Genomic DNA, 72,089 nt, shown 5'->3' with positions numbered 1-72,089 from the left:
AAAGTGACATAACAACCTATTTTAGGCTTATCAGATTTCAGTAAAGCATTTTAGGTAGATTGCGATGCAAGTGGAAATATGATTGGAGCAGTATTGACCCAGGAGGGAAGACCTGTTGCTTATTTCATTAAAAACTTGAATGATGCAAGGAGAAGATATTAAGTCTATGATCATGAATTATATGCCATAATTCAAGCCCTAAAGAAGTGGAGATATTACTTGTTGCCTAAAGAGTTTGTGTTGTATACAGACCATCAAGCATTGCAGTCTTTGAGAAATCAGAGTAAGTTGAATCAGAGACACATGAGATGGGTTGAGTTTATGCAAAATTACACTTTTATTTTGAAACACTGAAGTGGGAAGTCAAATAAGGTTCTTGATGCCCTAAGTAGAAGAAGGAATTTGATGGCGGAGAGGAGAGTTGAAGTATTGGGATTTGATGAATTAAACACCCTATATGAGGAAGACTCAGATTTTGCAAAACCTTGGAGAGCGTGTAAATAACTTGTTGTGACAGACCGGAGCAGGTGATTGGATTATTTCCTTTAGGATGAGATGTTGTTTAGAGGAAGTCAGTTGTGTATACCTCAGAGTTCTATGAGAGACAATCTGATTAAAGAAAAGCACAGTGGAGTATTAGCAAGATATTTTGGTATTGATAAGATAATGGCTTTGGTGAGTGAAAAATAATTTTGGCCTCAAATTCATAAGGATGTAAGGAAATTTGTTTAGAGTTTCTAAATTTGTCAAGTTACAAAAGGGAGTAGTAAGAATGTGGGATTGTATAAACCTTTGGCAGTACCAGAGAAACCTTAGAAAGACATGGATTTCATACTGGGGTTACCTAAGACTTAGAGAGGAAATGATTCTATATTTGTCGTAGTGGATAGATTTTCAAAGATGGCACATTTCATACCTTGTAAGAAGACAACTAATGTCGTACATGCAGCTGACCTATTTTTCAAGGAAGTTGTGGGATTACATGGGTTACCTAAGAGTATTGTTTGAGATAAAGACACTAAGTTTGTTGGTTACTTTTGGAGGATACTTTGGAAGAAGATGAAGATGGATTTGAAGTTCAGTTCTACATTTCACCCATAGGCAGATGGACAGAGAGAGGTAGTAAATAGGAGTTTAGGAAATTTGTTGAGATGTTTGACTAGAGACAAACCTAGAAGTTAGGATTTGATCCTTGCACAAGCAGAATTTGCATACAATAGTTTAGTGAACCAGAGTATAGGAAAGACACCATTTGAGATCGTTACCAGAGTGAATCCTAAAAGAGTATCAGAATTGAGAGATATCAGTTGTGAGGGGAAAATGAGTGTTGAAGCAGAAGTATTTTTAGATCATATGAAGTTGTTGCATAGTCAAGCGAAACAACATTTGAAGGATATGAACTAGAAGTATAAGGAAAAGGCAGATGAGAAAAGGAGACATAAGGTATTTGAAATCAGAGATGAAGTGATGGTGTATTTGAGAAAAGGGGGATTTCTAGTTGGAACTTATAATAAGTTGAAGATGAAGAAGTTTGGACCTTGTAAGATCTTGAGGAAATTTGATTCAAGTAATGCATATGAGGTGGAGCTACTAGAGACCTTGGATATATCACCTATATTCAAAATTGTAGATCTTTATCAGTATCATAGAACCAAACCCTATGATGACAGTGAACCAGATTTAGAGAAGTATTTCCTTGAGAAGAAATCAGAAGAGATTGAAGAATTTTTGGATAGCAAAGTCAGTAAGAACATGTGTAGCAAATTGTACATAGAATATATTGTGAAGTGGAGAGACCAACCAGTTGAATATTCTTCTTGGATTTGTCAGGCTGAGGTGGACCGTATTGGTTTTCCTTTAGCCCCACTAAAATGAGGGACTCACTTTTTCATTAACCTCAGATGTCTGATGCAAGAGCATCCCCGATTCTTGGTAATCTTACATCAACCAAAAATATTTTATTTTCAGTTTTGTCCTTTGTTCATTTCAGTAGTTCAGTTTCTAGGATTTCACTAGATTCCTTGGCTTTGGTCATTTCTTGTGTGGAGCTATATTTGTCTTGCATTCCATTTCTTCTACCTTGTTCCCAAACCACATCTCATTTGGATCTCTTTTCAGAAATTATTGCTACCAGATTGGCTGGCAGTTTTTTGTTTCCAGACCCATTTGAGCTTAACAACTAGTTGGTGTTCTTGCATCTTGCGAAGAAATTCTTTGACATGTGGAGCTAACTGATCCCTTGTTCGATGAACTTCAATGCTTGTCCAACCTTCCTATTGGTCCATGCTTCATGGTGAATCATTTTTGAAGGATTTAATTTCACATTTTGGGGCCGACCTATTTGCACGTTTCATTTTCCCACCTTGAGGAATGAGATATTTCTTGGCCAACCCAGATGTTTCTGGATGCTATATATTATTATATCTGATCTTAGGATGGGATTATTTGATAGCAAGATCATTAGATTGTCATTTAGATCCGATGAGTAATTATGGATTGATGCATATGGATGTAATTTTGTAATAAGGTGATTCGCCTGCATGTAAGCCCGCATATTGCCAATAGTTGTAATTGATTTAATAATATGATCCATGCTTGATCTGGCATTCTCTCTCTCTCTCTTATTTTGTTTCATAAATTTTTGCATAGTTTGGATTTTCCTTATTGAGGATCCTCCTCACTGTGACTGCACCAGTGTGGTGTCTTGCAAGGGAAACAAGTGATATTTATGATTGATGGTGGAGCTAATCTTAATTTCATAGATTCATCATTACTTGTTGGGAGAGGCATTCAAACTAAGGTTTTGAGGGTTTTAATGTTATGGTATCAGGTGGATACCACATTGCATATTTATGGAGAATTCCACAATTGATTATCACACTTGACAACTAGATTATTATTGATGACTTTTATGTGGTTGATTTAAGAGATTATATTGATATTTTTGGCATATGTTGGTTGCATTCTCTAGGAAAATATTCTCAAAGTTTTCAATCAATGGATTTCAAGTTCAAGGTTGATGGCAAAAAGGTAGTTGAGGGGAATGTCAAATGATGCTTCCAAAACCTTTTTAGACATGGTGATGTAGATTGAGTGGTGTAGTGTTTGATATCCACTAATCCTTCTAATAAAAATCCTAAACATTATCATGCAGATATTCAAATGGTTCTTGATAGACGCAATTTGGTTTTCAATGAGATCCCTCTAAGGAAGCCCTTATATAGAGGATTTGAGCACACAATTGAGTTGGATGAAGGCTCTAAGACAATTATCACCACTCCTTATAGGTACCGTAATAATTTAAAGGATCAAATTACGAAGGCAATTGAGTTACTATGCATACATCAAACCTAGTTCGAGTCCCTTTGCTCCTTTTTTTGTCCTAGTGAAGAAGAAGGATGGTACCATGAGAGTGTGAATGTAGAATATTGTACCTTAAATAAGAAAAAGAATAAATAACAAATACCCCATTCAAAGAATTAATGAACTATTAGATGAGTTATATGGTGCAATTTACCTTTCTAAGATATTAAATCTAGGTACCATCAAATTAGAGTAAGGGAATAGGAAATCCACAAGACTAGTTTTGGGTATCACTATTGACACTATAAGTTTCTAGTTATTCCCTTTGGATTGACCAATGCCCCCACACCCCTTTAGTCCTACATGAATCATATCTTTAGTAAGTAGTTGCAGAAATTCTTGCTAGTGTTCTTTGATGATATTCTCATTTATAGTAAAAATTTAGAGGAGCACCTAAAAAATTTGGATGAGGTATTGGGTATCAAGGAGGCATAATCATTATATGCCAAGGCTTCCAAATGTGAATTTGGAATGACAAATATTTTTTATTTGGGCCTCATTGAGTGGCCAACTTTGAGGACTCTCACAAAGTTAAAAGGCTTCTTTGGGCTATGTAGTTACTATAGAAGCTTTGTCAAGAGGTTTTCACAACTTGGAGCACCTCTAACAAATCTCACAAAGAAAGGATATTTTAGATAGATAGGCAAGCCTCTGTGAGCATTTGAGAAAATTAAGGAGGTGATGAGCTCTTGTCGAGTCTTAGTCTTACAAGATTTCACATAGCAATTTGTATTATAATGTGATGCTTCATGAGAAGGGATTGGAGTAGTATTTTTTGGTGTAAATTATGTCTCATACATGGGGGCTTCACTTAGTGAACCTGGCTTATAACACGTGCATTCATGGCATACTAAATAATCCCCCTATTTTCAAAAAAATTTGCCCTAAAATAATTTTTTGTCACCCCCTCCCAATACACAATTCAACTTAAAAAACCCCCTATTTTGAACATATATTGCATTTTTTCATAACCCAAATTAAAAAACCCTCTATTTTCACCAAATAGACAATATATTGAACTTATTTTTTGAGATATTCAATCCCCCAATATGAATGCATGTGACATAATATTGCCTAGCCAATGAAGCCCCTGTGGTCTCATAATTACACTTTACTAAGTTGATTTAAGATAATCCATTAATTGCAGTTTGCATATGAGACATTTAGCGAATTATGCATATAGGGAAGATGGTTGTAGGAGAAATTCCACCTTTGGTGGGTGATCCACCTTTAGTGAAATATTCTATTATTTCTCCTATCTACCCTTGCATCTCACTAAGCTACATGTCATGATTGTGTGCTCTCATTTCCCTATGGCCTTGGCTTTATAAGAAGGCTTATGTGCATTCTATGTTAATCCAATTTGATCAAATCTAGTTGATTAATCTAGTTGGGTATTTTGCATCATGATGAGAATATAGTTTAATCTTGTCTATTTTTTTCTCTTTCTTGTGTGAAATTCATTGGCCTATAGATCTTGGTTGCTATAGGAAAATTATCACAACATTAATGTATAATAGGCATCCCATTCATATGAAACCAAAAGCTCAAGGATGTAGAGAGACTCTATTCCATCTATTATATGGAGATCCTCACTATCATGCATGCACTAGAAAATTTAAGATAAAGTTTAGTAGGTGGAAACTTTATGGCTCAAACTGATCATAATAGTTTGAGGTACTTTTTAGAGGAGAAAGATCTTAATGAGAGGTAACAAAAGTGGGTTAGCAAAATACAACCATATGATTTTGATATAGAGTATGTTAAGGGAGAGAAGAATATTTTTGTTGACACCTTCTATAGAAAACTCTTTTATTGTTCTATAGTAGATATTTCAACTAATTAGAAGTCTAACCTCTTGGTGGAGTACTCCAAAAACATATTTGCAGCAAAGTAATGGATGAGAATATTCATGATGATAGGTTTAAGATAAGGACAGGATATATTTGGTTCCCGAGTCTAAACTTAAGGAGAAGATTTTGAGATTCATCCACAACACACCCTTGGAATGACATCCAAGATACTTCATGACTTGTAGGTACGCCAAAAAGAGGTTTTCTTGGAAGGGCCTCAAGGATGTTGTCTTTCATCATGTCAAGGAATGCATGACTTGTCAAAGTAACAAATTAGCATACACTTTTATTTCTATTATTTTATAGCCATTGCCTATTCTAGAGTACAAGTGGGAAAGTATATCAAAGGATTTCATCATTAGTTTATTAAAGGTTCGGGGAAGAGATATTATTTTTTAGTGGTTGATCGGTTGACCAAGTTTTATCTTTTCTTTGTTATCTCATTGAAGTACAAGGCACTATAAGTTGCAGATTTACTTTATAGGGAGGTGTTTAGGCTCCATGGGTTTCCAAAGAATATAGTCAATGATCAATATGGCAAGTTTTTAAATTCATTCTATTAGGAGCTATTCAATCTAGTTGGCACAAAGTTAACCCCTAACACTATTTATCATCCACAAATGGATGACTAGATAGAGATTGTGAATAAATGGGTTGATGGATATTTTTGTAACTATGTTGCAAGGCAACACAAGGATTGGATTAGGTGGTCACATTTAGGAGAACACTACTATAACACTGCCTATTATATGTCCATACGAATAACTCCATTTAGGTCCTTGTATAGTAGGGCTCCATCATTTTTGGATATGTCTTTTGGTGATAGTAGGGCTCCTAAATCCAAGGATTAGATTCAAAAGAGGAGGGACATGCTTAAAAATCTCAAGGATAACTTGAAAAATGTTCAAAATCAATAGAAGAGCATGGGGTTGAGCATAGACTTAAGGTTGGAGAATTTATCTCCTTGCAATTACAATCATACATATTGTCCTCACTAAAGAAAAGTGTTGCTAAAAAATTAAAACCCTAATTTTATGGCCCTTGTAGGATAATCATGAGATTTGGGGAAGTGGATTGTGAGATCTAATTATCAAAGAGTAGAAAGATTCATAATGGATTTCATGTATCGTGCCTCGAGAAGGAACTGAAACAACAAATTTCTACTTTAGTAGAGCTACCACCACTAGATGAGGAAGGTACACTACTTTTGGTACTTGATGAGATTCTAGATGTCAGAGAGAGGAAGTTGAGGATTAGGATAGTTAAGGAGTATCTTATCAAATGGAGGAGCTTTCTTGTAGAGGATGCCACTTGAGATCCTAATCTACAGTTTATTGAAGGCAAGCAATTCTAGGAAGGAAAGATTGTAACATCCCCTTTTCAATAGTTTCTCTAGGAGGACTTATTAGCCTATTTAATTCTCATAGTCTATAGTCGAGATAAGGGACATTAATTAACTTAATTATTTAATATTGTCCATCAAAAGTCTATTATAAGAATAATATTATTTAATTAGTTTAATATAGTGTATAAAGTGACTTTAATGGTTATTTAAGTGATATTTTAATAGTCAATTTATTATTTCCCTAAGCTCAAGTTTAAATGAAAAAGAGAGGGAAAATCTAAAAAGTGTCTAGAAGTTTCTCCAATGGTTATAAAAGAATGGTTTTGGAATCTATGCATAAATATTTTCTCATTCTTATTTGCAAAATTTCTTGGAGCTGGTAACCCGAGGATGCTAACCTCAAATCATTCTTGGTTTTGTTAGTGAAACTATTTGTTTTTGCTAGAGTTGTAGATATCACTCAGGTATTTCAAAGTGCTTTTACAATTGGGTGCATAAAATTTGTAAAGTCTCTTTCAAAGACAAATTCGTAAGGAACTTGGGTTTTATTATTATTATTAATATGGACACCTTGATTGTATTGGAGGTTGGGAGGTTACATTTTTTAGAATTCTTGTGCCATGGAGATTTATTTGTATGGTCTAATTCATTTCTTAAGTTGATATAGAGATTATCTACTTGGTTTGACTTTATTATCCTCATGTGATCCCTATTATCCTACCTGTGAGACTCCTTTGACATGGTGTGGCTTCCAACTTGGTTGACGTTTTCATCATATGCAAGGTTGGGCTTCATTCTCCTTGGAATGAACTTCTCACCAAGGAATGAGCCATTAAAAGGAAAACATGGCCCTTTTTTCGATGTGTTCTCTACAAGAAATTCATAGTTGGTCGGGTGGATAGTGTTGATTTGCAATTCTAAATTTGGTTTCTTAATGCAATATTTTTATGGCTAATGCTTTCTTGGTTAGTTCGATGGTTCTTAATTTCCATTTGTGGAGGTATTTTCTCTGTGAAAGTATACACAAAGCATATCTATCTACTATATATGAAAAGGCTAGCAACTTTCAACACTAGGCTTGGAGTTACCATTGAATGAAATAATTACATATCAATTCTTTTCCCTTGTCTATGTTTCAAATCTAAAAATTACGAGGTTAGAGTTGTATTAACTCTTTTTTTGAAATATTGACTTAACAAGGCAAGTTTTATATTTGAAATTATTTGTATTTTTATTATATTTGCATTTTATTCTTGTATATGAAATGATGGAAGGGAGTATAGCCTAAGAATGCAACATCAAAACCATTTCCAAACTCTTCCATTGGGGAACAACCAACTAGGCTCAACTTTAGTCCTATAGGAGAGTTGAGAACTATGGTTGATTTTTCCCTTTTGAAAGTTGATTAGATGTTATTAAATGTAATTAAATTGAAGATGCAAGAACTAGGTAAAATGTTAGGAAATTGACAAGATTAAACATAAACAAATAGATATAGCTAGGAAACTAACACAAAGTTATAGATCTAGAAATAAGATGCAGATAGGAACCTATCACTAAAATTTAAAGATGAAAGTGTCGGCCAAGTGCACTAGGTGACATAGATTTGAAGGTGCTTATGTTAGCTAAAACTTCAAATTATAGATTGGGATGCATTGTAGATCATTACCTCCAAAATTTATCAAAAAAGTGTTAATCACATGTGCAAATTGGAATCGACTAGGGGTTTTTACCTATTCAAATTTTGGAAATATATGTCTTAATCTTCTCTCTACAAATCAACAACTTTCAATTGTCGGATCTATAACCTACACACAAAAAAGAGGGAAAATGTTGTGTTGTATATGAGTTTCCCTAATTAAAAGCTTAGGTAGGTATTAACCTCCACTACAACTATGATTGATTAGAAAAGAGATCTTGCCCAGGTATGGTAGAGGCTAAATTTGAAGTGAAATGTTGAATTGACAATATTATACCTTAAAGTTGATAATGTTGGTGATGTAATTATATTTAGACAAGTCCTCCAAGTGTTGATGCAATAACATGATAAATCATAACAAAATTCATCATGAAAATATACTTGAAGATAATTTGTTGTAGCTTGATGTTCCTTCAACTCAAATACACTCTTGAAGGAATTAGGACTTAGAATGGAATTTCTAGATTGTGGAAGATGATAAAATCAATTAAAAATAATGAATTTACATTGTTTTCAAGGTATTTTTAAATTTAGGCCAACTTCCAATGGTCATATCAAAATATCAAGATTGGATCACAAATGTCAGAAATTGGCACTTAGATAAATTCAAATTTAGGTCCCTTTTGGAGGGATTAAGGCACTGGGAACTGTTTGTCTCTCTTTATGGTTTTAATAACTAGAATTCGATGTCATAACTTAGGTATTGGACATCCATACTAACTAGTTGTATGAGCATCATGAAATCTCATTTTCTACCAACCCAGGGCATATACTTGAAATGGATCAACAAAGTATATGCACTAAAGTCTCAATTATAGTCATTCTACTAAGAAGGAAATCTTTCTAAAAGTAAAGTGCATGGAAAAAGGAATAAATGAAATTATTTAATAGAAACTACATTGAATTTAGAGAAACAACAACTTAGTCCATAGCAAGCAAGCATGAAACTACTTCGTCTGCCTTGGTTGTAGGAACAGTAAACCACCATGATAACAAACTGAATACTGAAAGAAAATAATTGCTAAACACAAAAGGTGGAATTCTCACTAAGTGGCCCCCCTTAGAAAATCTTCCCAAAACTCAACTAACTGCTACAAACTAGAATACTATCTTATTAATCTGAAAACACTTGTTACAACATAGTATTTGCTAAAAAATATTCTGTAGTAAAACTAAAGACTGGAAATTACAATAGCTCATGTTCACCGTCCCTGAGAAGGGATATCTGAACTTATTTATTTCAAAGAAACAACTAACTAACTTTAACTATCGGCAGGTCCACTCCCAAAACATTAGGAGGATGCCATTTATTAAAACATAAGAAAGAGGATAGGGAGTTACACTCTAAATAGCAAACAATCAATTTATTTCAACTACAGAGGAAATACAACATAACTATTCGTCCTAGATTTATTCTCTGACAAACATTAATACCAAATTTTCATTATTACACTCTCTGAACTGTAGATAACCATCTATTGACTCCTTCAATACTCATCTTGCTAAGATTTTGTCTTCAACCAACTAACTAGCATGAACTTCCATGTTGTGAATCTTTGACCATTTCTTGTTCTTCATTAACTCATGCATCATGTCATTAGCATGTACAAAATAGAGGTATATTTATTCCATGTTAGAATAACATTTATCTAATTACATGAAAGTAATATGGATAAATCACATAGCATGATCACTTCATCATTGATCATAATTTTAACCAAAAAATGAATATATATATATATATATATATATATATATATATATATATATATATATATATATATATATATATATATATATATAAGGGTAAGTTAACAGTTAATTGCTATACCAGTAAAGATTAATGCATGAAACATAAACACAAAGTCATCCACAACACATAACACTAATATTTGTACGTGGAAACCCTGTAAGGGGAAAAACAATGGTGGGAAACCTTACCCACAATCAAATGATACTACTACAGATAGTAAGTGTACATAAATGGGGTCTGCACATGCAAAAAGGACAAGCGCCTAGAGCTCATTGCTCAAACACAAATGGGAGTCACACTGACTACAATTTGGATGGTTAAATCCAATAAGAATGTACTGCTTGAAATAGCATCTTCATATGCTGGATTCAGTACCGGTGTAATGCTGATATGCCTTCACAAAACCCTAGCTTCACCTTCAAATGATGTCTTCATGTATAGCTCTTCTTAATCTCACATATCTCTTCACAATATACCTTCTTCACATTCCACGCTTGATCTTATAATTAAGATCTTACATTTATACCATGACCTAAGACCAATTTTAGTAGGTCGGCTCTACACGACATTACAATAAAAGCATTTTACAAAAAATATAATATCTGATGCAATAATTAATTAAACATGTCAGCTTAAAAAATTTAAGACAATAATTAATCATCTCCATAGCATTCCATGCTGATCTGGAAAAGATAAACATGTCTGTGTAACCCTAGGTAACCCTGGACCTATTTGTCGGTAAAAGCAAATATGCAAATATGAATATACCAATGATTTATTCTTCAAAAAAAAGTGTCCATACGATGTCTTTGACATTACCAGGTGTCTTCCATATCATTCCAAGTGTCGGTGAACCATATACCAGTAATTGTGCAATAGTTACTTGCTTGCTAGTGAATGCTACTAGATCTCCAAAGTGCTAGTGTTTTAGTAGGTGTTGACATCAATGACAAAACCATACCAAAATACCAAAAATCTCCCCCTTTGGCATTGAATGCAACACAAGATGGAAAAACCATCAAAGTGCCAAAATAGAAATGCCAAGTATCAAAGACCAACAATCTCCAAAGAGATCATATCCAGAAATCAAAATCTTTCCTAAATAACAATCTCTCCCCCTAGGAGAAACATGTGATTTCCAAAGTTTCTCCATACCAATCTTTCCTCAAAAGATAATAAGGATAATATGTTTTTCCATAGATATCTCTCCCCCTTTGACATCAAATGCCAAAGTTACAATATACCAATTGTTACATACAATATACCAACTAGTTTTATTATACCAACTACTCCCCCTAAGAAGTAGCTTCCTCATCAAAGCCGGAGTAAGAATATGTCTCTGTTAATTCTATTGGTTGATGACAGACATCAACTCTCTAAGTATCTACCGATGGGGGTATGACCCCAAGCTGTTCTCTGAGATACTCAAAAGTCTCCTTAGGCAAAGGTTTGGTAAAAATATCTGCAAGTTGTTCTTTAGTATTCACATAAACCAGTTGTATTTCTTTTGCTTCAAGTTTTTCCCTTAGAAAATTCAGTTTAATAGTGTAGACACCTAAAAATGGTCAACGCTTGCGGAGTCATACTTTAACATTTGCGCATTGCCTCATTTTAGGTTTTTGTGTCGCATTAACATTTCTCCTATGTCACACACTTGGTCTTTATCATTTGCGAGCATCGAGTCATTCTTCTACATTCTTCAATCATCTAGTTCTCAAATTTAGTCTTGTCAACAACAATCTTCAGTCATGATTTTGGTCAATTTTATCCTGTCGCATCAATGTGCGTATTCATTTGTCATCATTTTGGACATCATCAATCCTAATTAGGGTTTTGTCCTCTTATCAATCTTGTCATTTTGCAATTGATTTGTCATCGATCGTCATCCTCTTATCAATCTTATCATTTTGAGACCAATTTGTCATCAATCGTTGTCGTTTCAATATTATCATTTTGCGATCGATTTGTCATCGATCGTTGTCATTTTCAATCTTGTCATTTTGCAATTGATTTGGTCATCGATCGTCATCCTTCTCAATCATGTCAATTGGCGCCTATCAATTTGGTCTCTTTATCAATCTCGATTAGTTTGTCAATCAATCAAATCATTTATCGCATTGGTCATTTATCAATTCAAAATCATGATCGACATTAATTATATTCAACCAAGACCTAATTGTCATCTTTGCATTGTTAATTCATCTTCTAGGGTTTCATGATTTAATCATTTAACCTTGTGTGTCATTTCTTCCTCTAGGATTAATAAATTATTTATTTATCCTAAGTCTTCTCATCGCAATTAAATGTTCATTTAATTGGCTAATTATTCCTCTTTTTGTGAATTAATTAATAAATGACAAATTATTAATTAATTTACCTAATTCTTAATTCCTAATTTTCCTCTTTTTCTAATTTTCTAATTTCTTAATTTCTAGTTTCTATTCCCTCCTATTTCATCTCCTAATTTCATGGGAATGACATTTCAATTTGTCATAATTTGTCATAATTGACAATCAATCAATTTTGACATAGAAATTTGTCATAAATTGTCATGAATTATCAATCAAACAAATTTTGCATAGAAGGTGCATAATTTGTCATACTTGACATGTTTGATTTGCAATTTCCATTCGAATTGAATCATGCTAATTTGGTCTTTTTCTCCAATTTCTCTATAAATTGGATGAATTTCTTCAATCCCAATCTAATCAAAGAATCAGATAATGAGAATAATCACGCTTCGAGTACTCTTGTGCCAATGCCAATCTTGCTTTCACATTAGGTGTATGCACTTGAAGGTGAGATCCACAAACAAAGGCTATTTGGAGAAGAAAGAAGGACAATGGAGCCACATGAAGGAGCATTCAAATCTACATTTGGTTTGCATAATCTTTAATATTGAATGTTTTTATTTCATGTCTCTAGTCAATGCATTTGAGCTTTCATGATTAGGCTAGACTACTATTTGATATGCATGTGATGATTTCTGATTTCCTAGCATACAAATAGAAACATGTTTTGTTTTAGAATGTAATACCAAATTCTTAGATATATCAATTGATGCAGTGTTGTCACAATAGATAGTTACAGGTTCCTTGCATTTTACTTCAAATCTTTCAACATTTGTATAAGCCAAAGTAATTGTGTATGGTTAGTTGCTGCTGCAACATATTCTGATTCTGTTGTTGATAAAGATGTACAACTCTGTTTCTTACTCAGCCAAGAAACTAATCTGTTTTCAAGAAAAAATGCTCCTCCTGTGGTGCTTTTTCTATCATCAATGTCTCCTACCTAATTTGCATCTGTGTATGCACATAGATCAAAATTTTCTTCTCGAGGATACCATAATCCAAGATTTGGGGTACCTTGTAAGTATCAGAAAATCCTTTTTACCGCTGATTCATGATTTTCTCTAGGATTACTCTGAAATCTTGAAACAATACATACTGCATTCATAATATCAGGTCTAGTTTGTGTCAAATATAGTAAACCTCCTATCATAGATTTGTACCTAGTTGGATTCACAGGTGTAGATTCATCCCTTTGTGATAATTTGTCATTTGTTGTCATAGGTGTGCTTACCAGTTTAGAGTTCTCCATTCCAAATTTTTTAAGCAACTCTTTTAAGTATTTTGATTGACTAAAAAATATACCTTTTTCAGTCTGTGAAATTTGCAATCCTAAGAAGAATCTTACTTCACCAATCATAGACATTTCAAATTCTTGCTACATTTTGATAGAAAAGTCTTTACACAATCCATTTTCTCCTCCAAATACTATATCATCAACAAAAACTTCAATAGCCAAGATGTCATCATTAGTCACTTTATAGTATAAGTTACTGTCAGCATTACCTTTAGAAAAACCAATCTTCAGAAGATACTTATCCAATCTTGCATACCAAGCTCTTGGAGCTTGCTTCAATCCATATAAAGCTTTCCTTAACTTGCAAACCATATCTTTGTCATCTATCAAAGAAAATCCATTAGGTTGTTCAATGTACACTTCCTCCTCAAGATCTTCATTCAGAAATGCACATTTGATATCCATCTGATGTACTTTGTAGTTCTTATGTGCTGCAAATGCCAAAAATAATCTAACTACCTTAATTCTAGCTACCGATGCAAAGGTTTCATTGTAGTCAATTCCTTCCTTTTGAGAATATCCCTTACACACTAGTCTTGCTTTATTTCTGATAACTTTACCATCTTCATTAAGTTTGTTTCTGAATACCCATTTGGTTCCAATTACATTTTTATCTTTAGGTCGGGAAACTAGTGTCCAAGTATTGTTTTTCTCAATTTGTTCTAATTCTTCTTCCATAGCTTTAGTCCAATACTTATCTTCACATGCCTCATTAATTGATGATGTTTCAATTTGAGAAATAAGACATACCTCTTCATTTTTCAGTCTTCCTCTAGTCCTAACTCCTTTGTATTTGTTTCCAATTATCTGATCTTCAGAATGATTCAATCTTACATACTGGGGTATCTTTGTTTGTTGTTGTTCTTCAGTCATAATGGAATTTTCAGATGATACTGGTGTAACTGGATCTTCACTCCGTACCGGTGGATTCAATGTAGGTTCATTTATTATAATTTCTATTGTCGGTTCAGAATCTATGTACCTTGAAGTTCTTCTGAATTGTTCATCAATCTTTACATTTGTGCTTTCAATAATTTTCTGCAATCTCTTGTTAAAACATCTATATGCTTTACTCTCAGATGAATACCCTAAAAATATTCCTTCATCACTTCTAGGATTAAATTTTCCAATATACTCATCTCTTCTAATGTAACATTTACTTCCAAATATTTTGAAATATTTAAGAGTAGGAGTAATACCAAACCATAGTTCATGAGGGGTTTTACCAGTTTCACCTTTGATGTGAACTTTTTTAAATGTATAGACTATTGTCCTTACTACTTCTCTCCAATACACGTGGTAAATTTGCTTCTGATAACATAGTTCTTGCTGCATCCAAGATAGTTCTGTTTTTCCTTTCAACAACTCTATTTTGCTGAGGTGTCCAAGGTGCTGATAGCTGTCTTCTGATTCCATTCACTTCACAAAATGTATTAAAGTCTTTAGATGTGAATTCTCCTCCTTGATCTGATCTTAAACATTTGATTTTCTTACCGGTTTCATTTTCAACCATTGCTTTGAACAGTTTGAACTTTCCAAGTGCTTCTGATTTTTCTCTGAGAAAAGTAACCCAACACATTCTAGAATAATCATCAATAATTAGCATGAAATATCTATCACCTTGTAATCTTTTAGTTCTAGCTAGACCACATAAATCAGTGTGAATCAAATCAAGAGCATTATTGGATTTTTCTGGAATACTTTTGAAACTAGCTCTAAACTGTTTTCCAAATTGACATTCCTTACATATTGTATTCTAAGTTTTCACAATTTTAGGTAGATCTCTAACTGCCTTAGTAGTACTGATCTTTACCATGCAATCAAAGTTTACATGACAGAGTCTCTTATGCCATAACCAACTTTCATCTATATGTGCAATCAAGCATGTCTTTTCACTATTATTCAAATGAAAGATATTACCTCTAGTCTGATTACCGGTTGCAATTTCTAAACCAGTTCTATTCATGATTTTGCATTTTCCATTTTTGAATTGTAACTGAAATCCTTTCTCAACTAATTGACCAACACTTAAAAGATTATGCTTTAATCCTTCAACACAGTAGACATTGTCAGTGTTATGATTACCATCGAGAGATATTGTACCCTTACCTTTGATTGAACAGGATTTGTCATCTCCAAATCTTACTAAACCTCCATTGTATTCTTGAAATTTCAAGAATTTACCTTTGTCTCTTGTCATATGATGTGAGCATTCTGAGTCAATGATCCATTCATCCTTTACTTCAATTTTAGCTGCTAGGGCTTGTTCTACTGATTGAGCAGTAGGTGTTGGTTGATCTTCTGTTATAGCAAGAAAAACCCATCCATTGTCTGTCAAATCCTCTTCAAAATCATCAATCACACCTTCATCAACAATATAACAAGATTTGTCTTTGTTCATCTTAAATCTGTATCTCTGATATTCAGGATTAGGCTTGTATGTCCTTCTAACTTCTTCTCTTAGTCTAGCATGTCTATCAGGGCATCTTGAAGCCATGTGACCAATTTTATTGCAATTAAAATATTTAAAAGGTGCTTTACCTTCATACTTACTCCCAACTGGACCTTTAGGCATTTTCCCTGCAAATAGTGCTTCAAGTTCTTCATTCTCCTTCCTAGTTTCTTCAACTTCTCTTGCATAAAAGGCTTTCCAATCTGATTTGTCAAATGATGGAGTGGATGATGTTGATGCTTTGAAGGCCAAATCTATCTTTATAGTAGCAACAGGACCAAATTCCTCAATTTCAAAAACTGAAAGTTTTCCAATCAGGGTATCCCTAGTTACTGATGTATTAGGCATTGTTCTTAATTCATTTATAGCAGTAACCTTCATTTTGTATGCCAGTGGCAATCCTCTTAAAAATTTTGAAACAATTTCATCCTCACTTAAGGTTCCTCCACAACATTTAAAACCCAAAACAATTTCATTTACTCTTTCCATAAAAGCAGAAATCCTTTCATCTTCTTCCATTTTCAGATGTTCATACTTGACTCAGAAGCTTTCAAGTTTTGCAATTTTGACTGTGGAATCTCCTTCATTTAGTGTTTCCAAATGATCCCAAATAGCTTTAGCAGTAGACCTATCTGATAGTCCCATGATCTGTTGATCTAATAATGCACTCAAAAGTGCTTCTCTTGCTTTGCAATCATTTTCTTCATCTTTTGTCAAGTTAGGTGGAGTAGGTTGACCTAGAGTAGCAGCAATATAACCATTCTTTGTAACATCCCAGATGTCCTTTCCAATGCAATTCAGATGTGTTTCCATTCTGATCTTCCATATCCCATAGTTGGTTCCATCAAGTTTAGGACTGTCCTTCCTAAAATAATTAGTAGACATTGGATCTCCTCAAGTTGTTAAACTTCTGCAAAAGAGGACTTAGCTCTGATACCAATTGCTAGGTCCCGGAGACAACTAAAGGGGGGGGGGGGGGTGAATCAGTTGTCAAATAAATTCAAACCAAAAACAACTTAACCAACTTAATGCTTAATACTGGTAAATGAGTTAAGTATGTCGGTAGATAGTGTCAATAGTTAATTGCTATACCGGTAAAGATTTATGCATGAAACATAAACACAAAGTCATCCACAACACATAACACTAATATTTGTATGTGGAAACCCTGTAAGGGGAAAAACCACGGTGGGAAACCTTACCCACAATCAGATGATACTACTATAGATAGTAAGTGTACATAAATGGGGTCTGCACATGCAGAAAGGCCAAGCACCTAGAGCTCACTGCTCAAACACAAATGGGAGTCACACTGACTACAATTTGGATGGTTAAATCCAATAAGAATGTACTGCTTGAAATAGCATCTTCATATGCTGGATTCAGTATCAGTGTAATGTTGATATGCCTTCACAAAACCCTAGCTTCACCTTCAAATGATGTCTTCATGTATAGGTCTACTTAATCTCACATATCTCTTCACAATATACCTTCTTCGCATTCCACACTTGATCTTATAATTAAGATCTTACATTTATACCATAACCTAAGACCAATTTTAGTAGGTCGGCTCTACAAGATATTATAATAAAAGAATTTTACAAACAATATAATATCCGATGCAATAACTGATTAAACATGTTGGCTTAAAGAATTTACAACAATAATTAATCATCTCCATAGCGTGCCATGCTGATTTGGAAAAGATAAACCTGCCAGTGTAACCCTAGGTAACCCTGGAGCTATTTGCCGGTAAAAGCAAATATGCAAATATGAATATACCAATCATTTATTCTTCAAAACAAAGTGTCCATATGATGTCTTCGACATTACTAGGTGTCTTCCATATCATTCCAAGTGTCGGTGATCATTATATCTTCCCAGTGAACCATATACCAGTAATTGTGCAATAGTTACTTGCTTGCCATTGAATGTTGCCAGATCTCCAAAGTGCTAGTGTTTTAGTAGGTGTTGACATCAATGAAAAAACCATACAAAAATACCAATAGAGGGAATGTGGCTCTTCTTGCTGTAATTATTCCATAGCAATTACTTTCAGTCCTTTCACCATTGCTTCACCATTTGAGAAGGTTTGAGGAAATTCCAAAGCAATGTCATTGTCAAACCCGTTAAGCTTCAAGAAATAATCCATCTAGTCACATCATCTGAATTATGCCTCGCAGAGGTGATCTATAAAAAGTATGGTATGAGTTGTAGGCTCATTCCAGATAAGAGACCCTCCCATAGATTACCTTTAGCTGTATCCTTCAGATTTTTTAAAATACTATTCTGAAAATTATAAATGTTTCCTACAACTTCCGACCCCCTGCCAAGACAAAGCACTTCAAATTCCTATTTCTTGGCTTATCATATTATAGTGAAAATTAAATTCATTAAAGAAGGCTATTATGACTTAAAATGTTGGCAGCATCAGCACAACTAGGCTCAAGTGTGCAACTTTAAAGAGAGGTCACATCACTAATACATACTATTATAAGTGACATAGTGGCATATTTCCAAAAAAAATTATAATGTGGATGACACATGGAATGATACATGCATCATGGTATGACACATTCATACCCTTCCCCCCAACCTAAATTTTGAAAGGATCCCACACATGTCATGTAGGAAAGTGGAAAAGAATGTGTTATGTGAAGCATTTGTATTAATGAAACTACAGTAAAATAAATGCATATGAAAGAAATAATATACACAAGTTTCTAAGTACATACCTGGAGCATGAATTATGCACAAGATCCGATCATGGTGGAAGTAAGTGTAATGTTGAATTGGTAAATTGGCTGAAAAAGCGAAGTGGAAGGAAGTGGGGTGAATACGAAAGATAAGAACATGAGATGGAATGATAATGTATCTATTGATGGAGAAGGTACTCCCACAAAGAGTGGAAGTGTTTATTATGCATGCTATTATATGATTAGGCAGAAGTCGAGACATTACGTCTCCCTTCTTTGGTTGCAGGAATTCTGGATTGTGAAGTTGCATTGAATTGCTGCAGGAACTCCTATTTACAAGATGGTTTATGATAAATCTTCAGGCGATGACCATTGACCAAAAATTTGAATTGCACATGGTCAATAGTTATGAGTTGCACAACTCCATTAGGAAAAACTTCTGCAATTTCATATGGGCCTAACCATCTTGTTTGGTATTTGCCCATGTTATCTTTGTATCTGGAATCATAGAGGAGCACCCAATCTCCTGGTTGGAACTACTTATCCCTAATATAGTTATCATGTCATTTGATCCTTTGATTTTGTAACATTTTTGTCTGATGTAAATATGATTTTCTGATTTCATCCAAAGCATTTAACTGCATGATTCTTTCTTTCTATGTGGTAGATATGTCCATTCCAAGTTCAAGTGTTGTCCCAAGCAATGTTTTATGTTTAAATTCAATTGGTATCATTGTTGTTTTTCCATATAACATCTCAAAAGGATTAAAAGTTGTTATGATTTTCTGTGATGTTTTATATGCCCATACTACTTCAAGTAGTCTAGTTTCCCAATCTTTTCTATGCAAAACCACTATTTTAGTGAGGATAACTTCAATATCCCTGTTTGTGATTTATGCCTATCCATTGGATTGGGGATAGTAAGGCATAGATTTTGTATGCCTAATATTGTATTCATTGACTAATATTGTGACAAGAGTGGAGGTGAATTGAGCCCCTTGATCTATTACTATTTCTTTGGGAAATCTATAACAGGTGAAAATTTCTTCATAAAGAAATTTTGCTACTTTTTTATCCCTTGCATGTTTCATGGCCTTAACTTCAACCCATTTTGTCACATAGTCAGTGAAGACCAAGATGTAATACTTTCCTTTTGATGGAGGGTCAATAGGCCCTACAAGTTCAAGTACCCATTTGTCAAATGGTGTTACCACCACTTTGTTGGCATTAAGTTGTCATTGATGTCAACATTTAGAAGAAGAAGATGCAGAGTTATAGTGTGCCATAGAGTGTAGGTGCAGTTGTTGATGTGTATAACATATCTTGTTAGTCACATTCGGGCTGATTTAGAAAACTATGGTTTCAATTTGATTAATATGTCGTTCTAGTCGCACTTAGTTGGATCGTAATGCGCATAACACACTAGTTAGCAGCCAGGAGACAAAGTATGTGCATAACATATAGGTTTACGATCTTCGCCATTTCACATTGTATTTTATGTGTTGACTAACATGTTCTATGAAACTGTAAAAAGCGCATAATGCAAATGTTGATTGATTGTCCAATCTTTTCGCTAATTCGTTGTCAACCTTTTTTCCTTGACCAAGGGCTTTGTGAGATTGTGAATGCATATAACATGCATGCTATCGACTACTGTCAAAGAAATAATGATAAGCCTTTGATATCCACATGGAAAAGTGTTTGAATCCAACATTACAACTGGGGCCCACATGGAGGTATAATGGCTTTTCATCGTTTGTCTTTGTGCTCATGGGCATCTAATCGACACACGTTCATTGGTCTACCTTGACTGAAATGGAGTAATGTTGGATCGTTGTGAGTGGTCTGAAGGGATTATCTGTACATGTGGAGTCCACATGATGGTTTCATGGTGGTTTTCGCCATTTCACGGAGGTGACTATCAGAATGATGTAATCACTAGTGAAATAGTGAAGACAGATGTGTGTAGGGAAAAAGTGAGACTAAGTATGGAAGCCCTAATCCCACTCTCATACACACTCACAGAATATGAAAGAGCCTAGGGAGGTGACACACTTCGAGCTACTTATTGTCTGGAAGAGAGAGTCGAGGATCACCTCTTAGGTTTTTTATTCCCTTGCTGTAAATGATAGAGAGGAATGATTCAAAAATACAACCTGTATATGGTGAAAATGGATAACAACAATATTGAAAGACTAAATAAATTCAACCACAAAACCCTAGCCTAACAACAACAAAGACCCACCATAACATATGAAGATTACCTAAGACAACACAAATCAAATGAAATCACAAAGTTTATACCATGACATGTCCAATAGGGTTTGAATCTCCATTCTTCCTATCTCCATTGTTCTTGCTTGATATATTTGCTCTTAGATTTTATGTGCACAAGAGCTCAACAAAGAACGGAAATGTGGTTGTAAGTAGGCTTGATTGCATATGCAAGTTTGAAAGCGTAATGTAGTCGAGTAGTCAACTGATCAAGTAGTTAGATTGATTAGGGTTGATAATGAATGAAGCATCTCCTTATATAGAAGACACTATAAGAAATGGAGGGATAAGATTGAGAGGTGTAAAAGATAAATGGTCGGCTATTATTAGATGGTAGGTAAAAGAAATAATAAGATAATAAGAGGGTAGGTAGTGTAGGAATTAAGAGATGAATGACATGTGTCATAGGTAGAAAAGGCTAATGAATTAATTAAATAAATAAAGATTTATTTAGTTAATAGTAGAGGTGGGATCAATTAAATAAATAAGATATTTATTTAATTTAAGAAAAGGATAATTTAAATAAATAAAGGTATTTATTTAAATGAGAAATAAAGCTAGAAAAGGATAAATGAATTAATTAAATAAATAAGGATTTATTTAATTAATAGAAGAATTAGGCTAAAATAATTAAATAAATAAAGATATTTATTTAATTAGACAAGACAATTTTAGGTGTCTACATTTTGCCCCTCTTTGAGACAATGCAACTTGTCATATTGTTTCAAAGAAGATAAGATGAACTGATACAAAGTTGCCCCAAGATGGGAATGATATGCCCCCTCGAGAGATTGGATGAAAATGTCTGAAAAGATCACAGACAATCTCTCAATAAGAAAGAAAGGCTAGAGTAGATTGAAAATATAGGATAGAGTGACAAAGTCACGAGATAATGAAGATTGACTCGGGAGATGAGGGCTATGGCTAGGGTAGTCTATAAAATAGACCACGAGAGGAAAACATCCTCATTGTCATCCACACATCCAAGAAATTAGAGTGTAGAGCGAGATAGAGCAGCAACAGTTAGCAGCGATGGCATTGGTTCATAGATTCGTTCGCGTCCGCTGATATTAGAGGCCAGTAGATGCAGGAGAGCTAGTAAGTACCGTAAAACCTCCTTGTACTTTGTAGCAATAAATACTGTCATTAATGCATGTCAAGTAGTGCAATAAATGCACTTTAGGATAATGTCAAAAAATGTCAAAAATGTGGAGGCGCGTTTGCGTAGGTGCCAGGCGTGTCTAGGTTGGCTATGTGCGTCTGTGTTTGAGCCAGGCACGTCTGTGCCGGCAAAGGTGTCTGTGCAGGATGCAATCATGTCTGCATTGTGCAAGTGCATTTGTGCTAGGCAGGCACGTTTATGTCTTTCAGGCACGTCTATGCAGAGCATAGACACATTTGTGTCTTGCAGGCGCGTTTGTGCAGAGCAGATGCATTTGTGCAATATGTAAGCGCATTTATGAAATGAAAGTGCGTTTATGTCTTCAAGGTCAAATTGGCAGTTCTGTGATGAACATACACTATCGATTGGATAAGCTGCTAAGAGGATTCACTCAAGCAGGTCCTCTAGGGAAGATTCAGGATAGGTCAAGGCACTTTGTGATGAATAGTGAGTACCAATAGGATAGAAGCAACACTTTGTGATTAACAGTGAGTGTCACTAGACATAGTACTTTGTGATGAACAGGGAGTACCACTAGGATAGAAGCAACACTTTGTGATGAACAGTGAGTGTCACTAGACGTAGTAATTTGTGATGAACAGTGAGTGTCACTAGACGTAGTACTTTGTGATGAATAGGGAGTACCACTAGGATAGAAGCAACACTTTGTGATGAACAGTGTCACTAGACGTAGTACTTTGTGATGAACAGGGAGTACCACTAGGATAGAAGCAACACTTTGTGATGAACAGTGAGTGTCACTATAACTGACATGATTAATTTGCATTTTTGCAGGAGTACTTGCCTATGCTGGAGTCATGGGAGAGATTCCCATCGACTCAAAGATTGCGAGCTGAGCTGACAGTTGATGAGAGAGCTGCTATTGATGCTATGGGCTTATGCCACATTTTGTATGTGCTGAGTTTCGGGTGAACATGGGTTTGCTTACTGCATTAGTTGAGAGGTGACACTCTGAGACTTACACTTTCCATTTGCTGATGGGTGAGATGACAGTCACCTTGGAGGATGTATACAAGATTTTGAGGATATCGATTGACAGGGAGTTGATTCCTTATGATCGAGAGGGAGATAGGGAGGCCCTGAGATGAGTGTTTCAGGATCCTGGACTAGAGATGAGAGTTGGACATGTGGCATGGGATACCATGAGACAGACAAGACTGGCACCACCAGCAGTGCTAGGAGGAGTGATTAGTGGGTTCCTGTGTCCAAACAAGGCGACATGAGGATTGGTTGTGGGCTGGGGGAGCACCTTGGAGACACTAGTTACACAGCACACTAGATATGCCTGGGGATCGTGTGTGTTGGCACACTTGTATTATGAGCTGCATTAGTTTGTTTATCATGGATTTGTGGGATTAGGCTGCAGAGATACATTTCAGAGGCAAGGGTCATGGACGCAGTTTTGTACATTTGTATGATATGATCACCTCACAGCCACGGATTGGCAGGTTGGAGTATTGGCACCGAGTCTTGGATGAGATCGACACTATGATATGGAGGTCGTACCTTGGGTGCGAACAGTGGGAGCAGGATGTAGTAGAGTTACCATACACCTTCCAGAGCCAATATCTGATTGGGTGGATGCCCTATGTATTGGAGAGGCAGTTGGTAGACAGAGTGGGCAGATAGTTTGGCAGGATTCAACAGATGCCACGGGGTTCCGGGATGTATCCTTGAACAGTCAGGGATCAGGCACACTTTGGGCTACTGTTGTCATATGATCAGTTCGTGATGCAGCTAGTGGAGATGGTTCTCTTACCATGGGATATGTGGCTGGATATTGAGGATGCAGGCATGGATGCAGAGTATACAACGTATTGGGCTGAGCATCCCTTTCCACAAATGACAAACCCAGGGGAGGTGATAGATGGAGATGGTGGGGGGAGAGGTCAACGGAGGAGGCGGGGTGCAGTTGGAGAGAGGAGAGTGGCTCCATGGAGAGAGGGTGGGGAGGAGAGATAGGCTTAGGTGGTGAGAGGTCACGGTGGATTGCCACTACAGGTGCCAGCAGTACAGGGTCCTAGACAAGTGCAGGGATAGGGGTAGAGGTAGGTACAGGTACAGGAACAGGCACCAATATAGGGGGAGCCATAGGTAGAGGCATGGGGGGCCGAGGAGGAGGAGGATGAGCTGCTTGAGTTATGGGAGATTTGTCAGGGACAAGTAGATGAGATTTAGGACCTAGAGGGGGAAACAGCTAGGCTCAGGAGGTGACTAAGGGAGACAAAGCATGAGCAGGATCAAGCTATCCAGCACTATACTGAGGCTAAGACAGTGCTGAGGGCTAGGAGGTAGGAAACAGAGGATACAGGGGTTGGATATGCCTATGTTCTATGGGCAGGGGAGGAGATAGGTTACTGGAGAGACCTATATTACAGGGCAGTGCCACCAGAGCAGCAGGCGAGGAGCTTCCGCAGACCATTGCAGACAGTGATAGCTATGGGAGAGAGCCAGAGGAGATAGGCATCCAGCGGTGGGGTTATGGGTCCTCCACCACCACCAGATAGAGGGGACAGGAGGGATGATCCTGGGGTAGGTCCTTCTAGGGCTCAAACTCCATTGAGGCCAGGCAGCTCCAAGGGAGAGAGTTCATCATAGTCGTAGAGGGCTCCCTATGTATCAGTGTGTTGTACCATTTTGTATTATGATGTAGACACCTTCAGGTGAGTTTGTAGCCATATGATTTTGACATCATTGTATCATGACACTTTATATATATATATATATATATGAGATGATTCATCTTTGCGGTAGCTATATGCATGTGTACCTATGTGATGAGATGTTTCATGATGTATGTTTCTATGTGATGGATTATGATATGGATGCAAATATGTACATAATGAAATGCAATATTTTTGTTCTTTTATGTTTTATATGTTTATGCAAATGCAATTGTGAATGTATGGAATGTAGATGAATATGATAATGCAAATGATTATTTACATGATGAAAATGTAAAATGTGCTAACATGTGTTGTGTGCAGGATGTGATGCAATTGTGATATCTATATGTATGTGTGAAATGCCAATATGTGGTAATGCAAGAGAAAACTACATGAAATGCAAATGTTTTTGGTGTGTCATTATACTCAGTCATGTGATAGCAGGCTACATGGACTCAGGAAGGATGATGGAAGTCAATCAAGAAAGGGGGATGAAAGATAAAAGATATGAAAATGAAAGAGCTTCTTGTGCGTTATCATCATTGAGCTTATTATGGCAAGTAGGTTATGACAATCGAGGCATATGTTTGACCCAAAAAGTCATTGTACCTATGTGCATGGAGATAAGATAGTCACAAACAAGGAATGCCCTAGTTCATACTAGACTCAGAGTGTCTTCATATCCTTGGACAAGTCATAGCATTACTAAGAGACAATCTATAGACAACAAAACAAAAATAGGTGATGATACCCCATCCTTGCCTTTCTAGTCAAAGACATCCTAGAGATAGAATCTCTAATCAGAGATATCCTGGAAGAGCTATAAGACATGTCACCAAAAAGATAAAATCAAAAGAAAACCAAGACTCAACACCAACATCCACTGTAGTCCTCAAGTTTAGTGTCTCTTGTCACTTGTATAAGTCTTATTTGATTGTGGTCACAATGTTTACTTTCACAAAAGGATAGATAGCACTGAACCATAATGTTGTCTGAGTCTGTTGAAATATTTGATTTGTTGAAGCCCATTGTTGTTGTTGTGTCTTATCTGAAACTGACTGAATCCATGAAACTGATACTTTATTGTGGATTGTGCGAGGATAGAAGAAAATTGGAAGAAATTGTACTCCTCGAAATGTGTGATGTTCTTAGTTCGACACCCATCACTAGACGTAGGATTAGCCTTAGCCACAGATAGGAGCTGATTTATTATGAATGGAAAGAGGTGAAAAAAGGGGGGGTATTATGAATGGCTAACCAATCTTGGGTAGACCAATAACAAGCCATGATGGGAATATGTATGTTTATTATGGATGGATAGGTTGTGAATGTGTGCAAAGTGAAGGGATGAAATGGAATCTTGAAAGAGGGAGGAGCAATGTCTCTACACATGGTGCTAGTGACCCGGTTTTCACCATGGTACTTGCCCAGGGTGCCACCAAAGTGGTTTTCACCGTTGGACGAAATGTTTGTTTTTTTTTGTGTCACAAGGCGCTTGTTTGCCAGGTTTTCACCAAGTAATGATTTTTTATGTTTTATGATTTTTTTTTGTATTTTTTAATTAGGATACTCTAAAGAGCTATGTGTAAAACCTATGAAGGTGCATGCCGTTTATAGGATCCTCTAAATGTTCACCCTCTGTGGTTGAGAGCTTATATGCCCCAAATCCATATGCTGCTGTAATGATGTAAGGACCAAGCCAGTTTAGTTTGAACTTGCCCTTCTTCTCTCTGTCTTGCTGATTTTTGGGGTTTTCTCTAAGAACCAAATCACCTACCTCAAATGTGCGAGGCTTGACTTTATGATTGTAGCTGTGACTCATTCGTTGTTGATAGAGCCTTGAGATGATTAAAAGAAGTTTGTCTTCGTTCATCCAATAGTTCAAGTTCTTGTAAGCGAGAGACCCTATAGTCTTCATCACTGATAATGTTTTGCAAATAGACTTGTAAAGAGGGTAGCTCGACCTCAATAGGGAAGATAGCTTCAACGCCGTAGACAAGTGAATAGGGTGTAGCTCCTATAGGTGTGCGGACACTTGTGCGGTAAGTCCAAAGTGCAGGATTAAGTTGGATATGCCAATTACGGCCAGCATCATCAATTGTCTTTTTTAAGATTTTAAGTATTGTTTTATTAGACGCCTCAACTTGACCGTTATCTTGGGGGTAATATGGTGTGGAGAAACAATGGGAAATATGGAAGCGATCACTGAGTTCACAAACATCTTGATTTTTGAAGGGACGCCCGTTATCGGTGATAATGGAAATAGGAATACCGTATCGACAAATGATATAGCTGAAAATGAATGTAGCAATTTGTTTTCTAGTGACTTGCATGAGAGGCATGACTTCGATCCATTTTGTGAAATACTCTGTGGCAGTGATAATGAATTTATGACCGTTGGAGGATGGAGGGTGAATCTTGCCTATAAGATCGAGTCCCCATTGACAGAAGGGCCAAGGAGTCACAATTGGTTGAAGTTCTTGCGCTGGCACATGAATGAGGTATCCATGAATTTGACATTGTTTACATTTCTTGACAAACTGATATGAGTCTTTTTCCATATTGGGCCAATAATATCTAGTCCTAATGAGTTTCTTGGCTAAGGTAGGACCACTTCAATGTGGACCACATATCCCTTCATGTACTTCACGTAACGTAATCTGAGCTTTGTCTCTTTCTAAACATCTAAGAAGAGTGCCATCTAGACCTCGACGATATAGGATATTAGCTAAAATGACATATCGAGAAGATTGGCGAATGAAAGTGCAATGTTGGTTATTGGATAGGTCAGGAGGAAGGATATTATCACGAAGGTATGTGAAAATGGAACCATATAACTGGGACTAAGGACCGACAACATATATTATCTTAGTAGGAGTGATTTAATATGAAGAAACCAAAAGGTTATCCACCAAGAACTCATAGCGGGTCTCATTTGGAGGTAGACCAATCAATGAAGCAATTGTAGCCATGGCATCTGCGGCTCGATTCTGCTCTCTTGGTATCTGCTCAAAGTCTATCTTTGTGAAATTTTGTTTCAAGTTATCCACCATTCTTTTGTAAGGCCTTAATTTCTCATCCTTTATTTGGTAATCATCATTTGCTTGATGAATTACAAGTTGAGAGTCCCCAAAAATATGAAGTTCTTAGATCTTCCACTGAACTGCAATCCATAATCTTGTTGTTAATGCCTCATATTCTGCTATGTTATTAGTGTAGGGAAATGATAATCTATATGATTTTGGTATAGAATCCCCTTGAGGAGTTATTAAGAGGATGCCAGCTTCTGCCCCATGTTGTGTGTATGAGCCATCAAAGTATAGTTGCCATGGCTTTGCCCGTGACACTGTTAAGATGGCTTCATCTAGAAATTCTAAAATTAGAGGAACGTCATCTATTATGGGGGCATCTGCTAACTGATTTGTGATAGCTTGTCCTTTTATTGCTATTTTATCCACATACTCAATGTTGAATTCACTCAGGATCATTACCCATTTGGCTAGTCGCCCAGCAAGTGTTGCTTTATTGAGAAGGTATTTCAATGGATCGATCCTTGCGACTAACTTAGTTTTATGGGTTAGCATGTAATGTCATAATTTATACGAAGCAAAGACCACAGTGAGACATGCATGCTTAATTGGTGTGTAATTTAGCTCATATCCCACCAATGTGCAACTGATATAGTATACTGCCTTTTCTTTGCCCTCAGCGACTTCTTGTGCTAAGAGTGCCCCCAGTGCTGTTGAAGTAGCTGATATGTATAGTAATAAAGGCTGATCTGGAACTGGTGGCATCAAAACTGGCAGATTCAGAAGATAATCTTTGAGTATCTGGAAAGCCTGTTGATAGTTATCATCCCATTTGAATTTGACATTTTTATGTAGTAAGTGTTGAAAGGGATTACATTTATCTACAAGTTGTGCTATGAATCTTCGTATGGACTGGAGTCTCCCTTGCAAAGATCGAAGTTGACTAATGTTACGTGGTGGTTGCATCTCTAGGATGGCCTTGACTTTTGTTGGACCAGCTTCAATTCCTCTTTTTGACACAATGAATCCCAGGAGCTTCCTGGAGGTTACTCCAAAGACACATTTCTTGAGGTTTAATCTTACTTTATATTTTTCCAACCAATCAAAGATGACCGAAAGTATGTCCAAATGTGTATCTTTGTCTATTGATTTACCCAAGAGGTCATCAACATAATCTTCCATAGTTATGTGCATGAGATCATGAAAGATAGTAGTCATGGCTCTTTGATATGTAGCACCTGCATTTTTTAGCCCAAAGGGCATGACATTCCAACAAAAGGTTCCCCAAGGACAAGTAAATGTTGTTTTGTGCTGATCCTCAGATGCAATTTTTATTTGATTGTAACTAGAGGATCCATCCATCAAAGATAACATCGCATGACCTACTATGAGATCGACGATCAAGTTAATATTTGGTAATGGAAAATCATCCTTAGGACAAGCTTTGTTGATGTCTTTGAAATCTGTACATATTCTGATGCTACGATCTGGTTTACTGACAGGCACTAAGTTGGAGATCCATTCAGGATAATCAATTGGGTGTATGAATCCGACATCCAATAATTTCTCAAGTTCTACTTTGACTAGTAATGCCACTTGTGGATGCATCTTTCTTAATTTCTGTTTCACTGGTTTTGCCCTCGGTTTAACTATCAAATGATGCATTACCAAATCCGGATCCAATCCAGGCATATCAACGTATGACCATGCAAAGCTGATTTTTCATTCCATGAAGAAACTTATGAATTTTGACCTTTCTAACTCTATCAAATATTGAGTCAAGAATATGTTGTGTGGAACTTCTTTGGTGCCAATGTTTGTTTTGATAGTCTCCTCTACCAACATGGATGACTTTTCCTCATATGATGCTGGGAGAATGTCAAGCCTTCCATCTTCGGGTGCCTCAGAGAGGTTTTCACCCTCAGATACGTCCTTTCTTTTTACTTTTTTGGGGTCATACAGTGCCATGACGTGGTTTTCACCATAAGACCCTTGATTTGTTTTTATTTTTACATTTTTGCGACTAGAAGGCCTGACATCCTCACTGAAATATGCCACGCTATTGAGTTCTATAGTGTATCCCTCTTTATGGTCCCTAGGGGGAAGATCATCTCATATGCCAAGATAGTCAATAAAAGCTTCATCATTTTGGAATGTGTCAAACTGTGTAGGTCCTTCATGGTCCTAGTCAATGAGTTGGTGGTGAACAAGGGGAAGGCCTTTGATGTCCTCAAAGTTAGTAGGGTTAAGAGTGAGGATGTAGTTATATTCAAGTATGTCAAGGTAGTTATTGAGGTCATTGTTGGCACTCTCTTCATCAGTCTTGATCGTGAACAAATCTAGATTATCATCACTAGTAGCACATTCCGAGACAGGTGTTCTCATTCTATGTGATTTCAACCCAGGACCTAGAGGCGAAGACTGTATGGGTTCCTCTGGGGTTGTTTCTTGACCAACTTTGAATTTCCTATTAAATTCCTCTTCTTCTGTTGGTTCACTTGGTTCTCTAAATGTCTTGGTGAGCTCATAGTCACTAGAGGATTTGTCTGAACCCCATTCCCATTCATTGGAGTATGTGGAATAGCGGTTTTCTTGTTGAATTTCGACAGCTTTGATTTGTAATGCTTCTTCTATCTTTTGAGTGTGGACCTTGAAAGTCATGAAACCAAGTCCCTTCGAGCGTTCCTTTTTGAATGTTAATTTAGGTTGTAATGGTTCAATGATGCCTTCCTTTCTTAACCCAAGAGGGCTTTTGCCATCATACCCAATTTTTTGTAGAATCTTGAACCCTTTACCGTACTTCTCACATGGTATACTGATGTGATCTTGTGTATCATTTTCAAGGTCTTTGTAGAGCATTTTGTATAAGTCTTCCTCTTCCAGTTGACCCCATCTTTGAAAGATAGTAGGGTCCCATTTGATTATAATGATAGATACCTGCTTATTAGGCTATGGTCTTCCATATTCTTTTGGTGGATTCATGACTTGTTGTAAGTACATGGTTTGATTCAAAGTGTATTCACCCATGCCCTTGTCCTAGAATTTGCCCTTAAGTTTACCTTGTTTTGATGTGAATGGTTTTAATGACTCGGGATCAATGTATGCAGAAGAAGGAACAGCTTCGCAATTATTGGGAATGATGATCTCATTTTTGGTCTCAAGCTATTGCAATATATGAATGGTTTAGGATCTCCATTAACTGTTATTTCAACTCCATTGTGAGGAAACTTGATGCATTGGTGATATGTAGATGGGACCGCCCTCATTTCATGAATCCAAGGATGTCCTAGCAATATGTTGTATGTGAGATCAAGATCTAGTACTTGACAATCCATATCCTTTGTAATTGGCCCAACTCTGAGAGGTAAGGTGACTATGCCTTTGGATGAATGCTCTTCATCATCATATGCTTTGATGGTAATTTTGTAATTAGAATTCACAGCTTTATTAGAATATCCCAACTATTTAATAGTGCTCAATGTATAAATGTTCAAACCTACTCCTCCATCTATCAGGACTCGTTTTGTTCTATGCTTGTGTATGAAGACTTCAATGTGTAATGGTGCATTGTGCGGTTGACTTATGGAGGCGTCATCAGCTTCTATGAATGTAAGAGAGTGTGGAATGGAAAGGTATCCCACATGGATTGAAATTGGTCCACCTTCAAATCAGGAGGAACGACAGTGTCTCTCAAGATTTTGTCAAGAATGGCTTTATGTGCAGGGGATATGTGTAAGAGCTCAAGGATGGAGATAAGCGCAGGTGTCTTCCCTAACTATTCTACAAGGTTGTATTCAGGCTTGGTTGATGAGGAAGTGGTGTTTTTAGCTGGAGCGCCTTGTAAAGTGAATTTACCTTGATGGGTTGTAACATGACATTCAGAGGTAGGTTCAGAAGAAGATCCAATGCCTTTCAGAATGATCTTGGGTCTGTGGGTAGAATTCTCAGGGGTTTTTTCCTTGATGATAATGGTAGAGACATAATTGTCCATCGAGATGTGATTGATAGTTGAATCATAGTTATAAGATGCTCTGGTATAATTGGTTTGATCATCAGTGGCTGGAGCTTTTCCCTTGTCATGTTTTGGGAATGGTTCCTTCAACATTTCATGTTTTTGATTGGATGAGTGCCCTTCAATCTCAATGTCACCTCTATCAATAAGATCTTGTATGATGTTCTTCAGTCGATGACAATTTCCTATTTTATGACCCTTGCTTTTATAGAATTCACAATATTCATCATCACTCCACCAATTTGGTTTGACCTTTGGCTCATATGGCAGAAAATCTGGAATTGTGATTATTTTGTTTGCCACTAGCTTCTTGAAAACTGACTCAAGTGGTTCTCCCAATGGGGTGTACTTCCTTCATGATCTAGAAGTTGTTTGAGTATTCACCTGATTGTTTGTAGAGCTTGATCCTGAAAAAATGATTTTTGGTCATATTGTATTGGCATCAACAACACCATCATTGATTGTGTTCTTGTTTTTATTCCAAAATCTTGGCTTGTCTTTTCCTTTAAAGTCATCTTTGTTTTCCTTGAATATCTTAATGACTCCTTGTTCAATTAGGACCTTTTCTATCGCTAAGCCTTTTTCAATGATGTCCTTGAAGGTGGACAAACAAGATTTCCTTAGATCATAGCCAATGTCTTTGTTAACATTTTGAGTGAAAATCTCTACCATTTGTTTTTGTGGAATTTCACAAGAGCATCTGCTGGCTAGATTTCTCCATCTTTGTTAAAATGATGCAAAAGACTCTCCCTCTTTTTGCTTGGTGTTGCACAAGGTAGTGATTGATATGTCTGTCTCTATGTTGTATGAGAAATGTTGGATAAATGCCTCTGCTAAGTCACCCCATGACTTAATTCTAGGTGGGAGTTGAGAGAACCATTCCATAGCTTGATCACCTAGGCTTTGTGGGAATAATCTCATCAAATATGTCTCTTCTAAAGCTACCTCAATACAAGCTGTGAAAAACTGTCTTATGTGTGCCTTAGGATCCCCTTTTCCTCTATACTTATCAAACTTAGGTGTCACAAAGTGGGTAGGAAAAGGAGGCATTAGAATTCTCTTGTCAAATGGATAAGGACATATGTCTCTCATTGTGTATGTTGGCTTTGGTGTATTTATGTCCTCCATTTTCTTTTGCAAGTCCCTGATTTGTTGCTCCAAATTATTCTTAGGTGGAGATCAACTTCTTGGACCATACCCCATGCTTGAGGCACCAATTGGAGGAGGAGCATGTTGCATATATGGATGATATTGATCATACACATGTTCATATGGAGGAGGTCTATAGTGATGTTGCGCATATGGACCACTTGGTATAGAGTCATGATGAAGAATGGAATATCTGCTTTGTCCATGTATAGCATACTCTACAGGCATGTCATGAGTTTGTTCTAGTGTGTTGCCCCCAAATTTGATGCGGGGTTTCCTTGTGTCCAAATTTTGAGCATGCCTTTGAATATCCACTTGCTTTGGTGGTTGATCCTTAGCATTGGTATGTGGTTTAGCATATTGTTCTGCATAAGACTTCCATAATGGTCTGTGAAGGTGAGTATCATATGCTTGACCATGTGTATGTGGGACCTTTGGTTTTTGAAACAAAGATGATGGTGATTCAAGCACCATATGTGGTCCTCTATTGCCTCCACTATTAGGCCTCCTTTGATCCATGGTGGAGTGAGTTTGTTGCAAAGGTTGATGTTCCATTATTTGAGACATGTCAAAATCATGAGGGATCTTGGCTCCATTTTGTGCCATCACTTGTAGGAAGTATTGTCTATCTCTCCTCATTATTTCCTCAACCAATCGATTAAAATGAGGATTCATAATGGTGTCTTCCACTTCTACTGAATGTACACAAAAGTTGTCCATATTGTCATTGTGTGTATCATTGTTGTTTGTAGTGTCCATGTTCTCAACATTTGGAATGTTTCTATAGGAATCCATGTCAGGTAATGTAGTATGATCAGAATTGAAAAAGATATCATTATCGTACTCATAGGAACTCATGTTTGTAGACTCTTGAGCCTCTTTAGCTTCTCTTCTAGAATTTTGGGAATGGGTTTCAACCATGAACTAGGTATTGACCAAGATGTGTGAGACTAGATGAAAATGGCAAAGAGTATGGAAGACCAAGAGTTGGATGGAATGTTAATGAATCTGAAGTGTACTTGCAATGTCCAAAGTGTAAGACCAAGTATGTATGTAGTAGAGTAGGTGTGGCTTCCAAAGAGAGGATAGTTTCTCTTGATGAGGTAAGTTGACCTTGACTCTAAGTAAGACCAAATGAGACCCAAAGGTGATAGACCTTGATGAGGGACCACTTAGCAAAATGTTGTTGTATGTAGTGTGTTGGCAAAGTATGATGAGGACAAGCAAGTGACCTTTTGACTCAAGTTTAGACAAATGGGAATGTAATATAAGGTGTAAAGAAATGATGGACTTTGTGAGACCCAAAGACAGGTTGAATGCTAGATGAAAACCTGAAGAGATAACCTAGGAAGCTCAATAAGTACGAAACTGACTGTGTTTGTTTGCTGGACTGTAAAAGTTTTTTTCAATTCTAAACACATACATGTCTGTATACTGCACAGACAAGATTTTCTGACACAGATGTGGTTCTATTTAACATAGGCATGAGTCTAAGATTTTGTAAATGCAATGTTGATTCTGAGAACACAGATGCGATTATACAACACAGATGCTATTATGTCAGACACAAATGGGCTTCTGCAAACTTTGTGCAATTTTTCCTATCTTTGAAGTTTTGGTTGTGACCAAATCTGAATGTTTGACTGCTTTTTTTTTTTTCATGACAAGATGAAACAGTGTTGATGAGGACTCAATGTTTGCAAGTGTCTAGACAAAAATGACTCAAAGAAAAGTGTGTTGTTTGATGTAAAATTCTTTTGCATACACTTGAAGACACAAAAGACACAATGTTTTTCTATTTGGTCTTGAATGTTTGAATGTTCAAAATAAGACAAGCACAATTCTTATGGCTAGCCAAGACAATAGTTGTTGATCCCACATGGGGTTTTACCCCTGAGGCTACGCTATTTAGAGTGGATACTTAGATGCTTGACCCACTTGGCTCCACCCTCGGCACTCACTTCTCGAGGTAGCCAAGCATCAGTCCCCACAAAAACTCCTTGTGGTGAACTTTGTATCTCTACTAAGAATCGTATGTGTGTGGGCTGCTACCAGAGGTCCGAGCTCCTTCCCCAACAACTAGAAGGATTTGGGCTTCTAAAAAAAAAAGGTACTAGTAAGGGCATCCGCTCATGTGGCCATACATGCAGCACTTTTAGCTCTATAAATATAGAAGGCTCCTAGCCGATAGGGGTTATGCCTTACAAATGATCAAATAAATTTGATCAAACGGGTTTATGGGGAGACATAGTGTCAATATGAACTAATCAACACATGTTATTTATAGTTTTCACCATGAATACAGTTATTTATAGTGGTTTGGAAGAAGATCTCTTTTCTTTTGCTACCACTTGGGTCATTCTCTCCTCACTAGTAGTCCTAATGACCACATGGGGAGACAGACCCTCTAAATATTAAACAAAAAGAGCCTATTGCTCAAGACACAAAAGACAATGGTTCAATTTTAGTGCACCTATTGAAGTGTTTTCTAGTCTATGAAAAAAAGGCACACAATAAAAATCCAAAAACCCTTGCCAAGGTCCTGCAACAAATATTTGTTAGTAGTTTGGATTGTTTGAAATAATCACCCCTTCCTGCAAGCACACAAGTTAGGTAAATTTTAAAACCAAAAGACTTTGTGAAAATAGGGGCCTTCGACAAAACGATTTTTGCTTTTAAGACAAACTGCACCAATTTTGTTAGCCAGATTTGAAAATGTTAGCTCAAAATAAACCAAATCTGAAACTTAAATAACCAAAAACAGAATCAAAGAAACTAAAAATGCCACAACCAAACACAAACATGGTTACCCCAGACACAGACATTGTAAGAACACATAGACATGCCTAGATCTGACACAAACGCGACTCCCGAACATAGACACGGCTCCCTAATGTATACGTAACTGAAGACCTCACAGACGTGATTCCCAAAATCTACAAAATAAATATTGTCATGGGCGTAGACGTGGTTCCAGATGTCACAGACACGACAGAAAATCAAAAATGTGATCCGAAAGTGCGCAGATGCAAAAATATCAAAATGTTGTCAGAAATGTCAGATCTGCAACTTCAAAACACAAAATCTGCAACAAGGATGTTAAATGCAAAAGGGACAAGCGTCCCACCGGGCGTGCCAAAATGTATATGGTGAAAATGGATAACAACAATATTGAAAGACTAAATGAATTCAACCACAAAACCCTAGCCTAACAACAACAAAGACCCACCATAACATATGAAGATTACCTAAGACAATGCAAATTGAATGAAATCACAAAGATCATACCATCACATGTCCAATAGGGTTTGAATCTCCATTCTTCCTATCTCCATTGATCTTGCTTGATATATTTGCTCTCAGATTTTATGTGCACAAGAGCTCAACAAAGAATGGAAATGTGGTTATAAGTAGGCTTGATTACATATGCAAGTTCGAAAGCGTAATATAGTCAAGTAGTCAGTTGATCAAGTAGTTAGATTGATTAGGGTTGATAATGAAGGAAGCATCTCCTTATATAGAAGACACTATAAGAAATGGAGGGATAAGATTGAGAGGTGTAAAAGATAAATGGTCGGCTATGATTAGAGGGTAGGTAAAAGAAATAATAAAATAATAAGAGAGTAGGTAGTGTAGAAATTAAGAGATGAATGACATGTGTCATAGGTAGAAAAGGCTAATGAATTAATTAAATAAATAAAGATTTATTTAATTAATAGTAGAGGTGGGATCAATTAAATAAATAAGATATTTATTTAATTTAAGAAAAGGATAATTTAAATAAATAAAAATATTTATTTAAATGAGAAATAAGGCTAGAAGAGGATAAATGAATTAATTAAATAAATAAGGATTTATTTAATTAATAGAAGAATTAGGCTAAAATAATTAAATAAATAAAGATATTTATTTAATTAGACAAGACAATTTTAGGTGTCTACACAACCTAGCCTAGGATGCAAGTAAATAAGCAAACCCTAATCTGGAAATGAAGATTAAAGGACAACCAATATACTACCAAAAAGTATAGATTAGGAGGAAAAATCAGAGGTGCACCTATGTCTGAAATCTGAGCAGAAATGTCCAGGACCAGGGTGCAACGCCACTGTCCTGATTCTGCAAGTTTGGAGTTGCAACTGATAAAATAGGTTCTGGAGCCTGCAAGACACTATTTTACCAAATCCCGTTGATAGAGGGAAAGACCAAGGAGCCATGCCCCTGTTATAGGATAGACCAGGGAATCACACCCCTGTCCTTAGGGTTTATGATGAAATTTGCACTCAAAAACTGTCTCTGTGTGCTCTTATTATATTGAAACTTCCAGTGATGCTCAGATCCAAACCTATACCCAAAGCTACAAAATAGGATTTTGGGTGGCTATATAGGGTTTTGCCTTAGTCAAACCCTTATTTGGTTGATTTAAGCCTCCACAAATAGTTGATAATGTACTAAAAATGTGTGTCCAAGATCCTAAAATGAAAGCAAACAATCTAGAGCAACCCTAAAGAGTAAACCCTAATTGCTTATAATTGACAAAGTAAATACTCTAAATCCATGATGCAAAGTGATCTAAAGCATGAATATGAATCAAAATGAAGCTTATGCAAAGACATGAAAACAACATGAAACCATACCCAACCCCAAGGGAGAGGTAGAAGCCAATCTTCAGTCGATAATTTCCTATTGTTCTCCTATATCTTCAAAAGCCCCCAATTTGTGAAATGATGATTGATGAATGTTTGATGGATGGATGTTGAATTTTTTTGAAGACTTAAAATATCTACTCTTTCACTACAAAGAAGGCTCTTTATGCTCTAAATAGATGCTCTTAGATTCTTAGCAAAAGACCCGTTCAAATGAAGAAAGAGAGCTCTTAAGTATGAAACCCTAGATCTTAATTTCATGTTTAGGCCGACCTAGGATTTGGATTTCCTACCAATATTTTGGGGTTAAGCATTATTATATCATAGGATTATGCTCCCAAAATTTTGGGAAAAAAGTTGATGACCATGTGCATTCTTGCCACGATCTAACCAATTTTCACTAAATTTTCGAGGTTGTTAGATATGATGATATTAGAGCGCATCCCAAAGTTGGAGATGATTTCAAAATGTTTTGATATGTGAAATCGGGCCTTAAAGGTTGAAATAAGACATAATTAGGGCTTATGATTAAATGATTTATCAAAGGAATAAAATAGAAAGGGGCACGCTTAGGGTAAAGGGCCCAACTTTATAACATGTAAAGTGATGAAACATGACTATAGATATAACTTAATTAATTAATTAAATGCTTAAAGGGAAATTAGAAATGCAAGATGCAAGACACACGAAGGTGGGTGCTAACCTAAGTGTGAAATTGTACCACCCTAGCAAGGGTGTACAATTTATGACACTAAATTTAGCCTCCACTTTAGAGGTCATATGACACTACGTGCATATGCAATCTAAAGTAAAAAAAAGTAAACATCATTTTGAAAAAGGATATATCCATAAGTTGTCGAACAAATCCCCCAGCGGTATCTATAGTACACAATTAGGAACCACACCCTACAAAAACATATGGTAGATCACAAAATCACCTAATTCTTACTAAGGAAGGTGATGAGATTCATGGGTAGCTATATGCTCCCCTGTTTCGGCTTCCTAATTAGTGAGATAAAATAGGGTATCATGTTTACCAAAACAAATTGTGATAAATATTTTGATGAAGCAAGTTCAGAATAAGGCTTTACTATTCATCCAAGAACGTTATGGAACTAACATGGAATGGGAGGGCAAACTCACGATTCTAACATCACTGACAGTGCAAGAATCAGAGCTCCCTAGCTCAAGATATGAGAGACTGAAGGAAAAGTGCAGAAATTAGGGTTTTTAACTTAAAATCATAAAATGAAAAAAAGTTCATAACTCATAAATATGAAAGTGACACCTTCATTTGTCACTTTTTGACTTTTTGGCACTATTCACTACAAAGGAGCCCACCTATTAGTCAGAATGCCTCGACCCCGACCTGAGTGACCTACACAAATGGAGATCTTGTGCCAGTCTATACTCACTGGCTAACCACTTGATGAGGTGAGTTGACCTTCTATTGACTCCCTTTTGACTAGTTTTTTCTTTCAGTGATTTCAATATTTTAATGTCATCACTGAAACCAGGTTCGTGCCCCCTATTCAGGCACCTTGGAGCCCTAGGGCGCCTAGGTCCTCCATGGGCACCCTGGTCGGAATGGGGTGCCCTATTCCTCCTAGGGCACCCTGGTCCTAGTAGGGCACCTTGGTCCACTCAAGGCGCCTTGGTTCCTATCTAGGGCGACCAGTGGCGACATGAGATTAGGCGATTGAATGTCAGAATAAATAAAATAAATGTTTGGATTAGATGATGATGATGATCGATTACTGATGATAAAATGTTTATCTTTTTGCAGACACTTCCATACATTTGTGAGCATACTGTCAGGCTCACCTTCTGAAGCCTTCAGGAATAGATTCCAAGGTTGTCATCGGGGGAGAGGGAGTTGCTGCGCATGGTGGGCTTATGGTATGCAATGACTATGTTGGCCATCAAATTCCATTATATGATGCTTATGGCATTGATGGAGAGGTGGGATGTAGACACCTCAATGTTCCTGTTGCCTATGGGGGAGATGACAACCACCCTCGAGGATGTATACCGCATCTTGCACCTTCCCATCAGGGGGGAGACTGTGAGATTGATCTGACTACACTGAGGAGGATTATAGGAGGGAGAAAGTATATATTATGGGGAGAGTGATGCTCAGTGAGATGAGGGGTCATATCATGGTCACTTGGCTCCTACACCTAACCGATGAGGTTCCATTACTGAGGTGACTCATGATAGCTACCATCGCATTGGTCATGTGCCCTAATGGGCGTGACACACACATGCACAAAGGCCTCATGTACACTATTCGAGTGATGGAGAGACACATGAGAGTATACTCTTGAGGTTGAAGCATGCTTGCACATCTCTATCATGACCTTGGTGAGTATGTATTTGGAGAGGGATACAACCTGATGACATGCACACTACTGCAGGTGTGGATTTTTTAGCACATTACCTGTACTAGGCCCATTGGAGTCCTTATAGACTTCTAAGTCCCAGAGTAGCCTAGGGTATTTTCTTATCCACTTATTCATGAGTGGTGATTTGGTTATCTCCTACATTGGAGATTGAGCTTAGATAGATTGACAACAGGTGGAGCCATATGGATACCCTACCTTAGGATGTACATGTGTGTAGGGATACACAGGCAATTGTTTTGCATACAGAGGAACTGTCTACTAGAGGGATGATACAACCACATAGTCATCCCCTTCTACTTCGACCAAGTTTGGTGACAGTTTGGGTTCAAGTAGTGTATTACTATAGATGTGTCTATGTACATCTGTCATTCTCGCGTGATGCCAAGGCCTGAAGCCATACCTAGGCCCACTAGTGATGAGATCGACATCACGGATTCAGATAGGTTAGATCAAGACATTCTGACAGCCTACAAAGATGATGTGGGCTCACACTGATGGTTCATCACATGGTGGGGGCAGACATATGCTGGAGCCATCTTCCCAAAAAACTTCCCTAGAGGGAGCTTCAGATCATGGAGACAGATGGGTGATAAAGGAGGACCTGATACATTTAAGGAGTGCTCAGATGATCAAGCTGATGATGCAGGAGTGTAGGAGGCAGGTAGAGATGGAGATGATTCTTGTTGGCATTTTTGATGATTATGTTGTGATTGTCATTGATGGACATGCACTTGCATTGAGATCATTCTTATATGTATGAGTTAAAGCTCAACCAGAATTTGTTCCAACCAGTATGATGTATTATAGTCTTAAGACTATCGATGTTTTGCAAAATGTGTTTACTGGTCTGAAGTGGTATGTTGATCCTAAGTGGTTCGTGGATCTCAAGCGGTACAAGGGATCAAAGCGGCAAAACACATATTTCCCAGTCTTCATTTTTGTCAAACCGACAACCGGTATTTTGTATGAACCGGTAACACTTTGTGATGAGTTACCAACTGACATTTTGTGATGAGTTACCATCTACCAATTGATTGATGGTGCCAACACTCTGGCAGTGCATTTTGTGTCGTGTTACCAAGTATGTCTAGATTCATTGAACCTAGGAAATTGGATTGTAAACCTATTGGACCGACATGAAATCAAATTCTTTTATAAGGACATTATGTCTAGGGTTTTAGAAGAAGCAAGGGTTTAAGGTGGTTGATGAGTTTTTGTAAGTATGATCTTAACTAAGAAGATCAAGTTTTTGAGAGTTACTAAAGACTGAAGTAATGTTGAAATGCATTAGCTACAAGCTATAGTGGATCTAATCAAGCAACCTGTGCCATTTACTAGATCATTCACTTGTTGATTACTCACATCTTTGACAAGTCTGAAGCCCTTAACCGAGTAGGCTCAAAGTAGCCTTTGTAAAATCCTCTAACAAGGTGGTTCACATGTGTGGATCTAAAATCCTTTAGCAAGGTAGTCTTTGATTGGACTTATCTCCTAACAGAGATTGAGATTCCTAACAAGATCTATTCTGGTAAAGAACATTGTATGATCTTAACTGGTCTAACCTTAACCGGTCTAGTTTCTATTCTGCAGATAGTTACTTGTGAGTTTCAACTCACTGTGGTTTTTCCCATTTGGGTTTCCACGTCAAATATCTTGTGTTATGGTGTTATTGCTCCTGTGGGTGAATGTCTTATTTGCATTTTGGTTTGCATGTGTGTTAACCAGTTTGTCTGTTAAACTATTTTACCAGTTTATCACTAGACTGTTTAAGTATTTAAATACAGTGTTTTTCGGTATACTAATTCACCCCCCCTCTTAGTATTCTTCAATTTTGATACTATTGAGGGAGATTAGGATGGAGACGATGAGGATGAGGATGCGAAGGATGAGGAGGAGGATGAATCAGATGCAATTCCTCATCACTTTGGAGATGACACCATAGCACTAAAAAACCTGAGCATCCCATCGTAGGCAGAGAAAGACCCTATAAGGGGTCTTGAATCTAGTCCCCATTGGCACATGCCCACCATACAAAGACTGTATGAGCGCAAAGAGCCTCGAAGGTCCTAGTCTCAGGTAGTCTCTGTCCACGATCCCTACTAGTGAGAGGGAGATCTAGGTAAGGTATTTAATTTATGTATCTTATTAGTTTAGATTTGATGATATAAAATGTTACTGATGAAAATCTCTTCCTTTTCACTACAGCTACTATCTAGGAGTTGCACTCTCTCATTGAGAACACAGTGATAGACCTCATCATGACCGCACACATTTCTAGGTCCTCACACATAGCACATAGATCACAAAGGAGTGTAGGACACCATGAGTATCTATTCACCCCCCTTCGAATGGAGATGGAGGTCTTGCGAGAGGGATTGCAACACACAGAGCATGATCTAGCAGTGTCGCAGACCGAAGCAACCACACATCACAATATTATGATGGAGAGGGATTACAGTAGCTCCTTGTGGTCGGTATCGCGATACACACCCATGGGCCCACCTCCACGGCCAGATCAGGAGGGGACATCTAGCCAACATCCTCCAGCTACTAGTCCTAGGGATAGGAGATGACCTTACTATGTTATGTGACATTTTTATTGATGTATATATTATGACACTCATGGATATGTATTTATTTATGCTCATGTTATATCTCAAACATGCTATTTTAATACTTAGACAATGTATGCATTTATTTAGATCAAAAGTAACACATTTGGTGGTGAACATGTATGTCTAATTTAATTTCCATGTGATTGATTTCTCAATGCTTCATGATTAAATTTATACATGCGTGATTTAATTAAATAACTACAAATATTTAATTAAATGCTACTTTGTTGATGTAGAAGAGAATGTGTTAAGCTTAAGAACTATATGACTAATGTGATTTAATTAACTCTAATTAAACACAACATGATATAATCTAACTTAACACATAAGAAATTGTATAATATGCTAGCACATATACAATGTAAATCTATTACAATTTACATAAATGAATCCTAGACAAACAATAAAGTAAAGAAACATGCTTGTCAAGAATGGAGTAATGTAGACTAAATAATATAAAATCATTTAATCCTACCTACTTTAATGAAGATATGCTAACATGTTATCCAATTTTGAATAAAGAAAAGAGATAGAGAGAGACAAAGACTAGAAAGATAAAGAGAGAGAGAGAGAGAAAAGAACTAGGCATAGTATCTACAAAGGTGCATGGCATTTATAGGTTCCTTGAGAGGTGTACCTTCCACATCTGATATCCTATAAGCACTTGATCCATATAATTCAACAATGATGTATGGTCCAAGACAATTACGACTGGATTTTCCTCTCCTTAGGTAAAGCATTCACATTATGCTAATTCTCATAACGCACTAGATCACCTACCAAGAAGGAATGTTTATGATATGCTTGAATATGACTAAGAGCGTTTATACATCATTCATCAAGCATTTCAAGTTGTTGAAGTCTTTGTTCTCTATAAGAATCATCATCCATTATACCCCTAAGAGAAACTCTCAAAGAAGGAATTTCTAACTCCAAAGGCATAATGGCATCAACACCACAAACAAGATTATAAGGAGTGCAACCCGTAGCAACATATACACTTGTCTGATAGGCCCAAGGAGAATAGGTTAATTGACTTTGCCAACCCTTACCATGCTTGTTCACTATCTTTTGAAGAATCTGTTCAATTATTCTATTTGAGGACTCAACTTGACCATTTGATTGAGGCTAATAAGGTGTAGAAAATTTATGTTGAATATGATATTTCTTGATAAAATCCTTCACATCCTTATTTTTAAATGGCGTTCCATTATCCGAAACTTGGGCGGAAGGTATTCCAAATCGGGAAATAATGTTTTCCAAAATAAATTGACAAATTACTTTAGCGGTAGTGGATCAAAGAGGAACAACTTCCACCCACTTCATAAAGTAATTAGTTGCACTTATGATGAAGTTATGTCCTTGAGACAAAGGAGGAGATATTTTACCAATAAGATCCAAAAACCATGTAGAAAAGGGCCAAGATTCTACTTGAGAGCAAAGTTCTTGGGTAGGGGCATGGATCAAATTGCTATGTTGCTGACACTAATAATATTTCTTAACAAATGCAAAGGAATCATTTTCCATGGTCTACCAATAATATCCCATTCGAAGAAACCTTTGAACTAAGGGTCTACCCCCAAAATGCCCCCCACAAGCACTTGAATGTTCTTCCTTAAGGGCAATAGGGATTTTGGCTATGTTAATACATCGAAGGAGAAGACCATTATAACCCCTTCTATAAATAATATTAGAAAGGATAATGTATCTAGCGGCCAGCTTGTGAATCTTAGCCCTAGTATTATTGTTGGAAGAGTCAGGAAAGGTACCATTCGTCAGAATCTGTAATTCAATAATATGCCACATCACTAGGATTATGGGCAATAGTTAGGGTAGTGAGATTGTGAATAGTGAATTTAATATCTATCAAGGGATCCTCTAAAGGTATAAGAGAGGATACACATGCCATTGCATCAGCATATCGATTATCTTTTTGAGGAACAAGCTTCATGGTATAAGAATCAAATTTCTGTAACAAGGATATAGCTAGATCTCTATATTGTGATAATTTGTCCTGCTTATCTTGATAAACTCTTGTCACTTGTCTTATGATTAGTTGTGAATCTCCATAGATATGTAGATGTTTTATATTTAATGCTAAGGTTGCTTTAATTCTAGCTAAATTAAGACCACCCCTATCCCCGATCGTGTATGACATATAGAGCCATCAAAGTACAATTCCCAAGTCTCATCAATCTCGATAGAGAAAATGTATTCATTGGGAAAGGACTCCAGATTAGGTAGGGAGAAGGGTGAGGGAGCCTCAACTAAGTGGTCAGTCAATGCTTGACCCTTTATTGCCTTCTGTGAGACAAAATTAAGGTCAAAATTGGTCAACATTATAACCCACTTAGCTAAGCATCCGGAGGGGTTAGTTTTAGAGAAAAGATGCTTGACGGGATCAAATTTAATGATAACATGGACTTCAGCATTCAAAAGGTAATGCCTTAACTTTTGGGTTGCAAAGACCAAAGCAAGGCATTGTATTTCTATCACAGAATATTGGACTTCGTAATCGAGTAGAGTGTGGCTTATATAATAAACCAGACATTCTCTACCATCCTTATCACATTGTGCCAACAATGCTGCCAGAGCATGAAGGGAAGCAACTATGTATAACATGAAAGGCTTTGTAGGATCAATAGGTTGAAGAATAGGAGGATTGGCCAAATAGGATTTTAGGTCTTCAAATGCTTGACGATAATCCTGATTCCATTGGAAAATGGTATTTTTTTAAGCAATTGCATAAAAGGAAATGTACGATCCGCAAGTTGAGAAACAAACTTATGAATACCTCAGATCTTTCCCTACAAACTTTTTAATTGGGAGATATTCTTAGGAGGTGGCATGTTAACAATAGAATCTATTTTCTTTGTATCCACCTTAATACCATGATGTGAAACTATGAACCCTAATAGTTTTCTACTATCCACACCAAACACACACTTTCGGGGATTCAAGCACATGTTATACTTATGAATTCTCTCAAAGATTTGGTGAAGGATCTTAACATGATCTATACGAAGAACGCATTTAGCTAAGATATCATCAACGTAATTTACTAAAGATTTATGCATATAGTCATGGAAGATGAGAGTCATAGCATGTTGATAGGTTGTACCTATGTTTTTCAATCCAAAAGGAATCATAATCCAACAAAACGTGCCCCAAGGGGTAGTGAAAACAATTTTGTATTGATCTTGAAGATTAATGAAGATTTGATTTTATCCTAAGAAATCGACCATGAAGGATAATAGGGCATGACCTACTACATAATCCACTCAATATTCGAGAGAGAAAAATCATATTTTAAAGAGGCTTTGTTTAGATCACGGAAGTCCATACACATCCTAATCTTGTTTTCAAACTTAGCCACAACCACAATGTTTGAAATCCATGGGGAATAATCAATAGGACATATGAATATCCAACAATTTTTTAATCTCATCTTTGACAAGTAATGCCACTTTAGGGTGAATCTTTCGAATCTTTTTCTTCCTTGGGTAAATGATCTCTTGAACCTTTCGGTAAGGGATTTAAATTTTCTCCAAGAGCAAGTGCTCCTGCAGCTGGTCCCCAAGGGTTATTAGCTATCATAGGTAATACAATATTTAAAGGTGTGGGATTGATTATAGTAGAAAGAACAACATCATGCAAAGTTAGGGCCTGACAAATGGAAGATATAGGTATAACAGGAGAAGAACTTGGTGGTCTACTTCTTTCTCTTCTTCTGGGTGTAATGGAAGGGGAAAAATTAAAATTTTATAGTTCTTGAAATAGAGAATCAAACACTCCCTCATGCCTTTGGGACCTTGTATGTCTTCTTGACTCTAGCTTGTCTAAAAAAATTTCCTTCAATATATACAAGATAAATACTTAAGCTAATCACATGATGGTCTTGTGCGCCTTATGATTGTATCTAACCTACTTATTCGACTCCCCAATAGAGGTGCCAAAAATCTGTTGATTAATAGATTTGCCTTTTACACATTCTAATTCTTTGACTTCTGCATGCCCATAAACAAAAGACAAAAACACACCAACATTTGGATAGCTAATTAATAGTTAACCTCTATATACGGGTACAAATCCCCAAGAATGATTTTCAATAAGCTTAAACTATGACAATTTCTATGCACACTTTTCACTAGAAAGCATTAAAGGCATTTAAGCATTCATATGCCAACACTAAATGAACACTGTAATATCTTCAAGCACAAACAATAAACACAAAATAAATACCAGAATAACAGTTAATCCAATTAAGCATAAACAATAAACACCAAGATTTGTATGTAGAAAACTCGGTAAAGGGAAAAACCATGGTGGGAAGCCTACCCATAGTCAGATAATACTTCTGCAATAATTATGTGAATTTACAATGAAGGGGTTTGCACTTGTAGGAAGGCCAATAACATAGAGAACACTGCTCATTACAAAAGGAGTCTCACTGACTACATAGAAATCCAGACTACAATCTAGAGAAGTGTTGAGCTGCAAAAGATAGCATCTCCAATGCCTAAGTAGATTTTCGGTTAAGCTCAATATCAGAGGATTAAATCCTCCTTCACAAATGCAATTCAATCTCCAATGATCGACCAACTCCTCTGCTTGAGTGATATTACATTATTTGCACACTACATTCCTTGACCATGACCTCTTACAATAACCATGATGATCTTCAATGGGATCTTACATCTTATTTATACAAACCCTTGACCATAAATAATTAGGTCGACCACCAGACAATAAACCAATTACATAATTAAAAACCATGTCAGCCTTAGACCAAAACAAATAATTTCAACACATAAGACATCCTATAAATACAACAATAGGTCCTATCGGCATGTTACATTAATGTCAGTCCATAACCTAGATCAACTGGGACCAAGTATAGGTCCACAAACTTCAACAATGATCTCCAAATACCAAGTCTCGAATATGATCACCAACAGCATCCTAAAACTTCATCAGAAGCTACACCAACACCAATTATGCAATGCATCAAAGATCTCCACCAAAAGCTTCGCCGATGAAACCCTTGCCAGAACTAGAAACCAATCTTCTAAGTAAGTAGGATATCATCCAATCACCAGACCAAAACCAAATGATAAAATATGAGTATAAGCATTATGAACAAGCCAATTCCATCACTAGATTATACCGGAGTCAACCAGATCATGCCGGATCCAAATTAACCAAAAACAACTCAACCTACTAGGATCAAAAGGCTGTCGATAAAGCATCCAAACAACTAGTGTTGACATCAATGACAAAATATCAATGCAACACATAATCAATTCCATGAAATGGACAACAATCTCCCCCTTTGGCATTGATGACAACGCTAGATGTGAAAAAACATCTAAGTACCAATAAATGCCAAACAAGTCCCCCCTATGGAAGACAACCAACAATCTCCTGCATATAGCTCTGAATATCAATGACTCCCCCCCCTTTGAATAATATTTGTGTAAAGTTATGAATTTCTTTTTCACATCACTGTCTCTCCCCCTTTGACATCAATGCAAGAAATCTGACAGAAATATCAAAGCAAAAGCATAAGCCTTTGAATTTCAAAGCTGACTACTACCCCTAAGCAGTAGCATCCCACATCAGTGCTAGAATGAATAGTATCTTTGATAATGAATGTCGGACTGATGCCAAAATGTATCAATCAAGTCTCTATCGGAGGGGTAGAAACACCCAATCTATCTCTCAGATACTCAAATGATTCCTTGGATAAAGGTTTAGTGAAAATATCTACAATTGTTCTTTAGTGTTCACATAAACTAATTTAACTTCATTTTCTTCCACCTTCTTCCTCAAAAATTTATACTTGATACATATGTGCTTTGTCTTATAATGAAATACCCAAGTCTTTGATATATCAATAGCAACATAGTTATCATAGTGAATAACTACCGGTGCATCACAATCCACCTTTATATCCTTCAACATTTGCTTCATCCATTAAACTTGTGTACAATTAGTAGTTGCAGCAACATACTCAGCTTCAATAGTAGATAGAGAAGCACATGGCTATTTCTTGTTGATCCAAGAAACCAACTTCTTTCCAAGAAAGAAATCTCCACTGGAAGTACTTTTCCGGTCATCAACATCTCTAGCCCAATAAGCATCTGTATATGCACATAAAGTAAAGTTATCATCCTTAGGGTACCACAAGCCATATTCTGATGTACCTTGCAAGTATCCAAAAATCCTTTTCACCGCCATCTCATGATTTTCTTTAGGATCACTCTAAAATCTTGAAATAGTACAAACAACATTGATAATGTTAGTCCTAGTCTGAGTCAAATAAAGTAGACCTCTAATCATAGATTTGTATCATGTAGGATTTATCAGTGTAGAAATATCTTTATTTGTCAATTTCTCACTTGTAACCATAGGTGTACTTATCAGTTTAGAATCTCCCATACCAAATTTCTTCAACAATTCCTTATCATATTTAGTTTGAAAGATAAAAATACCTTTGTTAGTTTGAGTAATCTGCAAACCTAAGAAAAATTTCATCTCACCAATCATAGACATCTCAAATTCTTTCTCCATATTCTTAGAAAATTCTATGCATGATTTATCTTCACCTCCAAAAATAATGTCATCAACAAATACTTCAATAATTAGTATATCATCATCAGTGATATAATAATATAAATTACTATCAACACTTCCCTTAGTAAAACTAAGCTTCAAATATATTTACCCAACCTTGCATACCAAGCTCTAGGTGCTTGTTTCAATCCATATAAAGCTTTCCTTAACATACAAACCATATCAGTATCATCTTATAGTGAAAACCCATCAGGTTGCTCAATATTAAATTCCTCATCAAGATCTCCATTCAAGAATGCACATTTAACATCTATCTGATAAACCTTGTAGTTTTTATAAGCAACATAGGCAAGAAATAATCTTACAGCTTCAATCCTAGCTACCAATGAAAATTTTTCTCCATAATCAATTCCTTCCTTATGAGAATATCCTTTACAAACCAATCCAGGCTTATTCCTTATAACTTGACAATCCTCATTCAATTTACTCCAATAAACCCATTTAGTTATATACCATTTTTATTTTTAGGCCAGGGAACCAAAGTCCATGTGTTATTTTTCTCAATATGATCTAATTCTTCTTCCATAGCTTTTAACCAAAATTCATCTTTACATGCCTCAATTACTGATATCGGTTCAACTTGTGAAATTAAACATACCTCATTAGTTTCCAGTCTTCTTCTTGTCATTACTCCATTGCTCTTATCCCCAATGATTTGATCTTCAGAATGATTCAATCTCACAAACCTAGGAGTCTTCTAACTCTCTATTCCTCTTTCATGTTCTTCAGTTACTATAGAATTCTCTGATGTTGTCGGAGTAACTGGTTCAACTCTCTATTCCAGTAAAAGTGCTACTAGTTCAGATATAATCATTTCCACTACCGGTTCCTTCTCATAAATTCTGTTTTCAATTTTTCTCAGCTCATCCACTTTGACATTAGCACTTTCCACTATTCTCTACAATCTCTTGTTATAACATCTATATGCTTTTCTTTCATTAGAATAACCAACAAATATGTCTTCATCACTTCTAGGATCAAATTTCTCAATAGTATCATCTCTTCTGATATAACGTTTACTACCAAAATTTCTGAAATACTTAACCATAGGTGTATTGCCAAACCATAATTCATAAGGTGTCTTACTGGTTTCTCATTTGATATGTACACTGTTAAATGCATAAACCGTTATACTAACTACTTTTCTCTAGTAGATATAAGGTAGATTATCTTCCATCATCATTTTTCCAGCAACATACAAGATAGTTCTATTTTTCCTTTCCACAAATCCATTCGGCTGAGTGTCTGGGGAGCAAAAAATTGTCTTCTTACACCATGCTTGACACAAAAGTTATTAAACTCTCTGGATGTGAATTCTCCACCATGGTTTGATATCAAACATTTAATCTTTAATCCTATCTCAATTTCTACTTTAGCCTTAAAGATTTTAAACTTTTCAAATGGTTCAGATTTTTCTCTCAAAAAATTAACCCACATCATTCTAGAATAATCATCAATGATTAGCATGAAATATCTATCACCTTGAAAACTTTTAAGTCTAGCAGGGCCACACAAATCAATATGAATAAGATCAAGAACATCATTTGATTTATCTTGTATACTCCTAAAAGAGGTTCTGACCTGTTTACCCATTTGACATTCTTTACATACCGGATTATAGGGCTTTATAATATTAGGTATATCTCTAACAACCTTCGTTGAAATGATCTTCATAATGCAATCAAAATTCACATGACACAGACTTTTATACCATAACCAACTCTCATCAATCTATGTAATCAAACGCGTTTTCTCACTGAAGTTCAAATAAAATATGTTACCTTTTGTCTATGTACTAGTTGCAATCTCCAAGCCAAATCTGTTAATAATTTTGCATTTTCCATCCTTGAACTGTAATTGAAATCCCTTATCTACCAATTGTCCTACACTCAAAAGATTATTCTTCAAACCTTCAAAATAATAAACATTATCAGTATTTTTCTTACCATCCAATGATATAGTTCATTTTCCTTTAATCATACATGCCTTGTCATCTCCAAATCTAACTAGTCCACCATCAAATTCTTGCAAAGATAGAAACTTCCCTTTATCTCTGGGCATATGATGTGAACAACCACTGTCAATTATTGATTCATCCTTATCCTCAATTTTAGCAGCAAGTTCCTTCTCCTCAGGTACATTCTCTTCTAGTGTCAGATCATCTTCCTTGATAGCTAAGAATACCAATTCTTTCCCATTGCCAGATCCACTAGCAGAGTCTTCTGCCTATTCATCATCTGAATCAGTAATGCCTTCCTCATCCGCTATGTAGCATGATTTGTCTATGTTTTTCTTGAATCTAAACTTGTTCTGATATCCAAGTTTAGGCTTAAATGATCTTTTAACTCTTTCTTTAAATCTTGAATTCCTTTCAGGACATCTTGATGCAAAATGACCAATCTTATTACATGCAAAACATTTAAAAGCTGATTTTCCTTCATACTTACTTCATGCCAGTCCTTTTGGTACTCTTCTAGCAAATAGTGCTTCAAGTTTCTCAAACTCATCATCTTCTCTCTTCATATCTTCTAATTCCTTTGTATACAAAGCTTTCCAATCTTGCTTATCGGTTGTAGATGTAGATGCATGAAAAGAAGGTTCAGTCTTCACAGCTCTTACGACTTTAGAAACAATCTCATCTTCGCTTAGAGTTCCACTACAACATTGAACTCTCATAACAATCTCATTTACCATTTCCATGAATGGAGTAATCCTTTCATCTTCTTCCATCTTCAGGTTTTCATATGTCACCCGGTAACCATCAAGTTTAGCAATCTTCACTATAGGGTCACCTTCATTAAGAGTCTATAACTTATCCCATATAGCCTTTCTAGATGATTTGTCTATTAATCCCATTATTTGCTGCTCAGAAAGTGCAAACATGAGGGCTTCTCTTGCTCTACAATAATTCTCAAGCTCCTTTTCTAGGTTAGCCAGAGGAGGATTGACAAATCCCAGATTAAAGGGTGTGACACCATTCTGTGTGATCTCCCAAATCTCCTTGCCAAGACATCTCATATGAGTCTCCATCTGAATCTTCCATATTGTATAATTTGTTCCTTCAACCCTCGATATATCCCTTTGGAAGATAGCTCCATAAGAATTGGATGAACTTGAACTGTTAGTCGCCATAGGATCTTCCTCAAGCGGTTAAGATTTCTGCAGAGAGGACCAAATCTTTGATACCAATTGTTAGATAGTTTAGATAACTGGAAGACATATGAGGGGGGGCATGAATTAATTGTCATAGATTACCAAAAGCATTAGCAATTTAAACTTTAATACCAGAACCCAAAATAATAATATTAGAATAATAGTTAATTCAATTAACAATAAATAATAAACACAGAATAAATACCATCCACACAACACCAAGATTTGTACGCAGAAAAGCCAGTAAAGGGAAAAACCAAGGTGGAAAGCCTATTGACAGTTAGATAATACTTTTGCAGTCAGTATGTGAGTTTACAATGAAGCGACCTGCACTTGTAGGAAGGCCAACAACCTAGAGCACACTGCTCATCATAAAAGGAGTCTCATTGACTACATAGAAATCCAGACTACAATCCGGAGAAGTGTTGAACTGCAAAAGATAACATCTCCTATGCCTGAGTACAATTTCGGTTAAGCTCAATACTGAAGGAATAAATCTTCTTTCACAAACCCAATTTGATCTCTAATGATTGACCAACTCCTCTGCCTGAATGATATTACATTATTCGCACACTATATTCCTTAACCATGACCTCTTACAATAACCATGATGATCTTCAATGAGATCTTTGAGATCTTACATCTTATTTATACAAACTGTCGACCCTAAACAATTAGGTCGACTACCAAACAATAAACCAATTACATAATTACAAACCATGTCAACCTTAGACCAAAACAAATAATTTCAACACATAAGGCATCCCAGAAATACAACAATCTATCCACATGTTACATTAATGTTGGTCCATAACCTAGATCAACTGAGACCAAGTATAGGTCCAAATGCTTTAGAAATGATCTCCAAATTCCAAGTCTTGAACATGATCACCAACAACATCCTGAAACTTCATTAGAAGTTGCACCAATACCAATTATGCAATGCATTAAAGATCTCCACCAAAATCTTCGCTAGTGAAACCCTCGCCAGAATGAGAAACCAATCTTCTAAGTAAGCACGATATCATCCAATCACCAGACCAAAACCAACTGATCAAATATGAGTATAAGAATTATGAACAAGCCAATTCCATCACTAGATTATACCAGAGTCAACCAGATCATGTCGGATCCAAGTTAACTAAGAACAACTCAACCTACAAGGACTAGAAGGGTGCTCGTAAAGCATCCAAATAGCTAGTGTTGACATCAATCACAATACATCAATGCAACAAATAATCAAGTCCACCAAATGAACAACATATAAACTGTATTAGAAAGATAACAAATTCTGCAATTGAGTCAAATTCTCACATAGATTCACACTTCAATTCATAAACACACATATTTATAAGATGGGAAATGCTGCAATTTCATTCACTGATCAAATTGTCTTTCTTTTCCAAAGTACATAGCATTGGAAAAAAGAATATAAAGCTTTCAGTTCTATCTTAACCCAAAAATTCTTGGAATTTTTACAGGGCTTTTAATCAAGTACATATATCTCCTAGGCTATGATAGTTTGTTACAATTGAACCAGAGTAAAAAGATTAACTCTTCATGAGATTTAAAGAAGTTTATCCCTAAAACTGAAAACAACAACTAAATGGAAAAAGTGGCATAAGGCACGAGAAACAATGATGTGATCAGACTCATGCAGATGATGTGGCCTCCACCTGCTTTCCTTGCGACAAAGGGGTGCTTCGAATATTTTGCCATTCCTAGTGAGCTGAGGAGAAGTTGAGAATAATATGATAATGTGGAAGACCGATATGTAGAATTTGATGCTTCCACACTTCTTTCTTTTTGCTCACCTGCACAACCTTACCCTTATGTGTCTCAAGATGATCGAAGCAAACTACTACATAGATTCAATTCTTGCAATTTTTGAGAAATCCTCTATTGTCAAGGATTTTGCTTCTTGGATTTGATGCACTCTATCTTTGAAATATTGAATCATATCAAATGAGTCGTCAAGCATATGCTTATCTTCTTTTAGGTTTTGAAGATATATGCACTTCATGTCTTTGTGCATAGTATTAGTCAGTTATTTTAACTTCTTCAAAACGTTAATGGATTCCTCATGTCCTTGTTCAATAATTGAATTTCTCCACTCAATATTTTCTTTGCATATGAAAAGTACATTGTCATCAAGATGATGTACTGGCTTTTCTGCTAGGAAATTCATTACTCCATACCTCTGTGTATCACTCATTTGCTTCAATACAACCACCCACTTTCTTTTCTCTTTTTCCCAAGAAACTATTTATGTTTCCAACTCCTTACCTACAAACTCTGCATTTTCAAACACCTTGACTAGATCGGAAATATAGCTAGTACCTTCCTGGGCAATTGATTCGAACCATTCACTGAAGATATCTACAACCATTTGGCTTCTTTGAGCCTAATCAAGTCGTCTCTGGTTCATTGGGGATCTTGGATCAAATGACAAAAGAACTTGAGAAAGCGGTTAGGGATTAGGATCTTGTATAGCATTGATGTATTGGGCCATTTGCATTATAATCTGCTTTATTTTGTTTTTATCCTTTTAATCTTTCCAAGTGCTTAACATCCACAACTCAAGAGGTCACCCCTAAGTCAATCTTCTCAACAACGAAGTCCTTCTCAGTGATTTTCTTAGCATCTTTATTTGTTGGGGGTCTCACCACCTCAGCAATCCAATGTCCTATTTGGTCATCCACATCAATCATCACTCTAGTCTTAAGTCTCTTGGACTTTGATGTTCTCCACAGATACTTACTAACCATGTCCTCCATTGGAATTGATATGGGAATTACATTCCTTTTCTTGTTAATAAAATAACTTAACCATTTGGGAACAATAGATGTTTCCTTCGGTGGTGGCGATTGCTATTTAGTAGTGACAACGAGCATGGTGTTCACAAAATCCTCAGGTTCTTCGATTTCCTTTCCCTTTTCAGTTGCACTTGTAATGAGCTTATCCTACATTTGAGCATCCGTTGCCCCTCAAGTTTCTTCTTCATAATCCAAATCTACTACAAGTGAACTTGTAAGGAGTTTCTAACTTCTTTTCCTACTACAAGATCTAGTGACACAAGTAGGGGTGGAACCCAGAGAAGATTCTCCTAAATTTGCAATTTTGGTTTTCTCGGTCCTTTGTTTTTCATTACCTGCAATATCAATAGCAAGGTCATAAGGAGAAAGAGATGCTTGAGAACTTGCACGATTTAGACCAACTTTTCTACTCTTAGGTGCAAATAGGGGTTGTTGTCCAAACGATAATCTTTTAGCCATCTTTCTGTCCGTCTGATCACATTGAAGGGTCTAGCTTGAATGTTGTCATCCCATTCCTATCCCAATCAACTTATAGGATAGGTTGCCCCTCTATCTTCTCATTGAACTCAGGATCAACAACTTCCTCACCTTCATCTTCCTCTATGTTAGAGATATTTATGGACAAATCCATTGTCACAATTTTTTAAACTATGAACCTCGACCACAATCTTCTTCTGACTTCAAATTCATCACCATAGTTCTCCCAGTAATCTTCTAGCTGAGGTTCGTGACAAAAACCATCACCAAAATTTAAGTTTTTTATAGAAAACCCTTAGCTATCAAACTTATGTCTAGCAACAAATAACTACTGATTGAACTTCTTCAGTTCAAGTTCAAGGTTCAAGGCATCTAAAATTGATCTACAACTATAGTATCCTATCTATATTGGAAAGAAAACCCCAGAATTTCCTCCATTTCTTTTATCAATATAAGCTAGTTGTTGATTGAATTCAATTAAAATATAGCTATCCAAAGCATACTTGGGTAACCTGAAATATTCACCTTGAAAACCACCAACTCCTATATAGGTGAACTAAGCAACCTAGATAAAGAAACTACCATAAATACCAATAAATTACATATCTTCTATCGATGATCTACTATTTGTATTACCCTACAACTCATGAACTAATCTTCCTACAAAAATGTCATTCCATCTCATGATATTTTCTGCATATCTCTACTCCTGCAGGTAAGGATGGTATAGAAACCACTCATCCTCATAAATTTGTTTAAACTCTCATGTAATCTCTCTACAAAAAGTTGTCCCCAATCCAGGTAGGCACTTCCATTCAACATGATTTGGATGTAGAAATACATCTAGTCTTCCTAATAAAAGGCATGAGCATTTCCTTTCAATCTATTAAACAAAACAACAATATCCCGTACCTCTGTTATGAAATTCTCTCTAGTGAGTGGCCTTGGTAACTTGGAACCTCCTTTTTGAATTTTCAATAACTAGTTCCTAGAAATTACACTTTTGTAAGTGCTCTTCTTCTTAGAAAAGAAGGACTGTGAAGTGCCAATGGTCCAATCTTCATACAGTTCCTTATGAGGAATTCCTATAGCTACCATTAAGGTCTCCTTGTTAATTTTCAACATCACCTCACCATTGATGTTCCTAATAGACCCATGTTCTGCATCATATTTGGTCATACATTCTAAAACTAGCTCTGGGCATGGTGCAGCAACGGGAAATGCAACAGCCTCAACCAAACCACTTCTTACAATTTTCTCCATCATAGAATTTTGGGCTAGGTTCTTAACTCTCTCAAGAAAATCAAAGAGATCTTCTTGTGCTAATGAAGTGTCACCCATCTCTAGAAATGAGCTAACTAAATGGGAAGTGCGCCCCAAGTTCAGCAAGGTTAGCCTCATGATGGCCCCTCTCATATTTATCAAATAATTTTAGGAATGAAATGAATTCTTCTACATAGCAAAGGGAATGAACAACAGCTAGCTTCTGAACAAGTAAATATAATAGAAGAAGGAACAATTGAAACTAACCTGATCCCAACAACAAATTTTCAAAAAGCTTCTGAATGCAGATACAGTACATCCGACTCCCCTCACTTTCATGGCTACTAAGAAGGTACTAGAAAGATTGCTATCTATTTGCAACAAAAATGCATAAAATCACACTCAAATCCTAGCTAGTTGTACTAATTAAGTAAGCTCATGTGAATTGATGCCCGATTTGATGTATAACCAGAATGCATTTAATTTTGGGTCATTCCATCACATGACACACAAATTACCATGATTATTTGCCATAATTAGAAACTAACATTTCGAACTCCCTAAAATATTCTCCTTTCCCACCACCATTTTCCCTCCATGATACATGCACAACTTCTACATGAAACCTCAAACTAAGAATTTGAACTTTAACCTTCAACCAAGAACCAAAAGGTTCAAAGGTTCAAGTTCAACTTCAAGGAATAACATAGAAAAAAACATAAAATAGACTCCACGACAAAACAAAAAGACAATGAATGAGAAAAGACATAACCGACACATGATCAACTTTGAACCTTGAACCTTGAACCGAAGGGTTCAAAGGTTCAAGTTCAATATAAATTTTCAACAAAGTACTCGCCTTTAGCATGAAACAAAGCTGCGAAGATAACTATCTTTAAAGTGTGCTTTGAACTTGAACTTTGAACTAAAGATAAGCTCAATGACATGAGCTCAAAGGGAGGGAATACATGACCGAAAGGGAAAATAAACATTAGAGGGGGACCTTTGAATTGAAACTTGAAGAAAAGAAGGGAAGACTAACATTGGCTCTGACTGGGGAATAGTACGGCAAGGGACCAAGACATGAACCCTAGGATCTCTGATTTCACAAACAAGCCTTAAACTAAAAGGACTAAAAAAACAAAACAAAACCAAAATAACAAACCGAACACAACAAAACTTATGTACAAGACTTGTAGGGGACTCCTGCTTACAATCAATATAACTTCAAATCCTACCCATTATAGGTCAAGGGAAGAAAAATACCATCCTGATATGCTAGCTTGAAATAATTAGGGCATTTTACCTCTTAAATTGAAATTGGTCCTTTCCATAATGACTCGAATCTCGCATGTGCTCCTTTTGGTTCTCTTCTTCTGTCCCAAAGTAAAACCTGATCACCTTGCATAAATTTTCATGGTATGGCTCTCTTGTCAAATATTTCTTGACCCTCATTTGATGTTCTATAATCCGATCAACCAATTTATCTCTTTCCTCTTCAATCCTCATTAAATGCATAATCCTCTTCTCAAGAGAATTTTAAAAATATGCATCTTCAATAACTATTTGTAACTTTGAAGCCGCAAGTTCTAAGGGAAGTGACACTTAAGCCCCCATGCCATACACTAGTATAAAAGATGACATACCTATGGCTCTTTTTGGAGATGTGTGATCCACTGAGAGAGATTCATACAATCTTTTGTGCCTGTCTTTGAAGTTTTCACTCACCAGCTTCATAGTATTTATCAGATTTTTATTGTTTGAATCCGCTTGGCTCTTTCCTTGAGGGTAATAATCTGAAGATTGAGAAAGAGATATCCCATGATCATAACAAAACAATAAAATCTTAGTAGAAGAGAATTTGGTGGCATTATAAGCCACGATCTTCTGAGGAACCCCAAAACGAATGAAAATATTTTCTTTAAGAAAATTACAAACAACCTCAGAAGTTGTCTTCCGCACTGGAACAATGTTGACCCATTTGGTGAATTAATATGTGGCCATCAATATGTGTGTCTATTCGACACTTGAAGTAGGTGACAATTGGCCATGAAATTTAAACCCCACTTTTTAAACGGTTCATCAATAACTACTAGTCTGAGAGGCAATGCTGCAAGTTGTGGCTTCCCAATGAAGAACTTACACTTTTCATACTTAGCTACCCAAGAATACACATCCTTAAACATACCTGGCCAATAATAATAATTTCTCAAAATTATATAGATAGTTACTGTTCATAAAAAGTGACCACCACAGGCTTCATCATGAAAGGTTTTCAACGGTGACTCCTAAAGCAACTTATCCAAATAGCGTAAGAAAGTTCCATCCAACCCCTTTTTGTACATCACATCATCAAAAATGACATATTTAATAGTCTTTAATCTCATATTCCATTTCTCTCTCGGAGAGAGATGCACTGGACAGTCTCCATAAGTTAGGTAATATGCAACGTCCACAAACCAAGAGTCTTGAAGTCCAACAAATAAGACTAAAGGCAATTCCTCATTCACTTCATTCTTGCTCTCTGCAATTAGCTTACACAAACCTTGTCCCCTCACCAATTTTTTTGGTTTAAAGTCTAGATTAAACTCCTGTATCTTAGACACCCATAAGGCTCTATTGTTCATTCCTATATCCTGTTGTGTTAAAATACTCTTAACAACAGAATGCGACACATAAACTATCACATGAAAATGAAGAATATAGTACCTGAATTGTTTTACGGCTTTCACAACAACAAATGGTTGTTTTTCCATCAGTGAGTATTTCAATTCATGTTTCTTAAGAGTAACATTCATGAAGGATATTGGAAATTCTTCATTTTCTTCATTCTTTTGTAACAAAATCCCTGACATAGTATGTTCTGAAGCATAACAAAAGATAATTAAATCTTTCTTGAAATCTGGATTAACAAGAATAGGTAGTTGAGATATAGCTTCTTTTATTGCTTCAAATTTTTTCTTCCCTTCTTCATTCCACTTGAATACCCACTTTTCACTCATCAGGTTCACAATGTACCTTGTGGTCTCTGCAAAATCCGGAACAAATCTTCTCAGAAAATTCACCTGCTCAAAGAATAACCTGATGACATTTCTATTTGATGGTAAACTTAACTATTGAATTGCCTTTACCCTTTCAGGATCCACTTTAACTCACTCTTTAGAGGCGATGTGACCAAGTAATTTTCCCTATGTGATATTGAACACAGACTTCTTCAGGTTCAACGACACTCCATGTTCCTGACATCTTTGCAATACTTGTCTTAATTATCTTAGTTGATGTTTTCTCCTATTCTAGAAAATAGTTAAATCATCAGGATATATAACAATTATCTTATTTTTTAGATGACCGAAACATAAGTCCATATCCCTCTGGAATGTTGTCCCAACATTTATCAGACCAAATGGCATCCTGTTATATGCGAAGGTGTCCCAAGGAGTGATGAAAGCAGTTTTATTTTGGTTGCTTTCAGAAACACTAATCTGGTTATAACCAGAAAAAACCATCAAGCATAAACATCATTTCTAAACCTCAGATTGTTTGCAAAATATGATCCATAGTAGGCAATGGGTAATTATCTTTAAGGGTGGCCTAATTCAAATTCCTAAAATCCAGACAAATTCTTATCTCTCCATTTTTCTTACGAACTGGGACAATGTTGGCTATCTAGGTAGAATGGTGAATAGGATATATGATTCTAGCTTTTAGCATTTTGTCTACCTCCTGAAATATGGCTTCAACAACTTTGGGGTTGAAATTTCATAACCACCAGCATCCTGGACTGTGGGAATTCGTTCATCTTTTTCCTTCTTAAAGACATCATGACGATCAAAGAGACCAACCCTTTAGGAATCTTATTTCCTTTTAGTTGTATTACCCCATCATTCATTTTTTGACCCAGGTCCATTGAAAACTCCTTATATTCAGCATCTGATCCTTCAAAGTAAGCGACATTGAACACTTTTGTGCAATACAAGAAGTTGTTGATTTTATTGTCATTCTCAAAAACCTCCCAAAATTCTGAATTATCATGTACACTAGGTCAGTATATAAATCCCACTTGATAGGTATCATTTGTAAATGCAGGGTGGGGAATCAACTTTAGAATTTTGTTCTCTAGGAATAGCCTCAATAGAAAATGCATCAAAACCCTAAATTTCATCCTAGACTCTATTTTGGTAGTACCCCAATCTCTCATTCCTTACATTGAACAACCCTCTGACTTGTTTCACAATCAACTCTGCATCCCCCTATACTTGCTATGACTTCTTGCCCAATTTCTTTGCTTCAGCTAATCCCAATAGTAAGGCCTCATACTCGGTAGTATTATTTGTGTTCTTGAACTTCAACTTAAAAGAGAAAGGAATATGTCTGCCGAACGAGGGAATGAGAACTACCCCAACTCTAGAACCTAATGCTGCACAACTTCCATTGAATTCCATCAACCATATATCCTCCCTTACCTTAGGTTGTGATAGATTTCCTATAGCTTCATTATTAGAAAAAATCATATAATTCCCAAATTGACATTCATGATATAAAATTTGGGCCTTTTGATCATCAGAAGAAAAAACAATGAACTTGGATTTGGGCTTAGGTTGCAAAATGACTCATTGTTTCCCTATGGGAATGGTGGCTTGAGACCAATCCATCTTGATCTCACCCCCTAGGTCTCTACAAAATGTACAACTTAACAACATGTCATAACTCACAGGAATATCAACTATCAAAATGGTCAGCTTAACTTGGATGAGTAGGAAGGACCACTTGAACATCTTTGATCTGTCCTAATAAGGGTATTTGTTTGGAGTCCATGGAATAACACCTACCAAAGGTTTTTGTTAAGGATAATCCCAAGGCTTTGACTACTACAGATGGCATGATATTATCTGAGGCACCCGAGTCTATAGTACAGTAATTTAATTTCTTACCATTTATGAACAAAGATATATAAAAAGGCTTAGGTTTTGATTCTAGAACAAACAACGTATCATCAACCTAATGGACAATTATTTCAGGGAAAATTTCATGGGTATCAAGATGAGTGGACATGTCACCTTGGGAAGACAATGTAGCATTAACTGATTGTTGAACCATGTCATCTTGTACATATGCATTATTTCCTTTCACAAACTTAACCAATCTATCAAGTTCTTTGGGATTTAATTTTAGGTATTATGCTAGTGTAATTTGAGTTCGAGAGGATTTACCAAATTCTACAATATCAAATGAACCTTTAGGCTCTACAGATTTCAATAACTGAGGTTATTGAGGTCTGAAATCATTATTATGAAACTAAGAAATAATCTCCTTACCTTTAGGATTCACAACAGAAGATGAGGGAGCACCCTGAGGTTTGATATTCTATTGATTTATGGGTAGTACAACACAGGAAGGATTTTCAAGGTAACCAAAATATCACCTCCTCTTTCTGAATCTGACTTGTACTCCAGGAAGTAGATTTCTGAGTTGCCAGGTTTCCTGAAAGATTCTTCTTCACTTGGTTCATTCGACGCCTCCTTAGAACCAATCAATTGGGCATAATGCACCATCTATGGACAAGAACTTTCATCATGGTCATCGATGAGAGGAAAAATGCACATGTTAGCCTTTGGTGGAGGTGCTTCAATAGCTATCCTTTGTTGTATAGGAGGTCATTGTAGCGCTTTACCTCTAGGTCCTACAGCTAGCCCCAAGGGTTATTAGTTGCCATGGATAATACAATATTCAAAGGTGTGGGATTTATTATAGTAGGAAGAACAACACCATGGAAAGTTAGGGTGTGACAAATGGAAGATACAGGTAAAACATGAGAAGAACTTGGGGGTCTACTTTTTTCTCTTCTTCTAGGTGTAAAGGATGGGGAAAAATTCAAATTTTGTAGTTCTTGAAATACAGAATCAAACGCACCCTCACACATTTAGGACCTTATACATCTTCTTGACTCTAGCCTGTCTACAAAATGTTCCTTCAATATACACAAGATGAATACTTAAGCTAATCACAAGATGACCCTATGTGCCTAATGATTGTATCTAACTTACTTATTTGACTCCCTAGTAGAGTCACCAAAAATCTGTAGGTTAATAGATTTGCCTTTTACACATTCTAATTCTTTGAATTTTGCATGCCCATAAATGAAAGACAAAAACACACCAATAGTTGGATAACTGTTTAATAGTTAACCTCTTTATAGACACAGATAACTCCCCAATAATGATTTTGTCTAAAAGCTCACAAACTTTCATTCTCCTAATCGGCAAGATAGACAATTTCAAAAGTTTTCCTTTTACACACTCATATACACTCTATTAAAAAGATAACAAATTCTACAATTCAGTCAAATCCTCACAGAGATTCACACTTCAATTCATAAAGACACAGATTTATAAGACTGAAAATACTGCAAATTCATTCACCGATCAAATTGTCTTTCTTTTCCAAAGTACATAGCATTGCAAAAAAGAATATAAAGATTTATGTTCTATCTTCACCCAAAAATTCTCAGACATTTTACAAGGCTTTTAATCAAGTATATATAGCTGCTAGACTATGATAGTTTGTTGCAATTGAACCCGAGTAAAAAGATTAACTCTTCATGAGAGTTAAAGAAGTTTATCCCTAAAACTAAAAAACAACTAAATAGGAAAATCAGCATAAGATGCGAGAAATGGTGATGCGATAAGCCTCCTGCAGATGACATGGCTTCCACCTATTTTTCCTATGACAAAGGGGTGCTTCGAATATTTTTCCATTCCAAGTGAGCTGAGGAGAAGTTGATAATAAGCTCATAATGTGGAAGACCGATATGTAGAATTTGTTGCTTCCACACTTCTTTCTTTTTGCTCACCTACACAACCTTACCCTTATGCGTGTCAAGATGATCAAAGAAAATCTTGAATCATATAAGATGAGTTCTTAAGCGTCTTCTTATCTTCTTTTAGGAGTTGAAGATCTATGCACTTCAAGTCTTTCTGCATAGTATTATTCAGTTGCTTTAACTCCTTCAAAAGCTTAATGGATTCCTCATTTCCTTGTTCAATAATTGAATTTCTCCACTCAATATTTTCTTTGCATACAAAAAGTACATTGTCATCAAGACCATGTATTGACTATTCTACTAGGATATTCATTACTCCATACCTATGTGTATCCCTAATTTGCTTCAATATAGCCACCCACTTGCTTTTCTCTTTTGCCCAAGTAAATAATTTTGTTTCCAACCCCTTACCTACAGAATCTATGATCAAACAACAAAGGAACTTGAGAAAGCATTGAGGATTGGGATCCTATATAGCATTTATGTATTGGGCCATTTGCATTATGATCTACTTCATTTCATTTTTATCCTTTTCATCTTTCCAAGTTCTGGTGAGAATTCTTTTAGTGGAAGTCTCCAAGTGCTTAGCATCCGCAACTTGAGAGGTCACCCCTAAGTCAATCTTCTCAACAAAGAATTCCTTCTCAGTGATATTCTCAGCTTCTTTATCTGTTGGGGGTCTAGCCACCTCTGCAGTCCAATGTCATGTTCGGTCATCCACAACAGTCGTCGCTTCAGTCTTAAGTCTCTTGGACTTTGATGTTCTCCCCAAATACTTACTGACCATGTCCTCCATTGGAATTGAGATGGGAATTACATTCCTTTTCTTGGTAAGAAAATAAATTAACTATTTGGGAATAATAGATGTTTCCTTCGGTGGTGGTGATTGCTGGTTAGTAGTGACAATGACCATGGTGTTCACAAAATCATCAGGTTCTTGGATTTCTTTTCCCTTTTCAGCTACACTTGTAATGAGCCTGTCCTACATCTGAGCATCCATTGTCCCTTGAGTTTCTTCTTTATAATCCAAATCTACTACAAGTGAACTTGTAAGGAGTTTCTGACTTCTTTTCCTACTACACGATCTAGTGACACAAGTAGGGGTGGAACCTAGAGAAGATTCTCCTAAATTTGCAATTTTGGTTTTCTCAGTCCTCTGTTTCTCATTACCTGCAATATCAATAGAAATGTTAGAAGGAGAAAGAGATTCTTGAGAAATTACACGAGTTCAACCAAATTTTCTACTCTTAGGTGCAGATATGGGTTGTTGTCCAAAATGATGATCTTTTAGCTATCTTTCTGTCCATCTAATCATATTGAAGGTTCTAGCCTGAATGTTGTTATCCCCTTTCCTATCCCTATCAACTTCTAGGATAGGCTGCCCCTATATCTTCTCATTAAAATAGGGATCAACAACTTCCTCACCTTCATCTTCTTGTACATTAGAGATATTCATGGATAAACCCATTGTCACAATTTGTTGAACTATGAACCTCGACCACAATCTTCTTCTGACTTCAAATTTATCACCACAACTTTCCCAATAATCTTCTAGCTGAGGTTCATGACAAAAACCATCATCAACATTTAAGTTCTCTATAGAAAACCCTCAACTATCATAGTTATGTCTAGAAATAAATAATTGTAGATTGAACTTCTTGAATTCGAGTTCAAGGTTCAAGGCATCTAAAATTGATCTACAACTATAGTATCCTAGTTCTACTGGAAAGACAATCCCAAAATTTCCTCCACTTCTTTTATCAATATTAGCTAGTTGTTGACTGACTTAAATTAAAATATAGCTATCCAGAGCATACTTGGGTAACCTGAAAGGTTCACCCTGAAAGCCACCAACTCTTATATAGGTGAATAAAGCGAACCGGATAAAGAACCTACCATAAATACCAATAAATTCCATTTCTTATATCGACAATCTCCTGTTTGTATTACCCTGCAACTCATGAACTAATCCTCCTACAAAAATGTCATTCCATCTCATGAAGGTTTCTTCATATCTCTACTCCTACAGGTGAGGATAGTATTCATATACCCTTATTCAATCAATCCACGGTTCATGGTGTAAGCCATTCCAATCTCGGGTGCAAGAAAGCATATAAAACATGTATGAAGATATATAGAAACCACTCATCCCCACAAAATTGTTTAACCTCGCATGCAATCTCTTTGCAACAACTTGTCTCCAATCCAGGTAGGCACTTCATTTCAACATGACTTGGATGTAGAAATACATCCAGTCTTCCTAGTAAAAGGCATGAGCATTTCCTTTCAATCTATTCAACAAAACAACAATATCCCATACGTCTGTTATGAAATTCTCTCTAGTGAGTGACCTTGGTAACCTGGAACCTCCTTTTTGAATTTTCAATAACCAGTTCCTAGCAATTACACTTTTGTAAGTGCTCTTCTTCTTAGAAAAGGAGTATGAAGTGCCAATGATCCAATCTTCATACGGTTCCTTATGAGGAATGCTTATAGCTGCCATTAAGGTGTCCCTATTGATTTTCAACAACACGTCACCATTGATGTTCCTAATATACCTGTTTTCTGCATCATACCGGTTGATACATTCTAAAACTAGCTCTAAGCATGGTGCAGCAACGGGAAATGCATCAGCCTCAACCAAACCACTTCTTACAATTTTCTCCATCATATAATTTTTTGTTGTGTTCTTAACTCTCTCAAGAAAATTAGAGAGGTCTTCCTGTGCTAATGAAGTGTCACCCATCTTTGGAAGCGAGCTAACTAAATGGGAAGTGCACCCCAAGTCCGGTAGGGTTGGCCTCATGATGGCCCCTCTCATATTTATCAAATAATTTTAGGAATGAAATGAATTCTTCTACACTTGAAAGGGAATGAACAACAGCTAGCTTCTGAACAAGTAATTACAACAAAAGAAGGAACAATTGAAACTAACTTGATCCTGACAGTAAATTTTTGAAAAGCTTCTGAATGCAGATACAATATATCCGGCTTCCCTCACTTTCATGACTACTAAGAAGGTACTAGAAATATTGCTATCTTTTTGCAACAAAAATGCACAAAATCACACTCAAATCCTAGCTAGTTGTACTAATTAAGTAAGCTCGTGTGAATTGACACCTGATTTGATGTATAACCATCATGCATTTAATTTTGGGTCATTCCATCACATGACACACGAGTTACCATGATTGTTTGCTATAATTAGAAACTAACATTTTGAACTCCCCAGAATATGCTCCTTTCCCACCGCCATTTTCCCTCCATGATACATGCACCACTTCTACATGAAACCTTAGACTAAGAATTCAAACTTTGAACCTTGAACAAGGAACCGAAACGTTCAAAGGTTCAAGTTCAAATTCGAGGAATAACATAGAATAGAACATAAAATAGACTCCAAGACAAAACAAAAGGACAATGAATGAGCAAAGACATAACGGATGCATGATCAACTTTTAACTTTGAATCTTGAACTAAAAGGTTCAAAGGTTCAAGTTCAATACAAATTTTTAACAATTCACTCGCCTTTACAATGAAACAAAGCCGCGAAGACAACTATCTTTAAACTGCGCTTTGAACTTGAACTTTGAACTAAAGAAAAGTTGAATGACTTGAGTTCAAAGGGAGGAAATACATGAATGAAAGGGAAAATAAACATTAAAGGGGAACCATAGAATTGAAACTTGAAGAAAAGAAGGGAGGACTAACACTAGGGGAATATAAAATTCCCCCTAGAGAACCTAAGGTGGAATCTACTTTGTCTAGGCCATTGAGTAATAACTTTGTGGCAACTTCCCAAACTTCGTCTCCCTTTTCTGACCTAGAGGACTTTGACCCTTCGCTTTATGAAAATCCTCCTTCCATAGAAATGACTAATCTTTATGGTACTAGTTTTCACATCCTAGCTAGATGCGGATATAGTGGTAATGGATATAGTACTCAAGAACAGGGGATCAAGGTTCCCTTGGAAAATAATTTTTGTGATATGACATTTGGGCTTGGTTATGATCCTTTTAAGCGTACTAAAACCTCTAAGAGGTCATTTATTACTATTAATGTCATTTTTGCTTCTCTTTGGCTAAAATATCCAAAGTATACTTATTGTGACTCTTCTAGTGTCATAGGTTTGGATGTTTTTCCTAACAACAATTCCTAGGAGCTTATGACAACCTTCCTTGTTATCACCATAACCATGGCTTTCCCTATTGTCTAAATGTGGAATCTTACTTTGGGAAAGAAAGAAATAATGATGATATAGTTAAATAATTTCCTCCAGTAAAAGACACTCCTGAATAAAGAAATTTCCTAATAAGTGACATTATTGATATCAAGATAGATCCTTATGTTAAAGATAAAATCATTAAGATAGGGAAATGTCTTGATGAAGAAGAGAAAAAAAACAATATTCTAAGTTATTACTTGAATTTCTTGAAATCTTTGCTTGGATATACTCTGATATGCCTGGCATAGATCCTAATATTGTCACTCATAACAATGTCCTAATTCTTGATGCTAAACTTAGTGATGATGGAAAGGTTATGACTGATGATCATTTGAATGCCTTCAATGTGGCTTATGGCATATTAGCAATCCAGCATGAGGATGTGGCTTTAAGATTATTTGTTCAAACATTGACTGAAGTTGCTAGAGATTGGTTTTACCATTTACCTAATGGTGATATTACAAATTGGCAAAGATCTAAATACAAAATTTGAAGCTAGGTTTAAATTAGTTGAGGATGAACACTCACTTTTGGCCCAATTAGCAAAATTGAAAAAGGAGATTCCTGAAACATTGAGAGAGTTTGTGGCTAAGTTTGATAAGATAGTCCATAAGATCCAAGCTACTCAAATACCCTCTGATGATAACTTGAAATGCTTCTTTATTAACTCAATGCCTTTAGAAAGAAGTTTCCTAATTTGTAGGCAAATAGTGCAAAATTTAGCAGTTGCCAAAACTTTAGCTGTAGAATTGGAGGATGATTTAATTACTATAAGAAAATGGAAGAAAGAAGTTCAAACTATCAGCCTGCAAGCATCAACCTCAACAACTACATCAGACCCAGTGCTTCAGAGGTTGATGAATGATGTGATAACCCTCAAGAGAGAATTTCCTAAATGCAATACAACTTATCTACAAACCTATCAAGACATCCTGAGGAGATTTCACAATCAGTCACCAGGAACTGGAGGTAAAGCACTACAATTACCTCCTACACAGCAAAGGCTAGCTATTGAAGTGCCTCCACCAAAGGCTAACATGTGCATTTTTCATCTCACTAGTGACCATGATGGAATTTCTTATCCAGAGATGGTGTGTTATTCCCAGTTGATTGGTTCTAAGGAGGTGTTGAGTGAACCAAGTGAAGAAGAATCTTTCAAGAAACTTGGTGACTCTGAAATCCACTTCCTGAAGTACGAGTCTGATTTAGAAAGAGGAGGTTATATTTTGGTTATCTTGGAAGATCCTTCCTTTGCTATACTGACTAGAAATCAATAGAATATCAAACCTCGGGGTGCTCCCTTGTCTTCTATTATGAATCCTAAAGGTAAAGAGATTGTTTCTCGGTTTCATAATAATGATTTCAGACCTCAAGAACCTCAATTATTGAAATCTGTAGAGCCTGAAGGTTTGTTTGATAATGTAAAATTTAATAAATCCTCTCGAATTTAAATTACACCAGTAGAATACCTAAAATTAAATCCCAAAGAAATTGATAGATTGGTTAAGTTTGTGAAAGAAAATAATGCATATGTACAAGCCAACATGGTCCAACAATCAATTAATGCTACATTGTCTTCCCAAGGTGACGTGTCCACTCATCCTGCTACCCATGAAGTTTTCCCTGAAATAATTTCCCATCAGGTTGATGATACGTTGTTTGTTCTTGAATCAAAACTTGAGCCTTTTTATATATCTTTGTCATAAATGGTAAGAAATTAAATAACTGTATTATAGACTCAGGTGCCTCTGGATAATATCATGCCATCTGTAGTAGCGAAAGCCTTGGGATTATCCTTAACAAAAACCTTTGGTAAGTGTTATTCCATGGACTACAAACAAATGCCCTTATTAGGATAGATCAAAGATGCTCAAGTGGTCCTTGTTGCTCATCCAGATAAAAGAAATAAGTTAACCATTTTGATAGTTGATAGTTGATATTCTTGCGAGTTATGACATGTTGTTAAGTTGTACATTTTGTAGAGACCTAGGGGGTGAGATTAAGATGGATTGTTCACAAGCCACCATTTCCATAGGGACATAGCGAGTCATTTTGCTACCTGAGCAAAAATCCAAGTTCACTATTTTTCCTTCTGATGATCCAAAGGCCCAAATTTTATATCATGAATGTCAATTTGGGAATTATATCATTTTATCTGATAATGAAGCTGCATGAAATCTGTCACAACCTAAGGTAAAGGAGGATTTATGGTTGATGGAATTCGATGGAAGTTGTGCAGCATCCGGTTTTGGAGCTGGGGTGGTTCTCATTCCTCCCTCTAGCAGACATATTCCTTTCTCTTTTAAGCTGGAGTTCAAGAACACAAATAATATTGCCAAGTATGAGGCCTTACTGTTGGGATTAACTAAAGTGAAGAAATTGGGAGTGAAGCTGTTGCAAGTTAAGGGGGATGCAGAGTTGATTGTGAAATAGGTGAGAGGGTTGTTCAATGTAAAGAATGACAGATTGAGGCACTACCAAAATAGAGTTTCAGATGAAATTGAGGGTTTTGATGCATTTTATATTGAGGCTATTCCTAGAGAAAAAAATTCTAAAGCTTATTATTTGGCAATATCAGCTTCCCTATTGATTCCCCATCCCGAGTTTACAAATGATACCTATCGAGTGGATTTGATATACTGACCTACTGTACCTAATAATTCAGAATTTTGGCAGGTTTTTGAGAATGACAATCAAATCAACAACTTCTTGCATTGTGCATAAATGTTCATTTCCACTTACTTTGAAGGATCAGATGTTGAATGTAAGGAGTTTTCACCAGAACTAGGTCAAAAATGAATGATGGGGTAATACAACTAAAAGGAAATAAGATTCCTAAAGGGTTTGTCTCTTTACAACATCTCTTTGATCATCATGATTCCTATAAGAAGGAAAAAGATGAACAAATTCATATTGGAACTGAGGAGGATCCTAAGTATGTTAATCGAATAAAATGTTGCACACCTACAAAGAAAGAAAGGTTCATAAGTTTCTTGTTGGAATACAAGGATGTTTTTTCCTAGTGCTATGATGACCTAAAGAACTTCAAGGAAGGAAAATTTCAACATCATATTCCTTTGAAGCCTGGAACAAACCCTTTCTAGCATAAACTTAGAAATTTCAACCCCAAAGTTGTTGAAGCCATATTTCAGGAGGTAGACAAAATGTTGAAAGCTATAATCATATATTGTATTCACCATTCTACCTGGATATCCAACATTGTCCTAGTTCATAAGAAAAATGGAGAGATAAGAATTTGTGTGGAATTTAGGAATTTTAGTCAGGTTGGCCTGAAAGATAATTACTCATTGCTTGCTATAGATCACATTTTGCATACAATCTGAGGTTCAGAAATTATGTCTATGCTTGATGGTTTTTTCTGGTTATAACCAAATTAGTGTTTCAGAAAATGACCAGCATAAAACTGCTTTCATCACTCCTTGGGGCACCTTCGCATATAACAGGATGCCATTTGGTCCAATAAATGTTGGGGAAACATTCCAGAGGGATATGGACTTATGTTTTGGTAATCTGAAAAATAAGATAATTGTTATATATCTTGATGATTTACCTATTTTCTAGAAGAGGAGAAAACATCAACTAAGATACTTAAGACAAGTATTGCAAAGATGTCAGGAACATGGAGTGTCATTGAACCCAAAGAAGTCTATGTTCAAGATCACAGAGGGCAAATTATTTGGTCACATCACCTCTAAAGAGTGAGTTAAAGTGGATCCTGAAAGGGTAAAGGCAATTCAACAGTTAAGTTTACCATCAAATAGAAGTGTCGCAGGTTATTCTTTGACCAAGTGAATTTTTTGAGAAGATTTGTTTCCGATTTTGTAGAGACCACAAGGTATATTGTGAACCTGATGAGTGAAAAGAACATATTCAAGTTGAATGAAGAGGGGAAGAAA

This window comes from Cryptomeria japonica, chromosome 8, assembly GCF_030272615.1.
Source record: "Cryptomeria japonica chromosome 8, Sugi_1.0, whole genome shotgun sequence".
In the NCBI taxonomy this organism is placed as follows: domain Eukaryota; kingdom Viridiplantae; phylum Streptophyta; class Pinopsida; order Cupressales; family Cupressaceae; genus Cryptomeria; species Cryptomeria japonica.
The sequence above is the reverse complement of the archived record's forward strand: the minus strand, read 5'-3'. Positions refer to the sequence as shown.